This window comes from Uranotaenia lowii, chromosome 1 (genome assembly GCF_029784155.1).
Source record: "Uranotaenia lowii strain MFRU-FL chromosome 1, ASM2978415v1, whole genome shotgun sequence".
Taxonomy (NCBI): Eukaryota; Metazoa; Arthropoda; class Insecta; order Diptera; family Culicidae; genus Uranotaenia; species Uranotaenia lowii.
This window is the reverse complement of record NC_073691.1, coordinates 212,273,331-212,345,419: the sequence shown is the minus strand read 5'-3', so window position 1 is coordinate 212,345,419 and position 72,089 is coordinate 212,273,331. Positions and strand designations below refer to the sequence as shown.

Below are 72,089 nucleotides of genomic sequence, written 5' to 3'. Positions count from 1 at the left end.
TCCAAAAAAATTCTATCCAACTTGGTTGGTCTATCACGTGACGTTGGGTGAATTAAAATCACTAACAATGTCATCCTTAATTTGGATGAAGAAACCATTTCTAGAAAACACGACTGAACAAGTATTATAAAATAGTTAGATTTACATAAATAATTCAAATATTATATCAAATAAATAAGTGAATATATGACAGAAATGAAATGTTTAAGTTAGACAAAATCCATTTAACGTTGATGACCACAGAATTCTCCGAACAACCTGATTAAATCGTACAACTAGATTAGTGTGTAAAGAAAGTCGCCCAATCATTTTTTTTTTTCAAATCGTTAATCGTCACAATCGAACGCCTGAGGCCAACGCCATAAAAGTCAATTTAAATGTCGCTGCTCCGCAGCAGCTTTCCAAGGAAAAAAGCCCAACCTTTCCGAAGAAAATTTCCAGCAAACAGCCAGAATAACGAAATGGGCAGAAGAACAGAATAACACCTAATAATGGTCGATTAAAAATTATGTTTACGAACACGAGCAAGTTTCCGAAGATGGTTAGCCGGTAGCTGACTTACCTTAATCTTCCAGCAAAGTGTTTCATTCAGCGTTTGGTTTTTTGGCTTCAAACTTTCGGCAGACTCGGCTTTGGATCCTTTGGGTTGGGTGATTGAATTAAAAAAAAATCGCTCACAAATTCCTTTTAAAAGGTCTCCCAGCTAGGGTTTGGTTCACTTTTTTTTCTTGTTATTTTCCCCCGTTTTAAAAGCACTGATTTTCACTCTTTTTTTCAATTCTCTATCACTCGAGAAGGCACATGTATCGGTTTAAAACCCACTTCAACCACACAAGAAGCGAACGTATTTGAAATTCTCCAATCCAGCAAGGATGGGGGCAAGGAGTAACAATCCAGGCACTTTTATTCACCGAAATGATAGTAATTTACAATTTTACTTCGAATCCCCAACATCGATTATCGGAAACTCCTTTGCGAAAAATATTCCGTCGTTCTTCCTCAAGGAGTCTGTCTGGCCACAGAGCGATTTTTATTGGCGACTCCTTTTTCGGTTCGATATTCTTCTAACTCCTAGCTTGTTCACTTTAAATAGGGGCGATTATTTTCTTTTTCGATGGAAACACTGTTTATCAGATCAGAAAATTATTTGTTACACAAGAAAAAACTTAATCCTTCGATGAATAGAATCACTTGATTTTTGGCTAAGTGAAATCCAGAGGTAAAACCACAAATATTTCCGGCAACGCACAAAACTCCAAAGTTCAGCGAGCACTTAACGCGATCGAACTTCTTCCTCAACGGAAAAGAAAGGAGGAAGGGATCTCCGGAGTGCTATCCTTTCGGCAGACAGCGAACGACTGACTGACCATTAACTAAAAAGTCCCACTAAATAATGAATATGTGTATATTACGATATTATTACACGACACACATCTCCCAGATTGAAGTTGAGGAATACAGAAGGCAACAGAAGAAAAAAATCAGTCCCACATCAGCCGGAAAAAGTCCAACCGACCGGGTCGAAGTGAAGATGAGATTTAAGTTAGGTCTCGACCTGGTCCACGCAAAACGTTGGAAATGCTGCTCCCAAACCGAACCGAATGACTGACTGACTGACTTGGCGCAATGTCCGAGGCGCGCCTTTCTCATCCAAACGCGATAAGCTCAAACCAAATGAGCTGATGATGAAGATGTGCTGCTGCTAACATCAGTGATGAAGTCTCCTCACCAGCTCACTAACCCGAAGGAAGACGTTCCCACTTACTACAATACACACTGCCTCCGGGAGAAGTGAGAAGCGTTAGACGATCCTCCTCATTCACAAATGGATCGGGGAAAATTCCTCATTCGGTGAGTGCCGGTTGATGGTAAAGAAATGTGCGCATATGTTCCAGCGCAACAGAAAATATGCTGAAGATGGCTCACCAAAGTCGAAGAAAGAAAGCAAAAAAAAGCACCACACCGCTATCAACAGCATGTGCTCTGAGAGCAAAACAGAATCGAGAGCTGAGTTATTGGATCGGTGCAATCAGTTCACTCGAGCGGTTCTAGATCATCATTATCATCATCTAGCGAAAAGGAGGAAAATTTGAATCGATTAGTTCGGAGAAAACAAGGAAAGAAAAAACACGCTTATCGGGAACATTATCGGTCACGGTTTCTGTCGAAAAGGATTAAACTAATCTGATGAGTAAGTTATTTGAGAGAACGGTCCAGAAAGTCCAGATTAGTGTTACACATTGAAGAAAAAGGTGGGAAACATTGAATATCTCGTTATATTTGTTTGCTTAAATATTAAAAAAAATTCTATTAAAAGTGCAGGCTTTTTCTCTGTGTTACCATGCACGGATGATGAGAATGACGGGAAATCGGATTCTCGAGATATTTTGGATCTAAGATGGTTCGTATGACACTTTGAAAACCCTCAGGCTGTAAGTGAGAGAGGCTCCCATAAAGCATGGATCACTACAAATCTAGACGCACTGTTTATTATACCATAGCGCTCTCAGTTGTCGGATCTGGAATTTTTTGACAGTACTTTGTTGGGAAATGTTTCCTCTATCAGTGCTGAAAATTTCATTACGATTCGTTTTGTTCCAAAAAAGTTACACGTGATCGAAGCCGCGAGACGAAAATTAATTTTGGACACTCAAGTCAAAAACACGACGTGGTCGGGTTCAAAAATCGCGAAATCGTCAAATCAATCGCTTGTAGCGTTCTCAAACGTTTCCGTTAGATGCATACTATCGATCAGCAGGTTCATACCAAGCGTCATAGTGGAATTAAGTATCGGCAACTGCATTTGAAGGTGTTGAGAAAGATTAAGGCAAATATACAGGGTAGTCGGACTACAACATCGCCAAGAAATTCAACGCCGACCGGTGCACCGTCAGAAGGATTCGTCTGCGCGAAGGAATTCGATCCTATCGGGCCAATAAGCAACCAAACCGGATATTGCAGCAGAATTTAGTAGCCAAAGGACGTGCCCGGAAGTTATACAACAAGATTGCAACGAAGTTCAACGGATGCTTCCTCATGAATGACGAAACGTACGTAAAGATGGGTTTTGGGCAGCTTCCAGGCCAAAATTTTCATAAAGCCACTGCAGTGGTGCACTGCACTGGTCGGGGTGATGTCCCCGGCAAGTTCGAATTCGTTTTTGCCGATAAGTTTGCAAGAAAGTGTTTGATCTGGCAAGGTATTTGCAGCTGCGGATGAAAAACCCCGGGTTTTGTGAAAAACAAGACCATGGACTCCGAAATATACAAGGAGGAGTGCATGTAAAACGTTTTTTTTTTCGTACATTAGATCTCACAAAGGACCAGTAAAGTTTTCGCCAGATTTGGCAACCTGCCACTACAGCAAAGAGGTACTACAGTGGTATGGGGCCAACTGGTAGATTTTGTCATTTGTCTAAAAGGACATCAACCCGCCCAACTGCCCTCAATTTCGCCCTATCGAAAAATTTTGGGCAATTATCAAGCGAAAGATGAAGTAGAATGGTCTGACGACTCGGGATACAACAGAAATGAAGAGATTGTGGAACAAAATGGCCGCTGAGGTCAACGAATGGGGTGTTCAAATTATAATGAGTGGTACTCGACGGAAAGTTCGAAAATTCATCAAAATAACATCGGAATATTTTTTTTATTATTTTTCCTTTAAAGTGCAATAAAAACCCTACATTTTAAGTTCAAAACATTTTCATTTTGTTTACATAGCTCCGAGATAGACCCGTTTTAATGCGTCCAGATTTATAGTGATCCATGCTTTACAAAGTAAATTTAAAATATGACACATTTCGAACAAATTTCAGTTGATTTTTTTTTAAAATTATTTTACAACTATAATTTAAAACAAGAAGGTGATTTAATATGCAAAATGACCCTTTCCGCTTTTAAATTAGGGGAATCCAATACAAAATATATAAAAAAATCTTTAAAATTCATACAGTTCTTACATATTTTATAAAATAAAAAGTATGATTTGGCATTAAGCGAAGATTGATTTATCTGAATGTCTCCTCTCACTTTGGCTACGGGTAAGTTCCATACAAAATCAATGTAAAATCACAGAAATGAACAAATTGAAAGAAATTTTCATATTATTTGGAGCAAAAGCCATTTTTGACGAAACAGGGTAGGTTGGGTGACTTTATTCTTTTCTCAAACTTAAGGTTCCATACAAACCGAATATAAAATTGGTCACGAAACGACTTATTCAAAGGTTTATTGCATTGTATAATTCCTTCTACTTTCAAAGCAGTTCAAGAGTTTTGAATTAACAATTTTGAAACAAATAAATTTTTTTCAGAACCAGATGATTCTCGTTGTATTAAAACACGCAATCTTACATACAAAATCAATGAAAGTTACGACACAAATCAAATTTACTAAGTTTCGATCTAATCAATTAATTGACGAGAATTTTCTGTCTGTATTTACGTACGTTAGGGTGGCAATGGATTTAAATATGGTAAAAATGTCATCATCTTATTTTGAAAACCGGACATATCGATTTTGTAAATTGGCCCGCAAAACTGATCTATGCAAAATTTTAACTCAATCGGACGTGATTTATGGGCGCCTCTAAACTTCAGATTTCTTACCCTCGAAAGCTATCAAGAGGGTGGGCGAAAGGAAATCTGAAAAATCGAAATTTTAATGTTATACAAAATCACTTAGAAATGCATGAAACTTCGAGCTCTGATGCTATTTCGAAAAAAAAATTTGGTCAATTAATCGACTTCCTGGGACTTCGTTTTTTCGGAAAAGTGATCAGCGGTCCAAAAAAAAATCGATGCATTTTTAAGGCATATGGCATCAAAATTAAAATCAAGATTTTTTCGATTTCCTTTGAGGGTTTGATTTTATTTTTGAGGGTAAAAAATGAAACTTTGAGCGCTTTGAGGCGCCCCTAAATGAAGTCCAGTTGAGCTGAAATTTTGCACAGGACAGTTTTTGGAACAATCTACAAAATGTATATAGTCGGATCTGGAAATTCAACATGTCCCATTCGGCTACCATCCTAATGTACATGGTAGGCTCAATTTTCTTTATACTTAGAACACTGACAATTTCTCTCACTAAGAGATTATCTATTGCAGTGAAGAGCTATCTTATTTTGAAAAGGATAGGGGGAGGGAATTTTCCAATACAAAATTGATGTTAAATGTGACACAATAAAAAAATTAAATATGAAAACAGATTTTGATGCGACCAATGAGATTTCCATAAAAATATGAATACGAAACTATCATTATTGAATCCTGTCTCTCTTTTTTAAACGGAGTTGGTGTCCAAATCGATGTAACGAAACCAAATGTTCAAGTGCTTTAATCGTATTTCGTACCTACAATTTTAAACTTAATAAGTGCCCCTTCCAACACTTAATAAGTGATAATTACATTTGAATCATTGAAATGATTTTAGTTCTTCATACAAAAATCAATCAAAATATGTTTTATTGGAACTCAATTATTATACTAGTGAATTACATGAAACTCGGTACACAAGCATGTTTTGTCATTTCGACCAAATTGGCACGCAATCATGTTTTCAACGTAATGCGTTGATTCATTGTATTGGGAAGCACGACCTACTTTCGAGGGTCCCATACAAAATATAAAATATAAAGACACAATCAGAAAAATGATCAATTTATTTTTATTAAATTTGGTACATGTTTCGACACAGCGGGATGATCTTGGCCAATCTCAAAGTTGGACAAAAATTAAATTTATTTTCGGATTTTTTTTAACATCTGAAAGACAAAACTCACAAATTTTAAAAATATTTTTTACGTTACGTGTTTATGTGTCTGTGCTGTTTTGGCCGGATTTAGCATCCTGCTATTATCGAAAAAAAAGCCATGGAGTGGTATGCCGCTAACAACATTCAAGTTGTGCTCAAAAATAAAAACCCTTCTAACACACCAGAACTTGTCCATTTAAAAAATATTGAACGATAGTCAAGCTAAAGTTACCAGATTGCCCTGTTTTATCCGGGTCTGATGGCAGGCGTCGAACGAAAGGCTCCCCTATTTGCACTAGGTGGATCGGAATCCTAACTGAGTATTTTTTCCGTATTTTATACATATTGAAAGATTTTCTTTAATAAAAAAAATCGATTTACACGCAATTCTGTTTGGCCACTGTTTCATCCGAACACCCTTTAAAAAGAATAAACATTCATGAATTCGAGTCGATTTTTGAATTAATTTTTTGTATTCATCTCACTTCAATAAAAATAGAATTTTGACTTATTTGAGGCCGTTGATTACGCGATTGGTTTTTTTCTATCAGCTCTGGTTTTTGAGATAATTTTTGGCAAATAATGGTTTTAATTTAATGATGAACTTTCCCCAAGAACGCGAGGAATTTTGAATTGCAACTCAGGCACCAACAATGATGTTCTTATCCGCCGATAGTGGCCTAGAGGATAGCGTTTAAGTCTTCTAATCCAGAGGTCATGAGATCGAATTTGGGTCACGGTATATATAGTACTCTTTCTGTGACCTGGTGGTTAAAGCATTTGTAAGATGCTAGCCATCATGTATCCTTGAAAGATGTACACCTCAGAGTGAAGTAAATTAGATCTCTTGAAAGAAAAATTAAGTGTCATTGAGATCCTTTTTCGCTTGTCCTCTTAGAAGCATGAATCAAATGCTATAAATCTTATGATGAAACTTGAGCAACACAATTTCAGTGGCCTAGAAATAACTAATTCATAAATTTTGGTCCTGCGATTTTTTTAAACGAACGCGCTTGTCTATACACGCCTTGAAGATCATACGTGCGACAAACGAGAAAGATTGAAAAATCTGATAGTGGTTGAACAGCTTTTACTAGGGTTGAAAAAATTATTACTACACATGTTGAATTACCATAAAAATACAATAAAAAATGAGAAAAAATCTCAAATCATTTCAGATAATGAAAGAAAAAAAATCAACTAAATTAACCTTGCAGCTCCAGCAATTTTCACTGTTGACTCTAGCATGCACGTGAGTCGTTTATAAACCAGATCCTTAGCCAGATATGGATAAGATAATTCTATTCAAAATCAAGGTTTCAGGATAAAGATCACAACCGAGGTCTAGAATCCGGGATCAAGATCCATAATCTAGATACAGGACCTGCATAAGAATCCGGGATCAAGCACCGAGATCAGAATGTGGGAACTGGATAAAAAAATCAGGATCTGGTACCGAGATCAGAATGTGGGAACTGGATAAAAAAAATCAGGATCAGTATCAAGCTTCTAGAATCTGGACTCTGGAGTATCATGGGCAGCATTGCCACATCGAAATCCGTACTTTCGAGCAAATATATCTTATTCATCTGTATATTTTAGACAATAATCTGTACCAAGAATAATATATGAAATATTTTAACCTTTTAATGTCCCTTCAATCAATCTCTCAGGTAAATTATAAATATTTAAAGTCAGAGGCATTTACATGGTATACTCAAAGCATCAGTGCTATGAATTAAACCAAATGCCAAAAATCTGTACCAAATTAAAAAAAAAAATCTGTCATCTGTACTTACAGAATCTGTACCAAAAATGAGTCTGTAAATCAGCATTTTTCTAGATAAATCTGTTCATGTGGCAACCAAGATCATCGATCAAGATGCTGCACATAAGAATTTGGTCAAGATTAGAATCCGGAATCCGACACCGAGTTCAGAATGCTGAATCAGGATTCAAGGTCCGGGATAAAAAGTTTAGATTCACAATAAGGATCATGGAATAAAGAATCGAAATTATTCTATTAGAATTGATATCAAGATCGGGATCAGATCACCAATGTGACAATTTGTATTTTTCAACCAACCAATTTGCATTAGTTTCTTCGTTCCACATTTGAGAAGCTATTTTTTCCCTAAAATTTATGTTTTGCTATCAATATGAACAACCTTATTGGTAAGCCTTCAAAACAATTGATTACTTCATATTTGATACGGCTATGAAATGGTAGCGTGAAGAAAATTGGAAGGATGCACTTCTTTCTTTATCAACACTGCATCTTTTCTAACGCCCTTGGAGGTCACCATATCAGTCAATAACTGAGCAACTATTTCCATCAGAAGATCCACGCATTTTCATGCGTCTATTCCTGGTAGACGGCATGTGTTTTGAAGCGCACATTTCACTTCTTCCAACGTACCCCGATCGACCACATGGCCTGCCAGAGACGTTTCCACAAGGTATCGATCTTCCTCCAGATCGACAAGACGATTGGATTGGAACTCACTCTCTTCCACAGAGATGGCATGGAACGACTCAATCGCAACCCACTCTCACATCGGGAAGATTCCCTGGCAAGTTCCAAATCTGGTGAACTCTCCGATCTTCCCTACCTAATCGGAACCCGGGACGTCTTTCAGCAACAGCAGTGAGTCAGCATGTGGATATGGTTTTCTGGTCTGCGGCTGATTAGCGTTCGTTGGCTGAGTCGGTCAATGCCAGAGATCGTTCCTGTTTGTATGAAGCAGAGGGCCGCCCGCCGATGGTATCTCTAATGCCGTTTGCGCCGCCCCGTCTCTAATGCAGATTTAATGCGAAACCGGCTTTCACGGCTCGGTGTGTTCCGAAAACCGCAAAAATGTACGAAAGGTTGCAAGATGCTACACCTCCTCTCTTCGTCAACGAGCCAAATGAGCCCACTCGATGCGGCTGCGATGAGTGTTAGGTGGTAGCAAGCAGACGATAAAAAGGGATCGCTTCTTCGCTTGTTGGGTTGGCCTCAAGGTGCCTGAACCTGACCGGATCAGACGCAATGCGATTTGGCGAGAGGTATTAATTACTTTCTGTCTACAGGAAGACTGAGATGCCCCGTGACGACAAACGATCCCAATTAAATACGCGGTGCTTTGTGTGAGTTTGGATTTTGATAGGACCCAAAGTCGAAAAGTTAATTGCAGAAACCTGTAAGCTTATCGAGAAAAAAAACCTGTCGTTTTTCAGGAAGAGCAATTGTTCCGGACGAACAGATGTTAATGCTTTGATTCATACTACATCAGAGTAAAACAGGTTCAAAAGCAGAATAATATTGTCTAAACAAGCTTATACCATAAATATCCGAGTACAAAAATAGCCACCCAACGCAATCGTTATGACCGTTGCTGTTATGAGAAACGCGTCCAATTCTAAGCATGATTGTGCAAGGCATAAATTATTTTTATCGATACCGCCATATGCATGTTTATGATAAATCAAACAAACACTTTCTCATTCATGGAAAAGGTAGTCGAACTTCAGCCCGGTGTTTGATGAACTCGGTTTTTATGTCTGATTTATGGATCAGAGAAAGATCAACTAAGATTCTGCAGTCCGAATAATTAAATTTCTGTATCCTAAAGTAACTTTTTGAGGTTTCCGGTCTGCATATCTGAAAAGTGTATCAAGTTGAAACGATATAAACTGTGAACTATACCACTGTTAATCTTCATTTTTTTAAAGTAAATCTATATTATACTTCAGTGATTTCATTCTTAACACCAGTTTGCCCGTGCAGCAATTCACTCAAAACATTAAAGCTATTGGGATAAAAGGCTTTCTCACATAATGAAAAAAATAACTGCAACTCGAAAAAAGTTATGGCTGTTCAAAGATTGTATTTTTGTGGCAAATTGTCGTTTAACACACAATGAGTACATTCTACTCATTGCGTTTTACAGGACAATTTGTAACCAAAATACAATCTTTGAACAGCCATAACCTTTTTGTTTTAAGTCCAATCGAGTTGCAGTCTTCAGGTAAAATGTTAGTCTTAGTTGAAATTTTAATAAAATCTACATAATCAAGCAATCGATTGGTAAAGAAAAAAAAATGTATGATGAAAAACCAGTTTTTTATGCTTCTCTAGAACAATATGTCTCAGAATCTCATTCACACTTGAGATTCAGTGCATCCCCTTCCTGTTGTCCGATTCCGCTCAAATTTGGCACATGGCCTTCTGATGACTCCCTTAAACCATCAAAGTCTTTTTTTGCAAGTATTTTAACTTTAAAGTAGGTATTTATTAAGACAAATTTGATAAATTAATTGAAAAAATATCCTAAATAATGATTTTTATTAAGGATTAAACCGTGAATAGCTCTTCACACGATGATACAAATAACATGTTTTGTTTAGCAAAGTTTAAGTGCACAAAAATCTGCATCTTTTGATGACATTATTGGTATCAAAAATATTTTACGCTTGGCATGGTTGTCCATTCCTCCCCGAGCGGCTTGAAAAGTGCCACTCAGTGAACTTTTCGTTCTGAAACACTTACCCTGCTCTGCCAAGACGCCAGGCGCACACCCAATCTAGGAGCAGAGAAGGCTTCGCCAGGGTGAGAGCAAGAGAAAAAATCATCACATTAAGTGTAGGGGAGCAGCGCTAAAGCAACTCAGTAGGTTTGGTTCGTTCCCAACAAGAATAGGAAGAAGAAGCAATATCGTTTCGGGCTGTTTGTTTGCCTACTGTGGTAGGAAGAGAAGGAAAAAAAATGCACTTCAGTTGTGTGTTTCGGGATTTCTCCTTCACACACAGTAGCGTTGCTATTGGGGCACCGATTTTGCTCGGCACTCGGCTTCGGTTGTACTCGGAAACGAGTGTAGAGCATTTCGGAAGGAAGTGTGGTGCTCTACAAATCGTAGAAGATAACGGTGCGATTTACACAGCGCACTGTCTGATTTGAGAAGTGCGGACCAACCATGACGCTTGGTACACGTTTTGGTCAGACAATACAAAATACAAAATTTTTGGACCAAAAAAATTTTTTTTCTTGGAATTCTCTTGCTTGTTTTACATTTTGATACAAATTCGGCTCATTTTCCATTTTTACGTGTAGTATTTAACTCAAAAAAAATTAAAAAAATATAAAATATATAAATTTTATGAAAATTTTTGAACCCAGAATTTATTTAAAATCAAATTTTTTGAAAGTGGACTTTTTTCAAAAACCGCGCTTGCAGAACCTCTGAACATGATTTTTTTTAGTCGGCCCCATACAAAAGTTTGTTCTGCACATTCTAATGTATCATTTGGAGGGTGAGCCCCCAGATTCCCAGAAGTTATACAATTTTGGGACACCCTAGTGTGTATTCGAAAATAAATGCAACACTTTCATTTGTGAATAACAATTTAAATGGATCGATGATTATTGATGAATTTGATTTTCTGTTCTGTTATACTTCCTAGTAATGTAATGTTTATTTATGCAAAATTTTATGGCGATCTGCTAAATGGTTTATGAGATAGCGTTTAATGAATAAATTCATTGATCAAAATTTTTGGACAGGATCGTGAAAAGTCTAGACTCATAGAGAAATTTCAAAACAGCTGGAAATTACCTATGCGATCCAAAAATCTTGTGATAAATCGTTATAGAAGTCTTTGATGATCTAATAGTAAGCTAAAATTTAAAAAAAAAGCTAAAGCTAAGGTAGAATGATTGATTTTAGGAAGGTAAGAGAAGTGAGGGGTTTAATCAATCAAGCGAAAAAAGCAGAGAAAACAGATAAAAAAAACTCCGGTGGTTAAATCGTGCGCAAAATGGTAGAACCGTTAGTGGGGTGAAATTTAGGAAAACTCCGTAAGTAAATCGAAAAAACTTTTTTGTAGGTACCTGGCGGATCTCCTGTCAGACATTTTTCATTGACAACCTTCGCCTGAATGTCCCGGAATGGATCGTAAAAAAAAATTTAAAAATATATATATCTAGCACTTAATTAACAGACGATCTGTGGAAGATGCAAAATAGCCAAAACTACCAGCTGATGATCTATTTTAGTAATAAGTAGTTGAGAAATCCCCTACGGCCAAATTAACTTCACATAAACGCTAGCTTGTTCGTAGTAATCGATGTTGATTAAGCAAAATTATGGGTTCAACAAAAAATCTGTGACATAGAAGAGCCAATCATACGAATTTTGATAACAGCTGGTAGAGTTTTTAATCCGTGTACCGAAGGAGACGAATCCGCCAATTTGTCCTCAAGCGAGACCGATTAAAACTTCTTGAGACCATACCAAATCGTATTTGAGTAAACATGTGAAGCCTACGGATTATATCGAACACATGACAAAAGATTGCAAAAAGTGGTTAAAATCATCGCAAATTAGTCTGTGCTAAAGCGTATGCGCAATAGACTGAGTCGATTTGGGGTCATTTTTGAATTTCTTAAACCCTGGGGTTTAAAAAGCTTCGTCTTGGTCCAAAACTCATCCATGATTTTTAGCAGAATTTTTAAGTAACGTTTACATGAGTAAATTTAAACTTTTAGGTTTGTATGGGAAAATTGAATATTTTGTACTGAAAAATCAACATCATTTTCGTTTCTTCTGTGGAACCGAGCCAGCTGATGGTTTTTGTGCCAATTTATAAAATTCCCAAAGGAAATGTTCCGCTGAACAACTTTGTAGAAGACCGTAACTTCGTATCTTATTAGGCAAAAAAGCTATTAGCTGTTAAACAGAGGTATGTATACCATGAAAAGTAGCCAGGCAACACCTCGCCAGGCACCCAGCAGGGATGTCATTGGAATTTATTGTTTATCAAAGCGAAAAGACATACCTCTGCTAAACAGCTAATAACTTTTTTGCCTAATAAGATACGAAGTTACGGTCTTCTACAAAGTTATTCAGCGGAACATTTCCCTTGGGAACTTTATAAATTGACACAAAAACTGTCAGCTGGCTCGGTTCCACAGAAGAAACAAAAATGATTTGATCTTTTATTTAGGAAGCCCTAATCCTTGTATGAAAATCAAACAAAACCCCAAGATAGAATGTTAATTGACTATTTTGGTCATGTTTGTTCTCATTTCACAATTTATAGCAGACATAAGAAGAAAATTCTATAACTTTGTCTCAACGCTAATAACATTGCATACTTAAAGGCGCTATTTTTTATAATTAAGAAAAAATTAATTATTTTTGCTCTTTTCTTCAGACAATTGTTTGATAAATATTAGTTTTTGGATAAATATTAGTAATTTCGTAATCAGCAATCATAACGATCAATTCAGAAGAAGAATATGCCATTTGCAAGGAGGATCAATTGTACCCAACTCTAGGGGATCAATTGTACCCATAATCAACATTTTAGAAAACTTTTTCTGAAAAAAGTTGAGAGTTTTCCATTGCTTTGAAAATATGGCATTATGAAGTTCATTTTACGCTCGAACGATTGATACATTGGAACAAATATTTTTTTCATAATTTTCCCATGTAAGGAACATTTTAAAGTGATGAAAAAAGATCTTCAAGTTACATTTAGTGAAATTTTTCAAACAAAGTTCAATTACTTACTTACTTACTTACTTAATGATCCCGCGCCGATCCTCCGGTGCATAGGGCCGTGGTAAAAGACCTCCACTGTTGACGATCCGGAGCCAGCGTCTTCACCTGGTCCCAGTCAAAATTCTCGTCGACAGTTCGGATTTCAGCGGCTAGGCTTCGCCGCCACGAGTTTCTGGGTCTGCCTCTTCTTCGATGACCTTCTGGATTCCAATCTAGCGCCTCTCTGCAAATCTCGTTTTCATCTCTTCGCAGCGTGTGCCCAATCCATCTCCACTTACGTTCCCGAATCTCGATTTCTAGCGCCTTTTGATGACACCGGCGATGTAGTTCCTCATTCGAGATATAGTTGCCAGGCCACCAAGCGCGGATGATATTCCGCAGGCAGCGGTTTACAAATACTTGCAGTTTTCGCGTCGTTACCGCATATGTGCACCAAGTTTCGCACCCGTACAGCAATACGGATTTGACGTTTGAGTTGAAGATTCGGATTTTTGTTCGTAGAGAGATCTGGCGTGACCGCCAGATGTTTCGGAGACTCGCAAACGCAAATCGGGCCTTTCTGATCCGTGTTTCGATGTCTTTTCTGGTACCACCATCAGGCGTTATCTGGCTACCAAGATACTGGAAGCACTCCACTTTCTCAACTTGTTGCCCAGCTACCATGAAACTGGAGGGATTTCCTGTGTTGATCTCCATCGACTTGGTCTTTCCGACATTGACTTTGAGACCTGCTGCCTTGGAACTTTCGGTGAGGTCGTCGAGTTTGCTCTGCATATCTGGTTGTGTTTGGGCGAGCAAAACAATATCGTCAGCCAGGTCAAGGTCGTTCAGTTGTTCCATTGTTGAAGGATTCCACGGCAATCCTCGGTTCGGTGCACAGTCAATCGATCCAATCAGAATCTCATCCATTACGATTAGAAAAGTAGCGGTGATAGAATACATCCTTGTCTCACTCCAGCAGTTACCGGGATTGGTTCGGACAAGACACCGTCGTGCAAGACCTTGCACGAAAATGCCTCATACTGTGCTTCAATGAGATGGACTAGTTTCTCTGGGACCCCTCGTCGCCTTAGAGCCGCCCAGATGTTTTCATGGTTAAGTCGGTCGAATGCTTTTTCGAAATCAACGAACACCAGCAGAAGAGAGTCCTGGAATTCGTTGATTTGTTCCAGTATGATTCGTAGCGTTGTGATGTGGTCCACACATGATCGTCGAGATCGGAATCCAGCTTGTTGCCGTCGGAGTGTAGCGTCTATTTTCTCCTGGATCCTGTTCAGAATCACTTTGCAGAGTACTTTGAGGGTTGTACAGATCAACGTTATGCCTCGCCAGTTACCGCACTCTGTCAGGTCTCCTTTCTTCGGGACCTTTACGAGGATACCCTGCATCCAGTCGGCCGGGAATGTTGCAGTATCCCAGATGTCAGCGAAAAGACGGTGCAACATTTGTGCTGATAGGGCAGGGTCGGCTTTCAGCATTTCAGCAGGGATGCAATCGATCCCAGGTGCTTTGTTGGATTTCATCCTTTTGCTCAGGGATTTTAAACCAAGTAGGTTTATTCATCCCGATTTCATGTTTTTGATTGCTGCTTCTATTTCAGCCAGCGAAGGCGCTTCCGAGTTGACGCCATTTATGCGACTTACTGTTGGCGCTTCGAGCTGCAGATTCTGTTGGCCATCGCTATTCGTGACTCGGAAGAGTTGTTCGAAGTGCTCAGTCCATCGTTTGAGCTGATCTGTTCGATCGGTCAATAACTGACCTGCTTGGTCTTTTAGCGGCATTCTTGCATTAGTCCTTGCACCACTGAGGCGGCGAGAAATGTCATAAAGTAATCGGATATCTCCATTGGCGGCGGCTCTTTCTCCCTCTTCGGCTAGGGAGTTTGTCCAGGCTCTCTTGTCTCGTCTACAAGCTCGTTTAACTGCCTTTTCCAGCTCCGCATATCGTAAGCGGGCGGCTGCTTTGGCTGACCCGGTACATGCCTGCTCAATTCCGACTTTCTCCTTTCTCCGATCATCGACCATCCTCCAAGTTTCATCCGACATCCATTCACTCCTTCTTCCACAAACTTTACCGAGAGTACCATGGCTCGTCGTGATAAAGGCATTCTTGATTCCACACCACTGTTCTTCGACTGTTCCGTCTGTCGGCAGCTCCGAGGCTCGGGATTCTAGCTGTTCAACGTATGCCCTTTTCACCTCTGGATTCTCCAACCGGCGGACGTCGTATCGACACCCGACTTTCTCCTCGCGCCGTTGGATACGTGCAACTCTCAGTCGTATCTCGCCAAGGACGAGGTGATGGTCAGATGCAATGTCTGCGCTTCGCTTGTTGCGGACATCAAGAAGGCTCCTTCTCGATTTTCGGCTGATGCAGATGTGGTCAATTTGATTTTCTGTTCGGCCATCTCGGGATACCCAAGTGACCTTATGTGCTGGTCGATGGGGGAAGAGCGATCCACCGATCACCATGTTGTTGTTGCCACAAAATTCTACAAACAGCTCTCCGTTTTCGCTCATCTGTCCTAGGCCATGGCGCCCCATGATGCGCTCAAGGTCCTGATTGTCGGAGCCAATCTTTGCGTTGAAGTCGCCCAAATGGATTTGAATGTCACCCTTCGGAATTCTCTCAACCACGCTGTTCAGTTGACTGTAAAACTGCTCTTTCTCCTGCAAGTCGGCAACGTCAGTTGGCGCATAACACTGGACCATTGTAAGGCTTCTAACCCGTGTTCTGAATCTGGCTACGATTATTCTTTCGTTTATCGGTTCCCATCTAATGAGGGCCGCGTAGGCCTGCGGGCTTAACAGGAAACCAACTCCTCGTTCCCGAGTAGCATGTTCTCCTCGTATGCCAGAGTAAAGCAGGACTTGCCCGGATTGTGTCTTGTGTTCTCCAGTATTAGGCCAACGGACTTCGCTCAGTCCCAGAATTTCAAGCTTGAGGCGGCTAGCCTCTCTAGCAAGTTGTTCCAGTTTGCCTTGTTGGGCAAGGGTTCAATTACTTCAATTACTTAAACAATTATTTTGTTAAAATTTTTTAAACTGCAAGCATTGTTATTTTGCTCATTTTGGCACATTTTTCTAGAACATTTCTAGAGTTTGTTTTGATTACGTCGTATGAACCAATATAAACAAAACCGAGTTATCTACTGCAAACTGTCGATAAATATGAGTTCTTTGTTTTGTAAGAATTTGGTTTTATTTGATCAATAAATAACTTTACCAAATTGATTTTAATTTAGGACGTATGATGAGTTTTTTGTTTTTGAGTGCATTTTGGTTTTTGCGACGTTTTGCACTGCACGGAACTATCGTGCAAAACAAAGGTCTTAAAACAACAGTTCGGCATTTTGGTTCTTGCGACCAAATGCATTTTCTTTGTAAATACTTCAGTAGAAATGTTAAAAGGTTTAGTAGTTGAAAGAAATTGTTAGTTCTAGTGGTTTTAGAGCTATGCCAATAAAACAGATGACATCAAAACGTTTCTAGGTAAGTTTAATAAAAGGAACTTTGAATTGGGCAAAATATCATCTTCTTTTTTTCCTAACAGAAACAGCCAAATTAGCTATGATAGCATTGGAAAATGTCTGCACTCTTTGAACAGTTATCGGAGTATCACAGCAAGTAGCCAACAATGTTCCAGGCTTCTTAAACGTTCTTTATGAACTGTCCCCTACAGCACCGATTCCAGAAATCACTAAACGGACACCTCGACATACCATTACTGATTCCTCTTGTGATAAATTTCAGTACTACAAGCATTTCGAAGACAATAACGAAATTTCAGGTGAATACGATTAAGTTTTCTGATAAAATTTATGCGGTTGCAAAACGACGTTAGCGCCAAGTAGGAGATTCAAAAGGTCATAAAAACATCTTTAGTGAAAATAACTGAACCAATGGCCATGTCGAATACAGTAGCACTTCTTTATTCATTTCTGAATCGTATAGAGAAATTTCAGACCATTTTCAGTGATTTTTAAAATACTAGAATTAAAAATGTGTTTCTAAACTTCAACAGTGATTTTATCGAAACACATCAGGTGGCTCATACGACCTAATCAAAAGAAACTCTAGATTTGATCTTTGTAAGATATTCCAGTTTCGAGATATAGCTAAGGAATCAAGTATCCCCAGGGATCAAGTATCCTCATTCTCCCCTACTGTTCAGTTTATTTTTAAATAACTTATTTATAAAACGCTATCTTGAAAACCGCTTGACAGATCGCCACAAAATTTGTCACATGTAAACATTACTTCATTACTCATTCATCAATTCCATCCACGGATTCAAAAGTTATTCAAAAAAGAAAGTGTTTAATTTTTTTTCGAAAACACAGCTCACATTTTGAAAATCTTGTAAGTAGCCAAATACCTATCCTTAAAACTGGATTTAAAAAAAAATGTAAAGTGTAGAGACTTAACTACGTGAAAAACCAATACTGAATCGGTTATTGAAGTTTGTCGGGGAGCCCTAAAATTCATGGTTAGATATTGAAAAGCATTGATTTAGTAGAATATTATTTTGAGTTAAAGTTTATAACTTAAGAGTTATACTCCTGGTTTGTTTCAACCTCTGTTCGTGTTTAGTTGCACTTCTTATAAAACCCCATTCTGATGACAAGGTAGAAGTTTCGTATGCCATGTTTAGAGTTTCAATACAAAGGTAAATTGAAATGTCTTAAGCCTAGGGTAATTTAAGAGTAGATTCCACCGGAAGCGAGCCTAATTTATGACTTGCTTGTTAACACTTATTTTTAAACACTTTTTAAGGTCAAGTAGATTTTCGATACTACGGTGAAAGTTTCACCATGAGGTGGGTAAATTTCCGTTTCTTGCCCATTTTTTTAAAGAAAAATACAACATGAATGCTCATAGATTTTTCTTAAGAATTTGCACATTCATTTCATGAAGCAGAAATCGAACTTCTATAGTTCCACAAAGAATTGTGAGATTAATTTCCTCATCGACAAACTAAATATAACGATAAAACACCATGGCGCAACGATTGTATGCGGTCTTTCTCCACATTCACATCAATTAGTATTTTATGTTATCTCATAATGGACTCAATTTCATCATCCAGTAGCAGCAAACACGGAGCACTGCGCATACTGAAATCGTTCCGAAGAACTTCCAGCACAGTTTGTCCCGACACAAGTTGGTTCAAAATTTGATTAATTCGTAGTACCGCAACCATTCAACAGCCAGCGTTCCTGGTTCGTATTAGTCAATTTCATGGCATGGCAACTCTTAGCGACCGGGTAAGTCAGCGTTCCGAGTAGCTCCCCGGAATCGGTTTTCGGCGCTCATTTCTCTGACTCCGGTTCGGTCAGAAGAAAGGGAGCGAAATTAAAACTCGCCCCGGACCGGGAACAAAATTTTCACTTCCCAACAATCAGTTGCTTGCCAGCTGGAATACAAACATTCCACCAGACGGGGACTGCGACTGGTCCAGTTTTATGTTTAGATAAAAAATTGTTAAAAAAAACTTTCGCATGATGCACCGCTGAGCATCATCCTACTCGAAACTTTTCTGATGGATGCACATTTCCCATTAGTCTTTGCCGTGCGGAAATTCAGTGTGGTTCCAAAAGACCGGCTGTTTGTCGGTGGGGTGCCGATTCACGGTTTGTCACGAACCACCCTAAGGCGCTTCTTCCGGGTCAAACTATACGCGAACTCATATGCTCCAGAGAACTTGAAAACCGAGAACTGGAGCAAGCACGTGGAAGGAATTACTTTTCCGCCACTTTTTTGCCGCGCACACCGACTTACATTGAATCACTGACAATAACGCCGCCGACAAACGGGACTGTTCCGGAAAAAGCCAGCGGCCAGGCCGTTGATTATTGGCATTAGGGGTTTCCGATTTTCGAAGGACTCTCTTTCAAAAAGTTAGTTCCTCTAAACCGTGTCGATGGATGATGGTTTAGCCAAGACCGCGCTCCGACACCAACTATCTGGCTTCGAGCTGGTGGAAAAGACCTTTCGGTGCGATTTTCGCGCTTCGATGAAATCCGTGGCCTGGAAGCAGATTCAAATGTCACCGGGATGAAGTCATCATTAGCAAGCCTGTGCTTCTGTCTGTGTAAGCTGTAAATAAGTATCTCTATAGAACCACATTCATTGTGCCTACGACAACGGCGAGCAGTTTCAGACCGGAGTAGAAAGTAGCAAACCCTCTGGCCACATCGCCACATGAGGCGTCGACAATCCGCCAGCTAGCCAGCTTGCAACCGGTCCAAAACCTATAACTTTCTTCCTTTGGTTTGGCGTGGTCCGGAGGCACGTCGTCGGCCGGTGAATGTCAAATCTGGAGCAGGAGAGAACCATAACCATGCCCACACGTCCCATCCACTTTTTTCCCTAGACTAGACCGCGTCCAGCTGGATGATGCCAAACAAGCTAATTCGTCGGAAAGTCCGCCGGTCCCAAATCATATTGCAGCCATCGTCATCAGAATAACAACTACGGTCTATCGATCCGGACGACGACGACGAAGACTGCCTGATTTGCGGAACCGTTTATCGCGCCTTTCGATTCCACCAGGCCGCAGGTCGTAAAAGTAATGTGTACATTTTGTTAGGGCTAGGTCTATTTAATTTTTATTAGACTGCATTAATTGAATCTTGTATAGAAGCGGTTTCGCTCATGCCTGACCTAGTGTGAAAAAAGGGAAATCCTAATTAATTACTGTTCACCTATATATCTGTCTTACATACCAAAACTGCTTTCTAAAACGTTTTTTTAGATACTTGCTATATTTTCTTATACAGTGTGCTCAAAAAGTTCGAATACATTTTTTCTAGTACTTATCGTGGTAAAGCCGTAGCACATACATTTTTTTGCACTATCATCTGACAAACTATTCGTGGTGTGTTGCATTTTCAAGCCACTCGAGAAGAAATAGACAACCATGCTCTTGGATTAGTTCGTTATGTCATAAACGATGACTCCATATTTAATTGTTAGCATTAGTATAAGAGATGAAACCTCCAAATGAAAACTACGAATGATTAGAATTTGGAAACCTTTTGTAATTCAGTATTCTCCAAAGTATCGATCTAAAAGATGATTTTCGAATTCCTGTAATTTGGATTGTATGGAATTGTGTGTACAATTAATTCCATTTTATTAGGATTTTGAGTTATTTTCTATTTATCTCCCCTCGTGATGTTTCAACTCCGAGGGAAAAAGATTTTTTTTAATGTGTTCCGTCCTAATTGCTGTACGGGTGCGAAACTTGGTGCACATATGCGGTGACGACGCGAAAACTGCAAGTATTTGTAAACCGCTGTCTGCGGAACATCATCCGCGCTTGGTGGCCTGGCAACTGGATCTCGAATGAGGAACTACATCGCCGGTGTCATCAAAGGGCGCTAGAAATCGAGATTCGGGAACGTAAGTGGAGATGGATTGGGCACACGCTGCGAAAAGATGAAAACGAGATTTGCAGAGAGGCGCTTGACTGGAATCCAGAAGGTCATCGAAGAAGAGGCAGGCCCAGAAACTCGTGGCGGCGAAGCCTAGCCGCTGAAATCCGAACTGTCGACGAGAATCTTGACTGGGACCAGGTGAAGTCGCTGGCTCCGGATCGTCAACAGTGGAGGTCTTTTACCACGGCCCTATGCACCGGAGGATCGGCGCGGGATCATTAAGTAAGTAAAAGTGTTCCGTCCTAATAGAGGAGCGTGCACTGAACCAAATCTGGCAATAAAATTTATAGAGTCAATCTAGTAAATCTTAAAGTTCAGTGTGTAATAGTAGCTGCTGATAAATCAAATACAAAATATAGGAAAATCCAATGAATTCTAGAAGCTTGATTTAACCAACAAAAGAAACAAGTAATTCCTATAAACTCCAAATTCTTCTCCCGGTGGTTGATAATGCTTGCATCATTTATAATCGGAATATACTTTTGCTCAAATTGTGGCGCTCCTGGTGGACGGATTTGGAAGTTCTAGGCGCCAAAGTGTCGGGAATTTTGACAGCTTTACGTATGTATTTTTGACATTCCGCAAATCGACTTTACTTTTTAAACAATCAACATGGAAGCCGAAAGACGGGAAAATATTGTGCACGGTTATTAGAGAAATCCATTGTGGCCTGCATCTTGGCTAGCTAGACAGCTGAAAATGTCTAGAAATACCGTATGGTGCTTTAGCAAACGTTATAAAGAAACATTGACGACGATTCGGAAGCCTCAAGCAAATCGTCGGATAGGAACTGTCAACCGGAAACTGCGTGTTAAGATTTTGAAGAGGAATTCCAATCCGTCGGACCGTGATTTGGCCACAAAATTTGGTGCTGCCCATGGTACCGTGAGGAGAATTCGACTCCAGGAAGGATCATTTCGTATCGAGCTTCCAAACAACCAAATCGGACCATAAAACAGAATAGTGTGGCCAAAATCCGTGTTCGGAAGCTATACGACCAGATGCTTTCCAAGTACGACGGATGTCTTCTGGAGGACGATGAAACTTATGTCCAGGCTGACTTCGGGCAAATCCCAGGAAAAAAATTACTTGGCAACGGTTCAAGGGATGTTCCAGCCAAATCTTAATTTGTTTTCTTCGACAAATTTGCACAAAAATTTATGATTTGGTAGGGCATTTGCAGTTGTGTCAAAAAACGAATATTTTCGTCACCAATAAAACAATGACGTCGGGAATATACCAAAAAGAGTGTCTCCAAAAACGAATTTTGCCGTTCATTCGATCCCGCGACCATCCCGTAATGTTTTGGCCAGATTTGGCAAGCTGTCATTACAGCAAAGTCGTTCAAGAATGGTATGCAGAGCAAGGGGTCCAGTTTGTTCCAAACAAACCTTAAACTACCCAACTGCCTCCAGGTCCTCCCTATTGAGAAAAACTGGGTAAAAAAGGCCGTGCAAACCGGGAGGGGGGGGGGTGTTAGAGGCTAACACCCCCCTTCCCCTCCATTAAGATTTTTTCGAAAAAAAAATTCAGTTTAAGAAATTAGGCTACCATAATAATGGAAAATAACTGTACCCGGAAAGGTGTTAAAAAATGAGTATTAACAAACATGTGAGAAAATTGGCTCGCCTCCGGTGGAATACTTCAAATCCTTACCAAATTTTTATGATAAATTTTGAATTGCAATTACATTTAACTATAGTATTCAGACTCAAATCATAACACCTAAAACCCTACATTAACTTTCAAAGAGGTTTCTCTTAAGAAGTTAAACCAAGTTTAGAATTTGGAACCAACCATTTTAACTTCACAAATTCATTCATAAAATCTAGCCATGTGACAGATAAGTACCTACTAGGTACTTGCGACCAGATTGGATAGATAAAAGTCAAAACCCCAACACCAATCGTTTAATTAAAAATCACTCAAAGTGATAAAAAATAAATGTTTGTGCTGCTACGAAATAAATTTCAAGAAACCACTTTCAGCTTAAACTTTTGTTTGAAATTTTTCATTCTGCACAGTGCTCAATTCAACATTTTAAAGGGTTAAATTTAATTTAATGAATAAGTTTTTAAAAAAGGTTCAATGTTTTTATTTGTAATTTTTCTTCAAAAATGTCAAAGAAATATTTTTTCATTTTTCAACTAAAAATAATTTTTTTCAAATTAATTTACCAAATTTTGAAGTCCCATTATTTCATTTTTTTGGATGTATTCATTGCTCTTCAATTCAATAAAATTATGTTCTAAAAGTACAATTTTCCTTTAAATACTATAAATCTTGAAATTTGATGTATTGTATGTATCATTTGTCCTTTCCAGTACCTAATATGTCAATTGACAGTGAAAAAAAAATCAGAGTTTGGAATTTTGAACTAGAAATCTTGCGCTGTTTTTTTTTATAAAACAAAGCTATTTATTCAAAAAACATACAAATAATTTACAAAGGTTTGCATATTTTCCAAAATTTTTCTTCAATACAACCCTATGATTCCATTTGTATTCGTTCAGACGTTTTTTTATAAATGTATAAATTTCCTACTTTTCCTATATTAAAACACATTCCCCTAGCGACTAACCATAGCACAGTTTTTTGGCATTGGTTTTTTGGCTGTATTTTCCAGGAAAGAATATCTTCAAGAGATTATACAGATGTTTTAAATTTTTCTTTTAAGATATTTTTCTATCCACTTCCAGACTCAAATATAATATACGTTTCCCTTATTTCTGTGTTTTAAAATATTCTTTTTGAATCCATCAAGATTTTTTAATTCATTTTCCAAAACTGCAACAGAAGATTCGAAGTAGCATTCTTAAGCATAATTTTAAACTGTAATATTTACTAAACTGATAATTTATTCTTTCAACGTTATTATTTATAATCAATTTCCAATAGCTCATTCAAATTTTCAAACCTTTACGTTTTTAACGTAAGCCTTCAATGAAATATTTAATTAAATTAGCCGTCAATTTTTAAAACTGGAAAAATTTGAACATGAACATGAACATTAAAAAATGTTTCAATTTCTGCCTTTGATGTTATCAAAATAAAATAACCTTCATTTTTCTTCGTATCAAATTAAACTCTATTATGCAAATTAAAATTTGTTTTCTTTTAAGAAAATTCCCATTTGTTGTGGTAATTCAATGTTTTCTAAATCAAGCTTAACAGATTGCCGGTTTTTTTAGACAAAATTAACAATAAGTTCGGTACGGCCCGATTGCTCGAATTTCGCTGAAAAATGCCCGGATTTATTCACTTTATTTGCAAAATCTAACAAAAACCTTAAATTGCGTTTTTGCGTTTAAAAACAAACCTTTTTCTAGAAAGTTGTATCATAATAACTATGAACGGTTTTTTGGTACCCGAAAACACGATTTAAAATTTGCTGATGTGTTTTCATGGAAAATAAAATGTTTCAACTGTTGTATTCTTGTATTTTTTTTTTAAATAATAAGGTGGTATTTACCAAATTTTGAAGTCCTATGCCCGGATTTGGCCAACAAAATTGCCCGGATTTAGAAATAATTCAGGCTCTAAACTCTAGACAACACTTCGGGATCATAAATCAACCGTTCATTTATAAATGAGGAAAAGATACTGAAATTAAATGTTATTAACAAACAGTTTCTTAACTCTGAGCTGTAAATCTTATCATCTCACTCACTAATTATCATTTTTAACAAATTCTTAAATTAATTTTCGGATTATGATGTCAACTTACAATCTAAATGCCTTTTTCAATTTTTAATCGTGCATCTCATTTTATATTTTGATTCAAAACTATTGATTATCTGTTGTTTTTTTTTTTTAACATAAAAATTCTGATTTTATTTCTTTCAAAAGCGGATGTATTTTCAATATATATATAACTAACTTCTTGCCCTGGTGAAAAGTGACATCATCTCGAAGAGAGGTTGGTGCAATTCACATAGATGGTAGTAAATTGAAAGATGGTGCTGGTAGCCAATTTCCTATTTTTTTGTGCATTTTAGGTAGCATTGTTATTTCTCGCTGAATTTCGATTACCGCCCCATGAGCGGATCCTTCGCACGGGTCTGCTGGGCAATCATGAAGAGGAGACTCAAGGCAAAGGGAAAGGTTGTCAAAGACATCAATCAGAAAAAGACCTGGTGGAATAAGACAGCTAAAACGATGGACGAGGACGGTGTGTGCCAATTCATGGACCGTGTTACAGGAAAAAAATCGAGAATTTATTCGAAACCGTGACGAATAATTTTATCCGGATTTTGTTTAAGTATGAAGAAGCTACATTTGTATCAAAGAAGATCTTGAATTCAATAATAAATAACTGAAATATGGTTTTTCCAGTTCTATCTGAAGCTTAAAAGTCTGGAAAACCTTGATTTTTTGACTGCGAAAACCAGGGAAAACCGGGATTTCAAAATGAAAAAGCTTTGGTCACCCTGTATAATTTTCCTGTTCCCGAAAAAAAAACCAGTTGTAAGGTATACATACATAAAAAGGAGAGAGTCCACCAATTTTCGTATGTAGCCAGCTGATTCTAGGCTAGGCTTGAGGACATGTAAAAGATGTATTTTGCCTAATTAGATACGTAGTTACGGTCTCCAACAAAGTTGTTCAGCGGAGAATTCCCTTCCAAGATTTTATAAATTGGCACAAAACATTACCAGGCTTGGTTCCACAGAAGAGACAAAAACGGTGTTGATTTTTAGTACAAAATATGTTCAAATTTACTCATGCAAACGTTACTAAAAATTTCTGAAAAAAAATCATGGATGAGTTTCAAACTAAAACGAAGTTCTCATGACCAAATTGTTAAGCTTAAAAATTTGAAATCGGAAACGCAGTTATGATGACATACAAAAATCAACCAACTAAGTTACTGATTTTAAAATAAAATGTCCGAACGATTACTTCTAGTTACTCCCAGAAATCACTCCTAAACCGCTATTTTTATCTAAAACTTCCGAAATAAAACGGAAAACCACATTTCGGCACTCGAGACACAATTGGTCGTAGTTATCAGTTTTGGATTTTGTGTTTCATTTTTTTAGCACAAAATTTGAGCCATTCATAACTAGCGAACAAGGCGCGTAATTAGTTTATTTTTAGGTCACACCAAGTGTGGCCACCAAGAATTTTCATTGAATGAGAAGAGACGCCGGTTTTTTTTTCTGTAATCAGCGTTTCGCAGGAAGTCGTTTGTGATAAAATTGCTACAGCCCATCGACTAGCAACAATCTTTCTTGTATTAAAACGGCCTATGAGTTGCCTGTTCTGATAGTGGAGTGTTTCGAGATGAGATCCTGCAAGTTTGTTTCGTAATTGATAGAGAATATATACTTCCAAGAAAGTCGGAGCACTATACGAAATCAATCATTATTCTTGAATTTAAATATGAAGTAATATTATAAGAAAAAAAAGGCTCTGGCTAGGGATAGATGAACTTGAATCGATTGCCTCAAAAATTTTCATATCTTTCTGAAGCTTGAGAAAGGACATATTTCCTGACGATTGTCCAAAATTAAATACCGCTAATCGGTACCACAGTAGGAATCATAACTCGTTGTTTCCATCACTTCAACTTTCATTACATAACTCAAATTACATAACGTCGCATAGCTCTTTATCAATTCATCCCCCCATACTCGTTCCGTTTAGGGGGGCGAAACTTTTCGCATACAGTACTCCCTTTTCCTGAAAGCAACCGGTAACCGGAAGATGCAAAATGTTAACTTTTTCTGGGCGTCCGGTCCATTTAATGCTTTGTCCCCACAGAGTGGGCGCACTCACTGTGATAGTAGGAATAAAAACAGCCAAAACTAGAGCAACTTTCCTCCTGATGTTCCGTTACTAGTGCGTGGATTTGTGTAGTAGAACTTGGCACGGTTTAGAATCACACTTTTTTCACTGGTACTCGTTGTCGTCCGCTTCAAGCATCATGGAGATTTTTTTCGCCCGAATAGAAGCCGGTTTGCCGCCATCATTTCACAAGTGCAGCTTCCATCATGCTGTGCTTTCGTGCCTTTTTTTTCCTTCAATTATTTATCGCAATGAACTCAATTTCACTGTATATTACAAGGGGCGAGGCGGATCGTTCGCTTATCAAGTTCCGCTTGTGACATTTTAGACTGCGTTGGTAGTTGATTTGAAGGATTCGGGCTACGGTTTTTGGATAAGTGATGTACATACTTTGAAATGATGGATCGTTAATTCAGTTTTTTTGGGCGACTGTGATTTTTACTTCTGTTGTCAAGATTCTTGTTCCTGAAATCACTTACATATATTCTTGGAACTTTTTTTAACGGTATTCATTTGCACATTCAATACACCAGGATCGATTTGTGTTTGAATGAATATTTTTTTCGTTTCGCACCCTGGTTATCTTGTGAAAGTTTGTGCGATTTCAGTGCAGCACAAATGTGTCCGGCGATCAATCGATTCGTCAACTTCATCGTACGCCGGAGGACTCGATTGTGAAAACGCCAGACCTTTCTTTGATTCCAGGACCCCGACAAAGGTGGCATCGGCGTGACTGAAAATTTGTATAGTCCCCACAAAATAGCTGACGGCATTCCGGAGGAGACGCTTCAAAAGCATCAGCTCCACAGACCAAGGCTCAGCAGCAAATTCGAGGAAAAGTTGTCTTTCTTTTGATTTGCCATCAAAAGAAACTCCGATGATTCTCCATGACGCTAAAGTTGTGAGTCGGAACGCAGGGAGGGGATCAAGAATCGGGTTTTCAACGATGTTATTGTTTGTTGTTCCGTTCTTGGCGCGCCGCACGAGAGACGTTTTGATAGTTTTTTGCTGCTGCTGTTGTTATCTCCAGGAACTCGTGCGACTGTCATGAATTGCGAAATGCATTTTTTCCCTGTTCGTTGCTTCATCCTTCGATTGCCCCGAGGGGCCGAGCAAATTTTTGCCCTCACGTGATGCTATTCTTCGGCTTTGAATGAAATGCAGTGTTATTAGGCGGAAAATTCTGATTTCAAGCTCAAACGGCCGCAACGGAACGGCGACGTCGAACAAAATGGAATAATTTAGGGTTATTTGTGAGTCGATCAATTATTAAACAATTTTATTGGACAACGAAAATGCTGCCCAGCGTGGTTTGTCATTTTTGTCATTTTTGTCATTTTTGTCATTTTTGTCATTTTTGTCATTTTTGTCATTTTTGTCATTTTTGTCATTTTTGTCATTTTTGTCATTTTTGTCATTTTTGTCATTTTTGTCATTTTTGTCATTTTTGTCATTTTTGTCATTTTTGTCATTTTTGTCATTTTTGTCATTTTTGTCATTTTTGTCATTTTTGTCATTTTTGTCATTTTTGTCATTTTTGTCATTTTTGTCATTTTTGTCACTTTTGTCACTTTTGTCATTTTTGTCATTTTTGTCATTTTTGTCATTTTTGTCATTTTTGTCATTTTTGTCATTTTTGACATTTTTGTCATTTTTGTCATTTTTGTCATTTTTGTCATTTTTGTCATTTTTGTCATTTTTGTCATTTTTGTCATTTTTGTCATTTTTGTCATTTTTGTCATTTTTGTCATTTTTGTCATTTTTGTCATTTTTGTCATTTTTGTCATTTTTGTCATTTTTGTCATTTTTGTCATTTTTGTCATTTTTGTCATTTTTGTCATTTTTGTCATTTTTGTCATTTTTGTCATTTTTGTCATTTTTGTCATTTTTGTCATTTTTGTCATTTTTGTCATTTTTGTCATTTTTGTCATTTTTGTCATTTTTGTCATTTTTGTCATTTTTGTCATTTTTGTCATTTTTGTCATTTTTGTCATTTTTGTCATTTTTGTCATTTTTGTCATTTTTGTCATTTTTGTCATTTTTGTCATTTTTGTCATTTTTGTCATTTTTGTCATTTTTGTCATTTTTGTCATTTTTGTCATTTTTGTCATTTTTGTCATTTTTGTCATTTTTGTCATTTTTGTCATTTTTGTCATTTTTGTCATTTTTGTCATTTTTGTCATTTTTGTCATTTTTGTCATTTTTGTCATTTTTGTCATTTTTGTCATTTTTGTCATTTTTGTCATTTTTGTCATTTTTGTCATTTTTGTCATTTTTGTCATTTTTGTCATTTTTGTCATTTTTGTCATTTTTGTCATTTTTGTCATTTTTGTCATTTTTGTCATTTTTGTCATTTTTGTCATTTTTGTCATTTTTGTCATTTTTGTCATTTTTGTCATTTTTGTCATTTTTGTCATTTTTGTCATTTTTGTCATTTTTGTCATTTTTGTCATTTTTGTCACTTTTGTCATCTTTGTCATTTTTTTCTTTTTTTCGTTTTTGTCATTTTGGTCATTTAGGTCATTTTTGTCATTTTGGTCATTTTTTCGTTTTTTTTTTCATTTTTGTCATTTTGGTCATTCTGGTAGTTTTGGTAATTTTGGTAATTTTTGTCATTTTGGTAATTTTGCTAATTTTTGTAATTTTTGTAATTTTTGTGATTTTTGTAATTTTTGTAATTTTTGTCATTTTTGTAATTTTTGTATTTTTTGTAATTTTTGTAATTTTTGTAATTTTTGTCATTTTTGTCATTTTTGTCATTTTTGTCATTTTTGTCATTTTTGTCATTTTTGTCATTTTTGTCATTTTTGTCATTTTTGTCATTTTTGTCATTTTTGTCATTTTTGTCATTTTTGTCATTTTTGTCATTTTTGTCATTTTTGTCATTTTTGTCATTTTTGTCATTTTTGTCATTTTTGTCATTTTTGTCATTTTTGTCATTTTTGTCATTTTTGTCATTTTTGTCATTTTTGTCATTTTTGTCATTTTTGTCATTTTTGTCATTTTTGTCATTTTTGTCGTTTTTGTCATTTTTGTCATTTTTGTCATTTTTGTCATTTTTGTCATTTTTGTCATTTTTGTCATTTTTGTCATTTTTGTAATTTTTGTAATTTTTGTAATTTTTGTCATTTTTGTCATTTTTGTCATTTTTGTCATTTTTGTCATTTTTGTCATTTTTGTCATTTTTGTCATTTTTGTCATTTTTGTCATTTTTGTCATTTTTGTCATTTTTGTCATTTTTGTCATTTTTGTCATTTTTGTCATTTTTGTCATTTTTGTCATTTTTGTCATTTTTGTCGTTTTTGTCATTTTTGTCATTTTTGTCATTTTTGTCATTTTTGTCATTTTTGTCATTTTTGTCATTTTTGTCATTTTTGTCATTTTTGTCATTTTTGTCATTTTTGTCATTTTTGTCACTTTTGTCATCTTTGTCATTTTTTTCTTTTTTTCGTTTTTATCATTTTGGTCATTTAGGTCATTTTTGTCATTTTGGTCATTTTCTCGTTTTTTTTCTTCATTTTTGTCATTTTGGTCATTCTGGTAATTTTGGTAATTTTGGTAATTTTGGTAATTTTGGTAATTTTGGTAATTTTTGTCATTTTGGTAATTTTGGTAATTTTGGTAATTTTGGTAATCTTTGTCATTTTTGTCATTTTTGTCATTTTTGTCATTTTTGTCATTTTTGTCATTTTTGTCATTTTTGTCATTTTTGTCATTTTTGTCATTTTTGTCATTTTTGTCATTTTTGTCATTTTTGTCATTTTTGTCATTTTTGTCATTTTTGTCATTTTTGTCATTTTTGTCATTTTTGTCATTTTTGTCATTTTTGTCATTTTTGTCATTTTTGTCATTTTTGTCATTTTTGTCATTTTTGTCATTTTTGTCATTTTTGTCATTTTTGTCATTTTTGTCATTTTTGTCATTTTTGTCATTTTTGTCATTTTTGTCATTTTTGTCATTTTTGTCATTTTTGTCATTTTTGTCATTTTTGTCATTTTTGTCATTTTTGTCATTTTTGTCATTTTTGTCATTTTTGTCATTTTTGTCATTTTTGTCATTTTTGTCATTTTTGTCATTTTTGTCATTATTATCATTTTTGTCATTTTTGTCAATTTTGTCATTTTTGTCATTTTTGTCATTTTTGTCATTTTTGTCATTTTTGTCATTTTTGTCATTTTTGTCATTTTTGTCATTTTTGTCATTTTTGTCATTTTTGTCATTTTTGTCATTTTTGTCATTTTTGTCATTTTTGTCATTTTTGTCATTTTTGTCATTTTTGTCATTTTTGTCATTTTTGTCATTTTTGTCATTTTTGTCATTTTTGTCATTTTTGTCATTTTTGTCATTTTTGTCATTTTTGTCATTTTTGTCATTTTTGTCATTTTTGTCATTTTTGTCATTTTTGTCACTTTTGTCATCTTTGTCATTTTTTTCTTTTTTTCGTTTTTGTCATTTTGGTCATTTAGGTCATTTTTGTCATTTTGGTCATTTTTTCGTTTTTTTTTTCATTTTTGTCATTTTGGTCATTCTGGTAGTTTTGGTAATTTTGGTAATTTTTGTAATTTTTGTAATTTTTGTAATTTTTGTAATTTTTGTCATTTTTGTAATTTTTGTAATTTTTGTAATTTTTGTAATTTTTGTAATTTTTGTAATTTTTGTAATTTTTGTAATTTTTGTAATTTTTGTAATTTTTGTCATTTTTGTAATTTTTGTCATTTTTGTCATTTTTGTCATTTTTGTCATTTTTGTCATTTTTGTCATTTTTGTCATTTTTGTCATTTTTGTCATTTTTGTCATTTTTGTCATTTTTGTCATTTTTGTCATTTTTGTCATTTTTGTCATTTTTGTCATTTTTGTCTTTTTTGTCATTTTTGTCATTTTTGTCATTTTTGTCATTTTTGTCATTTTTGTCATTTTTGTCATTTTTGTCATTTTTGTCATTTTTGTCATTTTTGTCATTTTTGTCATTTTTGTCATTTTTGTCATTTTTGTCATTTTTGTCATTTTTGTCATTTTTGTCATTTTTGTCATTTTTGTCATTTTTGTCATTTTTGTCATTTTTGTCATTTTTGTCATTTTTGTCATTTTTGTCATTTTTGTCATTTTTGTCATTTTTGTCATTTTTGTCATTTTTGTCATTTTTGTCATTTTTGTCATTTTTGTCATTTTTGTCATTTTTGTCATTTTTGTCATTTTTGTCATTTTTGTCATTTTTGTCATTTTTGTCATTTTTGTCATTTTTGTCATTTTTGTCATTTTTGTCATTTTTGTCATTTTTGTCATTTTTGTCATTTTTGTCATTTTTGTCATTTTTGTCATTTTTGTCATTTTTGTCATTTTTGTCATTTTTGTCATTTTTGTCATTTTTGTCATTTTTGTCATTTTTGTCATTTTTGTCATTTTTGTCATTTTTGTCATTTTTGTCATTTTTGTCGTTTTTGTCATTTTTGTCATTTTGGTCGTTTTTGTCATTTTTGTCATTTTTGTCATTTTTGTCATTTTTGTCATTTTTGTCATTTTTGTCATTTTTGTCATTTTTGTCATTTTTGTCATTTTTGTCATTTTTGTCATTTTTGTCATTTTTGTCATTTTTGTCATTTTTGTCATTTTTGTCATTTTTGTCATTTTTGTCATTTTTGTCATTTTTGTCATTTTTGTCATTTTTGTCATTTTTGTCACTTTTGTCATCTTTGTCATTTTTTTTCTTTTTTTCGTTTTTGTCATTTTGGTCATTTAGGTCATTTTTGTCATTTTGGTCATTTTTTCTCTTTTTTTTCTTCATTTTTGTCATTTTGGTCATTCTGGTAATTTTGGTAATTTTGGTAATTTTGGTAATTTTGGTAATTTTTGTAATTTTTGTAATTTTTGTAATTTTTGTAATTTTTGTAATTTTTGTAATTTTTGTAATTTTTGTAATTTTTGTAATTTTTGTAATTTTTGTAATTTTTGTCATTTTTGTCATTTTTGCAATTTTTGTCATTTTTGTCATTTTTGTCATTTTTGTCATTTTTGTCATTTTTGTCATTTTTGTCATTTTTGTCATTTTTGTCATTTTTGTCATTTTTGTCTTTTTTGTCATTTTTGTCATTTTTGTCATTTTTGTCATTTTTGTCATTTTTGTCATTATTGTCATTTTTGTCATTTTTGTCATTTTTGTCATTTTTGTCATTTTTGTCATTTTTGTCATTTTTGTCATTTTTGTCATTTTTGTCATTTTTGTCATTTTTGTCATTTTTGTCATTTTTGTAATTTTTGTCATTTTTGTCATTTTAGTAATTTTTTTCATTATTGTCATTATTGTTATTTTTGTCATTTTTGTAATTTATGTCATTTTTGTCATTTTTGTCAGTTTTGTCATTTTCGTCAGTTTTGTCATTTTTGTCATTTTTGAGATCAACTGAATTGATTAATGAAGCAAAATCATGAAATTCAAGTATGAGTCGAAAATAAGTGTCACATTTTTTTTCAAGACAAAATAAGTATGATTAACATAGTTCATTCGCTTTAAAAAGGGCTTACTTCTCGAGTGTTCAAACAATATTCAAACCAAATAACCGAAGAGTCATACTTATACTCAATGGTGTCATAAAGTCTTTAGTCATTCCCAGTAGAAGAAAAAAAAACAAAAAAATATTAACATCCCAAAAGACCCTAAACTGGCGTCTCACGACTGTCTTGTCGATGACTACCGAGTAGTACCGAGAGGACTATTCCTTAATGCCCGGCTTTCGCAGAACCCTTGAGACCAGATACTTACTCCTACTGACTGGAAGAGGTGCCTATCTACACTTCGGGAAGTCAGTTGAAACAACAACAGAAAACGCCCGCCGAAAAAATAAATCTGCGTGGCAATCTGGAATATCTGGAATGGTGCGCGGGTTTGTTGCTACAGCTTTGGCCTGGATTTTATGTTTCTTCTTATGCTGACAATATGCGGAGAATAACTTCCTTCCAACAACAGTAAGCAAAACGGGCAACATAACAAACATACACACACACACACACACGCTTACACACAAATCACACCCAGAGCGTATGTAAATGATATCCCAGGGCCCGATTCCGATAGAGAAGAGGCCGCCGAAGCAGCCGAAGCAAAACAATAATAAGCATAATGAATATTTTATGCCCTTTGATGGGAATATGAGCGACAAAAAATAACAACATGCAATACACACATGTGAGGGACCTTCGCCAGGCTGGCCGCATGGTTTTCGGCGGGATCCCTCCTTAGAAAACTGAACTGAGGACTGAGCTTCTGAATGGTTATGATGGGACCGACGACACGGCACGATCTTGCCATCGAGCTTCTTCTCACAGGGGCCAGCTCAGCTCAGTCTCGCTCGGTGGGAGATGACGAGGTTATCGATTCGGAAAATAGATTTTCCACTACCTTATTATAGATTTCCATGCTTGAAGTGCGCTGATAAGGTTAGATTCAGAAGATGTGATAAATCTGGCGTAGTTTTTTTTTTATTTGGAACACTACATTTCTTGGGATTGATTTACAGGGAAATTTGACCGGAAATGAGTGAAAAAAGTAAATTAACAAAACTAAGAATAGAAATACCTAAATACATTTCAAAGTGCGAATCTGACTGAGCTTATGAGTTTTGAAATCTTAAATAAGTTAGAGCTTCACAGATCCTGTAATTCTTTTCAATTTTTCCTTCAACATATTATTCATTGCCGAATTTGAATGAAATAGATTTGAATTAAGAATCTGGTACCCAGAAAAATATTAAATTTTAAAAAGGAAATGAATAAAAGTTGTCGAGAATACTCAAATTTCATAAAGAAAAACAGGAAAGTGTTTCCAAAAATCCCTACACTTGCTATCAGTATTAGCAAGTGTAGGGATTTTTGGAAACACGGCGCCTCGAAATGAAAAAAGAGTTTATATTCAGTGTATCTTCGTCTATGGCGACCGTCAAAAATGCCTAAGCACGTTTCATCGATGTCGCAGCACAAATGCTTCGAAAAGGGATAACAAGAACACATCAATATTAGAAGGGCACATGCTGCTTGTGTTAATTCAAATTCTTTATCAAAAACATGTTATTATCGTTCACAATTAGATTTGTGCAGTAGCAAAATTTCAGAGAAACTTTCAAAGTTTCGAGAAACTATTTTGAAGAATGAAATGCTCCATCCGGGTATGAATAAGAATACTGAATGGAGTAAAGGTTATAATTTGAGGTTTCATTGGAGGAGTAAAATCGTTGATGATCTACAAAAAATAATTTAAAATAGAAATTTATGTATCGATTGCAGATATAGAACGATTTTTATAAAATTCTTTGTATGATGGTGGCAAAACATAACGAAACAGCTTTCGAAATCGAATTGGTATCACAGAAATCATCAATCATCAAACTGAATTGCGGCAGAACTTAAAGCCAAAAAAACAACTTCAATTCGGCTCTGACTTTCAAGCTAACCGCGCCACGGTCGACAATCAAAAGATGAAATATGCAACATCTCGCCACGCCCGAACAATAATAAATGCACTGGGAAAAGTTTTATTGCATCACACCTTTTCGCGGGATGGAAACCAGCGGGAGGGGGGGAAAGATTGAGAGGGACTGACTAGCCAGCCATCAGTCAGCCTACCCTGGGGCAGATCAGCGCCGAGTCAAGTAGTTGTACTGGGAAAATGTTTTTTCTTCCAAACAGAAACAGAACGAATGAGCGTTAAGCGTCGGTATAATTTACGTTCTTGCTAACATGAAACCTAATCTGGAGTTGGACTTTGGGGTTTTTGGAGTTGGAAGTATGTTTTGGTTGAACTCGATGATGCTGTTGGAAGTGCAGTAATAAAGAGACTGCTGCATCTGCCCATGAGACTCGTTGGCGAACTGAGAGCTGCAGCCAACGAAACCGAATGGCGCGGCAATCTCTGCACTTTCGGGGAGGTCGCCCAATAACTTATCTTTCGTTTTTAAAAGCTCAAGCAATCTTGCGTCTTATTATGTTTTGGTTGTGCGTTTAACCAACTGACTGAAAACCGTTCGATTGCATGGTGGGTAAAATCACATTCACACCATCATGTGGAGATACGTTTAGTATTTTCACGAACATTACACGTTTCTTCAAATTCTTAAATAGTTTTCAAACAACTGCAATGCAAAACGAAAATGTCAGAACCATTGTATCAGAACATATCTCAGTCCAATAGTAATCGATGCTTTTGAAGTTTTGTTTTGTCGCCGAGAAAACGCTGGACAGTAACAGATATGTACACTGAACACATTAACATCAGGGGTATCGATTCTACAGACTGAGAGTGCCTACAATCAAAACATCAGCTTTCGGAGCTTAAATAAACATCGAACAAAGTAGATTTCTACTTTCCGATGGAGACTGGTTCATTCGGTACTGGATTGATTTCTGTTGGTTGATGATGTTCCAGCGAACTATCGATGTTTCGACGAATATAAACTACACGATATTAAATAGGAAAATAATCATGCCAGAATGTAGGCCAACTTCATATTGCGGTTAATTTTGTATCTTAATTCTTGTGGAATATAAAGGCTATCCATCTCAAGATTTTCTACCTTTAAAGTGGAATCTTTCACTTTGTATTCATCGCTTTTAAATTTTTCAATAATTTTTTTTAGTAATTAAAAAAAGGGATTTTGTCATTTTTTATGATTTTTTTTTAAATTTTTACAATTTTTTTTTATTATTATATTTTTTTAATTTTTATCATTTTTGTTCATTTGGCATTTTTGTGAATTTTTTTCATTTGTGTCATTTTTTATTATTTTTTTCAATTTTGTCACTCTGTTATTGTAGCCATTTTTGTAACTTTTGTCATTTTTGACATTAAAGTCGTTTGGGGATTTTTTTTTATTTTCAGACATTTTGAAATTTAAGTCAATTTGGTCTTTTGGTAATTCTGGTGAAATCTTGGAATATTTAAAAAAATATTTAGATCCGAATTTTTTGTATTTTTTTGTCATTTAAGTTATTGCGATTATCTAGTTCAGTTTTTTATTCTGTAATTTTTTCGTTTTTGTTATTTTTGAGACATTTTTGTTAATAGTATCTAAAATTCTAACGCTCTTCTATCTCCGAACATGAAAAAAAAGAATTCAAAGGATTGGTCATCGAATTCGAAAAAGCTCTAAATAACTTTTCGCCCAAGAGCTTTTAATATTTGCTAGTAAATTGATAACTCACCCCTCAAACATCACCTTTAGAATCCAGGATCCCAATCCGTTTCCTGGGGTTCTTGGTTGATTTTGTAGCAAACCAATGTGTCCCCTGCTTTAACGGCAATGTCTTGATCGGCTAGCCTCAGCCCACACTCAACATCCTTCTTGATGGCATCGACTTCGTTTTTCAGGTGTCTCATCGAATCCAGTTCGATGGCTTCGGCCAGCGTTTCTCCAGCTCGAACCAACTTGAATTTGGATGCCTTTTTGAGCACTCCTTTGGTGCATCGACACCCGAGCACTGTCACCTTTTTCCTTCCTTCGTTTATGTCAAACAGCTGCAGTACGTTGGCCTCCCCTAATTGCTCTTCTACGTCTACGAGAGGCAGTTTCGTATTTATCTCTTTCTTCAAATCATCCACTAACCGATAGATTATATTAACCGGGCGAATACCAACGTCTTTCGGTGCTGGATTTGGTGTCTTTACGGAAAACGCATATATAACAGCGTTGAAGAGTCGTGCCATTTCTAGATCACTTTGTATTACATCGCCCACTCCGTAATGGACAACATTTAAACGGCAATGTGCACTGCCATCGTAGGTATCCAAAACATCGAGTATGGCTTCTACCGATCCATGAACATCACCCTTGATTATGACGTTCACCTTAGGCGTTGGATCTTCCGGTCCCGATTCCTTAGGTTTTGGACCTTTGTGGCGTCGACGATAAAATCCAGCAAGTCGCTGCTGTTCCCTTTCGGCTTTGTACTTTTCGTCGTGTTCCATTTGCTTCAAAGTGATTGCATCCTTTTCACCTTCAGCTTTTTCCAACATGGATTTCGCTTCCCTCCAACGCATCACGGAATGGGCAGTCCGTTCCGAGTCCACTTCCAGTATGATATCGCCGGCTGAAGGAAGTTCTCGCCAACCCAGAATCTCCACTGGCATACCGGGTGTAATTTCCGATACAGGGTGACCAGCATGGTCGAACAGACCCCTCACTTTGGCCCATGCCAATCCACTGACTAGCACGCTGCCTTTTTTCAGCGTTCCCCGAGTGACGATGGCCGTCGAAAGTTTCCCTCGGTGGCTGTCGACTTTGGATTCGACGACCACACCCTCCATGAGACCAACATATTCTCCCCGGAGATCCATCAAGGTGGCCTGGGTGCTAACGGCTTCCGTGAGCTCCTCTAAATGAAGACCCTACAAATTAATCAAGATTTATACGGACATTATTTTGGTAACATGAGAAATCTTAATTTACCTTTAAAGCGGACACCTCTACGGCGATTGTGTCTCCCCCGCTGCCTTCCAGGGCCAACCCATGCTGGGCCAGTTCCTTTCGTACTCGATCGGAGTTAGAGCCCGGTTTGTCAATTTTATTAATGGCCACAATTATAGGAACTTTTGCCTCCTTAGCAAGTTGCAAAACCTCTTTCGTTTGTTCCATAACTCCATCGTCGGCAGCCACCACCAGCACAATAATATCCGTCAAATTGGCTCCCCTGGCTCGCATGGCACTGAACGCAGCGTGTCCTGGAGTGTCCAAGAACGTAACCTTCTCTCCGTTATCTAACTCAACAGTGAATGCTCCGATGTGCTGAGTAATTCCTCCGGCTTCACTTGCCGCAACCGAAGCTCCTCGCAACGAATCCAGAAGAGTGGTTTTGCCATGATCGACATGACCCATGACTGTCACCACCGGAGGTCGTTGTTTTAAGTTTTCCTCCAACGGCGGAGGTCTAGGCACAACGTCTTTGTCTTTGGCTTCCTCTTCGATGACACTTCGTTCCGGCTGGGCCACGATCTTCATCCGAAGTCCGCATTTGCTTAGAATTTCTTTGACGATTTTCTGATCTTCTAACCGAGCCTTCGGTTCAATGCTTCCGGCTCCCTTGACGTAGAGCATAACCTCCTGGATGTGTTCCAAGCTTAAGGAACTTGTTTTGGCCAAATCGGCAACGGTCATGTTGCGCCATACGTCTACCACTTCGCCGTTCTGTGATGAGTTCTTTTTCTTGGGGGAAAACTCAATCACACGAGGGGCTTTCTGGAAGAAAGAATAATCAATAATGTTGTGCATAAACTTGAAATTATTAAAACTTTTTACCTTTTCCTCTGCCGTTTTTCGTCGTTTGAAATTAAGGGCGGTGGTGGTGAGATATCTTTTTGTATAGTTTTTGGATTCGAACGCAATTGCGCTGCTATCCCGTAAATGGGGCAGAAACATCCGGTGACTGGTTCCATTAGCCAAAACCCTTAGATCAAGATAGTACCAAATATTAAACATTATCGAAGATTTTTAACGACAAGTTTAAGCGGAAGATTTTGGCAGAATAGGTTAAATAATTTTCAGTGAAGGAAAATCAATGCAAAAGTCTTTTATTTTCTGTTATATTACCTACTGATAATTCTTAAATACAGCATTAAAACTGTAGACTATTTTCAATAAATACAAAAACTCAGAAATGCAGGATTGCATTAAAACTCCGAAAAACTTCGGAACTCGAGGAAACCGAAAACTGTTATGTGATACCGTTTGTCGCGAAAAAGCAAAAGTAAACAGCCGGTTTTGAAGTTTCCGAAATAAACAACCATGGTCGATGTCATCTTGAAAGAGGTGCAGCAAAAGAACACTCTTATATAAATATGTACAGGATGGAATATAATTAAACACAATTAATCATTCATCTCATCCGTTACTAATGTGTTAAATCAAGCCATTGATTGTTTTTAAATTTTATTAAACTTTCAAATTGTTGGTCAATTTTGAGAAGTTTCTTAAACTTTGTACTTTATATTTGTTATTTTTAGCTTCGTTCAATCGTAAGTAGCGATTGGTTTCGACTAGTTTCTGTCAAGTGGTCGTTGTTCAATGGGCTCATGTTTTGGTCGAAACAGGTCTGGTCGTTGTTCAACGGAGCAAGTTGAAATCGATCGAAACTAGTCGAAACCTATCCAGCTCGAAAGCAGGATTCTTTTCTACCACACTAACACACATGCAGCGTGTGTGTCAGACAGAGAGCGACGTCCGCGGAGTTTTTGTTTCGTTTTCGCCTCATCATTCATGCTCTGGATGTTTGGATTCAGTCGGCAGTCGGTTCTGTGCAACCCCCTGGCAACTTGACGTTTCCCATACAAATCGCGTGTGCCATTTTTTTCTGGTTCTCTGGTTCTGTCAAATCGAAAATCGAGCTACTTCACATGTCGGAAGGACCCATATTGAAATATGTTTTCTGTTACTCATTCAATTACTAAAAAAAAGTTTTGAATTTGGAACTTTTTGCTATATTTTATGTGAAGTGAATCTGTTTTCAAAAGTTTTGTCCAAGAAACGAGTAGAGCGTTAATTTGTGTGTCCTGCATAAGGTATAAAAGTTCGGGACTGGTTTAAATAAATTACTGATATTCGGCAGTTTTTTGGGACACGTTTACCTTCCACTGAAACTGTTGAAGACACTCAAGCACAATAAATGTAAAATACAACATTACCGCATCAATCATTAAGTGATTGCCATAAACTGCGATGCATTTGAACATTTTAAAATGAAAAAACAATCACATTATAGCAGAACTTTTGCCATTTTATAGAAAAACTGTTCCTACACAACGAATAAATCGGTAGAATATTGAATAAGATTAACCATTTCGGTTAAAACTTTGTTTTTATTGATTCGAAAGTAATGAATTTGCCTGATTCGCACCACATTTATTTGTGTGCCCTTTCCATATGCATGACTCGAAAAGTATGTAAACAAGCGGCACACATGCGACATCTGCGATTTTGAAACAGACACACGAAACTCGACCGAACTGTCAAGTTGCCAGGGGGTTGGTTCTGTGTGTTTCGAGTCGGTGCTGCAATTATTCCTGTGCTATTGATACTAAAACGTCGTCTTTGTTTTTGATTATAGTTAAAGTATAGTACAGTTAAGGAAACGGATTCACTGCTTGTTCATAAATTGCCGCCGGGAGCGCAAAGGTAAGAACCGATTTGACTATGGAAAATCCGGCTTCTAACGTTTCATTTTTTCTCACCAGGCTGCTGCTGCTGGCGGATAATCAACAGAAAGGACGCGAATTTGTTGATCGATGTTGAAAACATCTGGATTTATGCAAAAGTCCGGTGAAGAAAATGAGCTAGCAATAAAATTCAACATCCCGGCAAAAAAAAAAAAAAAAAAAATCCGGCATTCGGAACTGATAGATTCCGAGGTGGACAGGTTCGCAGCGGAATCGGCGATGGCCGTACGGAAAGTGACTTGATGGAAACTGGTTTTATCCCGGGGAAATAAAACGCACGCGACTGGTGTAAATACGTTTAATCGGAGAAAAGCTAACTTAGAACTAAACCGTCTGTTGGCGCACGACAGTGTAGCCAAACGAGACGAACACGCTAACATTATTTTAGCGACAAGGGGTACACAGTAGCACATATTCTAACAGGAACAACCCCGGAACTCAGTTTTTACGGGCTCAGTATTAAGTTACTTTAAAATGTATAAAAAAAATTCAAATAAATGAAGATAAAGAATTTGTTCGTTCTATTTTATAATCAGATGTTCCCCATTATTGTAAACAAAAAAAAAACAATGATTTTTAATACCCCCGTAATCTTTTCCACCGGTTTTTGCTAGAAAATTGAGTAAAAATTGCGGCGGCTTACTTTTTTTCTAGTTTGCTAAAATTTTAATTAATAAAAATTGCTAATTTGATTGCTAAATTTCTAGCTGGTAAAATTTGAGTAAAATTTTGCTAAATTCCGGTCTCGAAAGTTTTGTGTGTAGGAAAATAATAAAAGGTCATAATACTCTTATTGTTGACCGGAATCCATATAAGCTTGTTTTCAGCCCGTTAAGAAACGCGTCTAAATTTTCCTGTGATCTGTTTCGGTCTGTCTAGAAATTCGTGTGCAAAACGCACAAAACACGCATTAGTATTGGTGTCGTGTAAGTATGTTCAACGGACGAAATTGGTTGAACTGGTTGAAATCGATCGAAGTCAATCGGAAAGAGACAGATTACCAACTGTCAAAATCCATTCCTACTTGTTTCGACCTATTTCAACCTGTTTCGACTAACTTCCATTGAACACACATTTTGTTAAAGTGACGAATATTTAAAAATTAATGTTAGAGGAAACCGCTCAGATTAAGTAGTACTGGAAAATTTGCAAAAAGTTTTCAATTAAGAATAGTTTTTAAAGCATAATTTTGTGCCAAAAGTGCTTACGGATTTTTATTTATTTTTGTAATTTTTTTTTTGTTCTTTTCGCTAAGTTTTCACCTAGCGAACTGATTATTTCATTTTCTGCGTGAATGCGGAGTTTCGAAACCATTTCCAGATGGCAGCACATATTGCTAGCACCCAACAGGTGGCGGTAGTGAAGGATTTCTAAAGAACAGTGGCGCTGTAGTAAAGATTGTTAAATTATTGCAGCGAGGCTGATTTCTTGTAAAAATTAACAGACACAAGACTGACAAAGCAAAATTCTTCAAAAAATTATTAATTAAATTTTATATAAGAGTATTCTTAAAGAGTATTTCAAATCGTAAATGAATACGATTGATATAAAATGATGTTTAAATACATACATACATAATGCAAATTAAACAGATTATTTCAGAACTAACTCGATCTATGTATATGCTAACTTCTAACTTCAAATCGATGGTCTCATTTCACATGCATCCCAATCTTTCATTCAAAACTTTCATTCTAAAAATAGGTTTTTTTTTTATGTCTTTAAAATTCTTATGAATGATGCAAAATGTATAAACCCATTTTGTTAAGCTAATGAGGCTTGTCGGGAAGCGCCCTAAACTAGCGACCGCTTGGAGTCGCCACTCTCAGTGCACGCTCACTTCAGTATACTCAAAACGATACACGCTGACTTTTTTTTTTAATCTAAAACACACACTTAAATTTATAAAACTTTACACATTCTGCAGTTTACAAATATTTAGAATGGAATGGAAATATAAGTTTTTAATAACTGATCGTTGCAGATTAATTTTTGAATTACAAATGTAACCATTTATTAAAAGCAATGTTAATAATGAATTTGATATCTTTTTGTATTCGACATCCTCAACATTAAGTTTCAAGATCCTCGATCAGAAAAAATCAGAAAAATCAGAAAATTCAAATAATTGAGAAATTGTCCGTTGCATAGTTGAATTTTGTGCAGTTGCAGCCATTTCTCCAACTTGCCAACTTTCTTCCACTTAGTTTTTTAAGTAAAATTTTTTTTAAACAATGAAACTTGGGTAAAATATGATAGCATCTAATCAAATTCTAGTAGTGTTAGTTTGAGTCATGGTTACGTGCGCTGCATACGTATCATGATTTTCTCATGACTTGAGACGACGATGGGGATGGTTCGAACTTTGGATCGATGACTGTTGGAGACAAAACAAACACAATTATTTTGATTTCACTCACGTTTAACTTAATCCTCTAATTCTGATAATTTAGAGTTTGTATGGTTATTAAAAATCTCATTCCAGTTTGACAGCTATATATTCGCTAATTATGTGTGGAATAATCGGTGTAAAAAGTAGATAACTTTTCTCGCTAGCTATGGATTACTCAGATCTCGCCTAAAATAGCGCACTCGCCTGCGCTATCATCAGGACGATGACATAGTGAACGCGAAAATTGGCGAACGCGAAGCTGTTGAAACCTTTCCCATTTACATGCCATTGAAATCCCTCAGACTCAAATGACACACATTAAAATCGCTTTGAGGTAACATTCTAAATGCAGCGAATCAGAATATCGATGTCAATTTGTTCCTCCGCCTTAGTTTGCATTGACCGCGTTCGCCAATTTCAAATATTTCCAAATCCAGCGGTCCGAATGCATAGTTGTTTCATCACCGGAGACGGTGAAAAGACAGCCATTTCGTTTGTCCGTTATCTGTCTGGAGATTACTGAGGCCGCCGCAACCTAGGACGCAGACTTTTGATATGTTACCTTGGTTATAGATGTGCCCTTGTAAATTTTCGTGGCCCTGATGAAGAAATATAAGCAAGCGCAAATGATAAAATTTCAGGTATTTATTTTTTTTATATAATCACCATTCTTTATCTAAACTCTTCCCGGGTGAACTTTTGATGGATTTGAACACTTTTCGTTATCAATAAAAAAAACAGCACCAAATTTCCACCCGTCTTCCTACTTGATCTTCTAAACTTGACTGCTGCGATTAATTTCAAACTGTTCCAAACATTTTTGAACATGAACTTCAACTTGCACACTACACTATGTTTCAACTATGTTTACCCGAATACGAAAATATTGTAACGAAACCGTTCCTGTAGTAGTTATAAAACGATTTGAGATAGTGTAAAAAAACGTTTTGAAAATGATACCTGAAACCATAAAAAACATTGCACTTATCTTGAATTTCAAAACGACGGTCTGTTGAATATGGCGTTAAGTTATGTTACTGTTTAAAACTGTTAAAACCTTTATATGGAGACACTGTTCTAGGAACAGTTAGGGTATGGTTTATAAAACGCTTATGAATAACGTTTTCAGGGCATTGAACTGTTTCTAGAATGAACACATGTAGGCATATTTTAAACGATCTATCAAAGCGTTAATCGAACTGTTATGGAAATCGGAATTATTATTGTACGAATCGTTTGTACTTACATTACTGTTTTTTTAATGGTGTCTCATATAACGTAACCATTAAAAAAAACTATTAGATTATATCGTTGAACCGTTTAGGAACCGTAGTAATGGCGGACGCACCAAAAGCTGTGGCCAAAGAGATTTTTTTTTTGGAGTTTTCGGATTTCACATAGTTATTTGATTTCATCATATATTTTATTTTTATATTTTAACTTACGTTCAATCCATTCAGAAACCTTTTTAATTCTTTGATACGGCTTCATCAATTATTCAATGCGTGTATGAAGTGGGCTGAGACATTGGCCAATTGGTTCCGAAATCCACACTGCAGAGCCATAGTTATACAAGCGAGGTAGTCCCCACGGTCGGGGAACTCGGGCTGCACAGAAAAATGCTTCATTCGGCGACACTAAATAAAATGAAGAACGAAACAGTTAGAAACATGTTGGAAATTAGAAAACGAAAAATTGTGCTACCAAGCAACAAGTGAAACGGAAACAAAAAACTTACTCACCTGAAATATTATGCATCTCTTTGTCTAAGTTGCAGAGTCCAGCCCACGGTGCGCCGGCTTCCTGGTCCATTGCGGGAGATCAACAGAAGTTTCGCACGAATTTTTGATAACAGCATCAAAAATTCGTACGAGATTTCTGTTTATTTTATTTTTCTTTTTTTTCTTCTTCTCAGCAGTCATGACAGCAGCTACCAAAGGTGCCAGTTGTCCTGATAAATCGGGATTTGTCCTGATATTCGGAGGGGCTATGAAGAAAACAAAAATTCCCGTTTCAAGTTTTTAGTTAAGAAACCCGCAGGAAGAAGAAAAATGAAATGAGTGAAACACGTATAGAGGCAACATGGCGTCTTCATTGCAAAAATTTCAACCAGAGCCAATTTTTTGATAATCCTTAAAATCATTCTGCGGCTCGGGAATGTCAATCAAAAGAATCTTTTGTAACATTGATAAATTATAGTTTGGCACAAAATACAGAGTTTTCAGTATAATCCTTAAAATTAAAATTGATTCTGAATCTTCAGTATGACAACAACAGATGCGCTTGGTAATCAAAATATTACCCTATATTGATGCTGTTTTGGGTTGAAGTGTTTAATTCCGGGAACCACACTGAAGTTTGGTACGGTGCGTTTGTTAGTGATTTGACAGATGTTTCAGTCCTCTGTCGGAAGACCGTACTGAAAGGTGGTTTTGAAAATATACTGAATAGTCCTGATATTCAAAAAAATATCGAAATGAGTATCGAATTTATAGTAGAATTATCAGAATAACGAATAAATCTGTAATAAAATAATTTAATCGATAATAATGCTCGGTTGAAGTTATATTTAAATGGTGTTTTACACATATTAAAGTCAGCTACGATTCTACTCGCCTCAATGTATAAATAAAGGCGTCTACAGTGGTATTTTGCCTTTATTTATGTAATTCAAGCATAATTTATTGTTCCCTGAATAATTCTGATTTTTTCTTCATGCTGTTCTGATTTTAGAAAAAATCACCTGGCATCCCTTGATGTCATCCAGAAATTTGAGAAGTGTCAAAATTGTATGGACGTTAGCAGTAATCGTTCGAGATGATTTTTACGGTTAATGAAATACGTTCATATTCACATGAACGTTCATATTTCGTTCGTATCGTTTTCGAAGTAAAGTTTAAAAAAATAGCTACGTTCACCGAAACAATCACTATTTCTAGAGCCGTAGGTGTATCGTATTGATTATTTAAGATATAGTTTTTTGGTATGCGGGTACCCATAAGAAAGTTCAACACGTACTTCAATGGTACTGTACAAGTGTGTATATGAACTTCTTTACACATCGCACATGGGTTGCTCTTTGAAGACTGGTTACTTATGATTAATTGACTAGAAACTAATGCATTTAAGCATTTTCAAGCGCCAAAATATTAGAATTCAGAATTCCAGACACTTGAAAATTTGTTTTGAGTCGTAGGAAACAAAAATTATGTTTGCTGTGTAAGTTATAAACAGTATTCAAAAACAACTATTGAATGATTGATTGAATGATTGTGTTATTTGAACTGATAAAACACTCATTTGAGTTTCAGGATTCAAACCATTCAAAATCTATCCAACTATTTTTTGATTTCCTTAACCTGAACTAATAGTTAATTGTAACCGACAAACTGCGTTAATAAATTACAAATTACATGAATGATTCCTACAATAACATATTATCTGAGTAAAATGTAGAACTAGTTAATAAATCAAAATGAGTGAGAAAATTGGAGCGTGTGTTTATATGTAAACAACAATTTTCGACCACGTGGCGACGAAAATTCAAAACATTATCAGGGATGCCAATTTGATGAAAATTGCATTATTCCTTAAAAATCTTGGGCCACAGTTCGATTTACATTACTTTGGGATAATTCCTCTAAAGAAATGGTATCTAGTGTAATGATACCGGATAGGCTGGTTTTACGCGGATTTTCAAACAAAAAAAATTAAGAAAGCGAGGTTTGGGGGTGGTATGTATTTAAAGGAAAAAAGCTCGATTTTTACCCAGGATATATCCACAATTTTGGCGAGCTCCTATAAAACTAACGATATATGATTTTTACGTCAAATAACAATTTTTGCTTAATCCAATTGAACTTATAACCATTTTATAAAAATAAATAAGATCAATGCCACTCAGGTGTCTCGAGAAAATATAATTTTTCATGTTTAAATTTCGCAATTCCTGAAATTCTATAAAAATATTGGGATTTGGACTGATTAGCCCGGTTTTAATTTGAAAATTTTGAGTTCCAATGAGCGGATTTTGCAAAGATTTTTGGTCAATATGTCCAGGTTGGTGCGGCCTGGATACGTTCTGGAAAGGTTAATCATGTGACATTTTGGATTTTGTCACTGTCCTGAATATATCCAAAAACTCTATAAGATTTCACAATCATTTACCCTCAAGGTTTATCGTAGGAACAACAAAACTATACTTAACAAATAGCTACAAAAGTAGAGACAAAATTTCTATAATTTTCCAACAAAAACTAAATACACTACTATCATGTTTGCGATTGTGATCAAATAAGTCTTAAAAGTAAGTTTGGATAACCATTTCTACTACGATTTCATGTAAGCTGGGTTGAAGTGTCATTTAAAAGCCAAACAAAAACTATATTAAAAAAAATAATTTGATAAGAATAAATTTCAAATAATAAAATCTTTTCAATGATTAATCACAATTATTCCGTCTATAAGCTGAAATTTTTGGTTAATTTGAATTAATTAATATTCAATCTTTCTGAGATATTTTTGTTTATAAAATTAGAAAAACTTTGTTTTCGAAAGTATTTCTAGTAAATTAGGAATCGACGTATCTCTATATGAAAATTCAATAAGTTTAACACAGTTCGGTTGTAAAATTTTGTCATTTTTTCAATGTAGATGCTAGATATAGATAAAATTCGGTTTTCCAGCTCCCAGCGTTTGTTAGTTTCTATTCAGTTATAATAATATTTAGAATTAAAAAAATAATAGTTTAAGGAATTATTAATTGTGGCAAAAATTTTACGAAAATAAATTAAACATACTGCAACTGGCAACTTTGCCACCGCCCAAAAAGTAAACAAACCGGGAAAAATTCGAAAAGTTTTTCGCGATTTTAACCATTTTCACCACCTCATTCGGCATCAACACCGAGCGCAAATGATGCGACAGGTTAATGGAAATCTTTAGAACTCTTCAAAAAGTGTGCCACCCTCACCAAAAAAATTAAAAAAATGCAAGTAGATTTTTTTCCATACAAAGTTTTACCAAAAAGAACCAATTTGATCAGCGCTACCTGTTAGTGAATAGTGAACTAGGGTGTCAAAAATCATACGCCATTAAAAAAACATCCATAATATTTCTGCCTAATCTGAAACATAAAAAAGTTTTATGATATGCGATTAGAAAATTCGAGGACCACAGTTTAACATAACAAGAAGGTTTTTTTTCTAGCAACCAGCAGATGCCGTGATAGTCAATATCAAAAAGCCACAGTACATTATATTGAATCGCCAACAGATGGCAGTGCTTGTAGGAAGCACAAAAATAACAACAGGTGGCAGCACTACATTAAGCAGAGTCATCTCGCGATGAATTCGATCTTTGAAATACACAGCAGCTACACTTTATCTAGAACTTTATTCTCATGTTCTTACAAAAGTTTTTTTTTTTCATAATTCCATCAAATACAGAAAAATAATTTCTCAACTCCAACATCGCTCAGACGATATGTTGCAATTTAAGACTGTATTTGCACAAACTAGTCGTTCAATGATGACTTGCTCATCTCGTCAATGGTGAGAAAATTTTTGAATGTTTTAGTGATGCTCTCACATCCTTCTGTGAAAACGTCCATTGCCCGTCATATTATGGAATTCTTCAAAGACTTTTTCATCGTTGCCATTTCCGTCGATTATGTAGGTAGGGGCCAAGCCAACCATCCCAATCGAACCGAACGCTCGCTGTTTAAGTATGTTTGTAGTAAAGTAACATTTTGTCATCGTTTTTCCTTCCCTCTCCCCGCCGGCATCGAGGCATCTTTAAAATCAATAAGCAAACAACGAACGGTTTGAAGAGGCCAACCTCCGCGCTGCCGCCGCACTGCTTGGAGTGCCCTACGCGCAAAGTTCGTTTAGTTAGTTATACCTATCCTATATGCATTTATGGTGATTATGAAATATTTGCCAAATGCATTTTGCACAAATGTTGACACACTTTCGCCTCGCTCTATCTGGCCGGTCGTCTGGCTATCTCCTTTTCGAATGCCGCCGATGTTTTTGTCCTTTTTTTGCGAAGCAGAATTGAAAAATTATTTCATTACGTGTGAATGTGTACCTTGATGCGCATTATTAAAGGGGGATTGAAAAGCAAATTTGAAATCTTCTTAAATAAGCATAGTTGCGATGGTTTTTTTTTTTTTAATAATCAGTTGACTTTAGAAAACAACCGATAATCGAAGAAAAAAATCTATGTAAGAGAATCCAAGAAAGAAAATTTTAAAACGAAAGCGCATAAAAATCTTAAGTTGATCATTAGGAAACGTATTCAATAAAATATTGTTGTTTCATGAAAAAATACTCCACTCATTATCGAAAGCTCGGTTTACAATTCAGATAAGAATAGAATCCTCTCTGGTTCTAAACATTCTAGGAATTACAAAGGTCAGAGGGGACATGTTAGTAGCATTATTAGGATTTCGGAATCAAAATCGGAAATGTGGAATGAGTGAACAAAATTTAATTTTTCCTCACCAAGATCAAATTTTTTGAGTGCTACAAGAAAGCGCCTGAATCTTTACCACCGAATGGATTGAATCAGCAATGAAAACGCTCCAGCAATTTTCCCGTGTTTAAAACAGCTGGACTCCTTAATCTTTGCTTGAAACGAAAAAAATGATCTCACTAACGGATCAAGAATTGTCTGTGATCATCTGTTGTCTAGCGATTTTTTGATAACCCTCCCGATCCGCTTTCATGGATATGAATTTGAAAGTGGTGGTTAAATAATTAGGAAAAATGTAATCTGAACAAAAAACACTCCAATATAACGATTTGCCAATAAATAAGATTGCATCTATGCCTTATAATGCCTTATGCCTTATAACATATAACTTTTTTTGAATTGGTATGGACCAGTATTCAATGATGATTTACAATCTATCGTAAAAAAATAGATAGAATAAATTCAATTTGAGAAAAGCTTCGCTGGTCGCACAGACATGTCTCGAGGGCTGCTCATCCCTGCTATAATCGAAAAAGTACCTACTGAAAGTTCAGTTCTTTTGCCCCTGTAGTTATGCAATTAAAATAAATATTGTTAAAATTTGTAATCATCGATAAAGTTTTTGTAGAACAAAAGTTGTCTGTAATCTGTGTTTACACTAATGTTTTATTACACGGTATGAAATCCGCCGATAACTTATATAACCGCATAAAAAAACCTTAGTGTATTATAATACAGACATGTAGAAAACTATTGATGTGATCAATATTAAACCTGATAGAGAGAGTTCAATTTGTAAAGCTATGGAATGCGAGATCCAGTGTATTCTTGGTCAACAGCGGCGTACCACAAGGTGGTCACTTGGGACCTCTTCTTTTCGTCACTGTGATGAACTGATCTACGCAGATGATTTGAAAATGTTCCTTCCTCTTCGGTATCCCAAGGATTTATAAGATTCTACAGAATGCGCTTTTGAGTGTTGCAGCAATTTGGGTTTGAAAATCAATGCCTAAAAATGCAGCGTTTTCTAGAAAAATGAGTAGTTTAGTGCACAATTATTGTCTTGAAAACAACTTTTCAGAATACCACAAACTGTCCTGCGTTGCTGCGCGAACTGAAGTGTTTTTATTGTGGTAATAGTGAAGTGATAGGCAAAATATTCTGAAAATCAGCTTCCAGTTTAAGTTAAAACAATTAGTTTACTATAGCCTGAAAGCAAGTAGTAAATATGATAATTTAGAAATTTAAAACTTTTAAAATTATTTTTATTTTTAACTGTCAAATTAGACCTAAAAAAAAAATTTCAAATCTGTCCACGTGGACATCCGGAGAGGGGGTAGGGGTTCGCCAAATGTCCACTCTTGTGCACGGAGGGGATCAAAAATCTAATTTTTATGTTCACGTGGTATCTGAACGGCCAAATATTGCAAACTAAATGAAAGATAAAAGGCGTAAGTCTAGAATCTATCAATTAATAATATTAATCATTAAACATTAATTTTTCAGCAAACAAATTGGGTCATTTGCATTTCTTGAGGGATTACTATCATTGATTCGCGCAAAGATTTTCGACTTAAAAGTATAACTCCTAATTGGGACGATTTTAAAATGCTCACTTTCCGGCTGGGCAGTAAAATTTTCCATTTAGTGCGTAGTTTGGTTAACGATTGTGGACGATTCATATAGCGAGGTAAAGAAATGATATCCACAGCTCTACCTGTAGAGAAGAGCAGATATGGTAATAATGTAAAGTAAATATTTCGAAAGATGAAAGGAGTTAGCGCCGCTGCCTGCCGGGGCCATTAGCAGATTCAGTTTTTATAAGCAGCCCATATCTGTATATGCACCAACCAAGCTCCGGTCCGGGCTTTCGGATCTACCTTTGCTGCTTAGGGGCTGGAGGATGCAGTTTTCTCCTGCCCAAAAAAAACCCGATGACAAACCAGAATCCAACTTGCACCAGGAAAAATACCGTCCGGGCGCAACGAAGCCTCCAGGAAAATTAAGATGAAGGTGTGCTCGAGTAGACACCCTTTTAAGAAATGGATCTTTTGTCATAATCACGCAGTAATTCAATTTGGTCTGAGCAAATATTGACCCATTCGAGCTGAAGAATCCCGCCTTCCGCTTCTGCACTCAGATGCGTGTGGGTGGTCCGCCATCGGAAAGTTGTTTTTTTTTCTTGGTTTCGTCTTCTCTACGACTTGTGAAAGGAACCGACAAGACCGCGCTTGCCTCTCGAACGAAAAAGTTTGGATTCGAGTTCTTTTTCTTCGCATTTCGAGCCAATCGGGACGCACTATTCGTAGGTACCTACACATGAGGTCGCCCAGTTCGCTGGAACAAAATGTCTTGGAGGAAGGAGCAAACATCGAGTGAACGCGTCTTGTTTTAAATCGGGTGATGACAAACCAACCGAGGATACCATTTAAGAGATGTTTGGTGCCTTATTCGGAGATGACAGAGTTGAGCCGACTTTTTATTTCACTTTTGCGCGGAATGGTTGGAAAAATATTGAAATCGATACTTTGGAACAAGCAATTAATTACTTTCTTTTGTCTACATTCAGGAGTATTTAACGGCTGAATCGCTCATATAACATATCTTGCACACGAGCATAAACCTTTAGACGAAGAATACTCTTGAATGTATGTAGTTAATGATGATATTCATGAATTTTTCCAGAGCTTGTAGACAATTTAAGGTTGCCCAAAGTTCAATTTTCGAAAAATAACATTCTATAACTTATACCACAGACAAACTTAAACCATCTCAAGAAACCTTCAAATGTCTGCTAGATGGGTAGAACGGAGTTGTCCAAAGGTGGAACAACGATCCATCAAGGATTGAATGAGCCTACCTACGACGGCTCACGTTTGAGGAAAACCCGAAAAAAGGTGAAGAAATCCCAAGAAAAACAATCGAAATTTGACACCCAGTTGTCGTTTTGGGTTTGTTTTGTTTAACTTCGGTGTAGTTCTTTTATATTTTTATTTTGCTCATTGAGAAGATTTCCTTTTTCCTGAGGTCGGTACGTGGGTGTTCCTTTTTTTGGCTTTCTTCTTTATGGTAAATGTATTGGCTGTTTATTTTTCGAGATGATAAATCTATTTTACCCTAAAGTTGCTAACAAATGCACGTGCGATATCGTTGAATAAACTTGAAATGTTATCAAAACTCGTTTGAACCTCCTTGTTATTTTTTTTTTTATAATTTTTTCCGAAACTTTAAACAAATCTTGATAAGGGATGATAAAAACACGAGTTTTCAAATACAATTTCAATGTACTGAATCTTACATGTGATAAAAAAAATCATACAAAAAATTAAAAAAATAAATGAATGCTCCGAAAAATGTCATGATAAAACAAAAGAGACTTCGAAGACGCTACAGCTAGCATCATTATATACCTACCGAACAACAACTCCAACGACACACCAGCCAGAGCAATGAAAGATGAATGTACAGAAGAAATAATAAGGCGGAGCTAAACAAACAAACATGGCCGTTTTTGTATTTCTTACCGAGGCTAGCGGCAGCAGCAGAAAGAAGCAACGCTGGCAAGGAAGAAACGGCGACGAAGAAGTGGGTATTGCTGCTATTGCTGTTGCTGTTGACGATGATGACGATTTCTCAACTCACTCATCTCATCTAAAGTAGGGGAAGATTTGTTAAGGGGGAACTTTAGAACCAGCTGGGGCATTATCGTCTTTTGTGTATGCTGCAACGAAAACGACTGGTTGAGGCTAAAGAGATAAAGAGTTCAAACTTTTGGTTGAAAATTTATGAATTTCACGTTATGAAAATAAATTTTTAACCTTAACACATTCAGGATCGCAAAGAATGCAAAGCCCAGAAATACCGGAATTTGACATTATAGATATAATTCAAAAGTCACTGGATCAAATTTTTTGATTTTCATAGAAAATTTATAAAATATTATTATTTTATTTGTGCAGACCAGTCCGCAGTCAGGAACCGACACTCGGGGGCCGCTGGACCAAAAAAAAACACGGCAAACTTGCAGGGAAGATCAACCATGAACGCATCCTGGAATCATTCCAGGTTCATTCCAAGCAAGCTGTTGATAAATTCTTTCAAAAAAATGTATTCAATATCAAACTTTAATATTTATTTATTGGAATGAAGATGATCAGCACAATCAAGGCTATTTACACCTAATTATTACAATTCTTTGGTTTTATGTAAATTAGATTAAAGAATATAAATCAATAGCTTTCAAAAAATTAAATAAATTCTCATGGTTGCTTCTATCTAACAATATTGATCTATCTATACAAAATTTGTTCCTGTCTCTATCGTATTTTTTACAATCATATAAAAAATGTTCTACAGTCATCTGAGTATTACATACATCACATTGAGGCTCAGCGCTTCTTGTAAAAATATGTTTATGAGTAATCATACTATGCCCTATTCTAAGCCTACTCAAAATTACACACTCTTTTCTACTTTTTCTGAATGATGAGTTCCAGGCAGTTACTGAATCTTTAATTGTTCTCAATTTATTATTTTCAATTGCTTTCCATTCCTCTTTCCAGACCTCAAAGACTCGTTGTTTAACAGCAGAACCTAGGTCGTAATGGGTGATTTTAAGATCTGTTATTGGGTCCCGAATACTCATCTTTGCCAAGTAATCAGCCTTTTCGTTACCTTCTATCCCAATATGACTAGGAATCCATAGCAGTACTATCACCTTATTTGACGACTGGATCATGTATATTTTATTTTGAATGCTTTGAACAATTGGGTTTGTAGAAAATTTATTCGCGATACTTTGGAGAGAACTCAGTGAATCGGAACATATAATATGTTTGTAAAAGAAGTCATTAGTTGCTATATTTTCAACTGCTTTTTCTATAGCCATAAGCTCCGCGGAAAAAACCGAGGTAAAACAAGGAAGATGTATCTGAATCGTTACGTCTTTGTTAAAACAAGCTAGTCCAGTATTGGAATTTATTTTCGAACCATCAGTGAAGAAAAAATTGTATTCTTTATATGTGTCACTAAGCTCTAAGTATTTGTTTCTAAATGCTAGAGAGTGAGTATTTTTTTTGGAATTTTTATGCAAGGAGAAATCAATCGTAATATTATTTTTCGTCCAAGGTGGAAATGAGTGAAAGGTTTTAAAAGTCGATTGATTATCAGGAATTCCATACTTATTTAAAAGAGCGCTACTTCTACACTTGAACGATTTTTTTGCATTTGTTTGTAAAAGGTGTAATGGGTGGTTTTCTAATGAACAAATTTTTATTCTTAATTTCATTATATGAATATCTCTTCGTAATGATAAAGGCATTACTCCTGATTCAGCTAAAATACTCTTAGTCGGGCTTGTTCGAAATGCTCCTATTGCTAATCTTGAACCAAGATGGTTTATGGAATTTAGTTGGTTCAAAATTTGTTTCCCTCCTGTTACATATAATGCTGATCCGTAGTCTAATCTAGAAAGTACTAAAGTTTTATGCAGCGTTAAAAGCGTTTTTTCTATCCGAACCCCAACTGGAATTCGAAAGTGTTTTGATTATTTTTATTGCGTTCATTGCTTTAGCTTTAGTTATTCTGATTTGTTTAGACCAATTCAATTTACAATCAAAAGTGATTCCTAAAAATTTGTGTTCTTTTTCAAATTTTATAGTCTGTCCCAAAAAATTCAATCTTGGATCTTGATGACAATTTTTAAGTTTACAAAAATGGACTGCTTTCGTTTTAGAGTTTGAAAATTTAAAACCATTCGTATTGCACCAATACTCTAAGTTATCCAAAAACAATTGTAGTTTTGTTTTAATCCTGTCTAAGTTTCGATCTTTACAAAAAGCGGCAAAATCATCAGCAAATGATATATTTATTACATCTGGAGAAGCAATATCATGAATAGCTCTCATGGCTACCAAAAATAACGTTACGCTTAAAACCGACCCTTGAGGTACACCGTTTTCTGTTTTATAGTATGCTGAGAACGTATTTCCCACACATACTCTAAAAATTCGATTTTCCATAAAACTGTTTATGAACCACAAAATATTACCGCGAACACCTATTTTGTACAAAATTTCTACAATTCTATACCGCCATGTCAAATCGTAAGCCTTTTCAAGATCGAAAAATATTGCTACTAAATGTTCTTTTTTGCTGAATGCATCTTGAATTGCACTTTCTAGAGTTACTAAATTGTCCATCGTGTTCCTGTATTTTCTAAATCCGTTTTGATTGGGATGAAAAAAATTTATCGATTCAAGGTACCAAACTAATCTTCTATTTACCATTTTTTCCATCGTTTTACAGGTGCAGCATGTTAGTGAAATCGGTCGTTTATTTGTTGGTAACATTGGGTTTTTATTAGGCTTTTCATTCGGTAAAATAATTGACTCGTTCCAAATGGAAGGGAATGTTTGTGAGGAATAAATATCATTAAATGTGTCTAGTAAATATAGTTTTGCTTCTGGTGGTAATCTTTTGAGCATATCGTAGTTTATATCATCAGGACCGGGCGAAGATCCTTTGAAACTTGACAAAACAGATTCCAATTCGTACACCGAGAAAGGTTGATTCAGTTGAGATAGATTTGTGTCATTAAAAGAAAATATTTCATGTTCTGCATTTCTTTTAAATGTCAAGAATTCACTTGTGTAATTTTCAGAACTTGAGATGAAAGCAAAAGTTTTTCCTAATTCATCAGCAATTTCTCTTTTATCAGTTATCAAACGATCGTTAACCTTGAGACTAGTCACTGAAGAGTTTTTTATATTTCCTGAAATTTTTTGAATTAGTCGCCAAACATGTTTGGGGGATGTATTGAGATTTATATTAGACACACATTTTTCCCAAGATTCTTTTTTCGATTGTCTTATAATCCTACGAGCCCTGGCTTTGGCTTTAAGAAATGCTAGTTTGTTTTCATCGGTCATATTTGAATTAAATATTTTGAACAATTTTTTACGTTCTTTAATTGCTTTAAAAATGTCATCATTCCACCAAGGGGGCTTAGGTTTCTTAACAACGGGTGATGTTTTTCTCATTGATTCCTTTGCTGCTTGAATTATCACACCATTTAGTAATTCTAACTTTGACAACGATGTATTTTCATTAGTTACTAAGTTATATGACACAAGATCTTGAAATAAATTCCAATTTGCGGACTCTATAACCCATCGAGGTCTTCTTTCTACGGTAGATGTTCCTATAGGAGTATTAATTATAATAGGGAAGTGATCGCTCGAACATAGGTCAGAATGAACTTTCCAATTAAACAAAGGTGTGATACTCGGGCTTCCGAAGGAGAGGTCTATCGCCGAAAAACTGTTATTCGCTAGACAAAAATGTGTATAGGAACCATCATTTAATAAATTCATATTTGATGAACTTAATAAACGATCAATAGTGTTTCCTCTAGAATTCGAGGATGAGCATCCCCAAGTTAAGCTATGGGCATTTAAGTCACCGGTGACAAGGAAAGGGATTGGTAGTTGCTGAATAAGTTTTTCAAGATCAGTCTGAGTGACATTTAAACCGGGTGGCAAATATAGACTACATAGTGTGAATTCCATTGGATAATACATTCGAACAGCTACTGCCTGAAACTCCGTATCCAGATCTATTTCTATTGAGTGGTACTTATTATTAACAAATATTGCTGAACCTCCTGAGGCTCGCAAATGCACTTCGTCTATTATGTAATATATATTGTAATTTTTTAATGTTGGTGTTCTGTTATGATCAAAGTGTGTTTCTTGTACGCTAATAGCAGCTGGTGAAAAATCGTGAATCAAAATTTTAAATTCTTCAAACTTGTTGAAGAATCCATTGCAGTTCCATTGTAAGATAGTGAAGTTTGAATCCATTATCAAAAAATTAAAAAAAAAAATGATCATAAACTTTTAAACTACTATTCTTGTGATTGATTTAAAGAGATTGAATTGTTTATTGCTTGTGAGAGAGTGAGTAAATTTTCAAGTTCAGATGACTGTCCTGAGTTACTAGGTGAGTACCATGGTGTACTACTACAATTACCTGACATGTCTACTTCCTGTGAGAATGGGTGGTTATTACCTTTGTGCAGTTGGGTGAGAGATTCACTACTAGTGAACTCGGTTTTTTTCTGTAGGTGTTGTTCCGATGTTGGCTGTTCATCCATCGTCGTGTCACGGTTGAGTTTAACAGCTTCAGTTGATTCTTGTTGGAAAGAATTAGGTGGGTTTGTTTGTTGTTGGATAACCTTGGGTGTTTTTGTTGGTTGATGTGTTGTTTTTTTGGTTATGCTGGGTTGCGGGGGCGATGAGTTTTCGTTGCGCGTAGCATTTTGGGCTACTTGGGCATAACTTCGGGTAAAAATCGGCACTTCCGGAACCTGTTGTCTCCTCTTTCTTCGGGCTTCTCTAACAGATACTCGATCGGTCACTCGAATACGTTGAATTTCAAGCTCATCCACGAACTTAGCACACGTTCGGGAAATAGCTGGGTGATCTCCACCACAGTTCAGGCACTTCGATGGTTGAGTACACTTTCCGTCAAGATGGAATAGACCTCCACAATTCGCACAAATACGGTTGCCTTTACAGTGGTTCTTCGTGTGGCCAAAGCGTAAGCAATTCGCGCAACGCATTGGTGATGGCACATAGAGCTTTACTTTGCAGCTATAGAAACCAACATTGATTGAATCAGGCAGTTGGCACAAATCAAAAGTTAGCACAAATGTTCCGGTGTCGATCAATTTATCTTTCCCATCCTTGTTCTTTTTTCCTTCTTTGCGTTGCATTCTGCTAACCTTGGTAACATTCTCCTTTCGAAGCTCTTCCAAAATCTCGGCGTCAGAAAGTGAGATTAGATCAGGGCAGTAGATGGTTCCAGAAGTCAAGTTCAAGGTTTCGTGTTCCGTTATTTTGACGTTGATCCCTCCAAAAGTCGATTGTTTTACCAGTTTGGAAGCTTGCTGTCGATCCACAGTCTTCAAAAGAAGATCACCGTTTCGAGTACGTGAAATTTGTACATTTGACGTAATAGCATCCATTGCCTTCTTAATGAAGAATGGATTCTCGGTCTCCATAGTTTTCTCCTTGTCCAATCTGTGAAGCACCAAGAAACGTGGTCCATTTCTGCAATCAATTTTCATGGACTTGGTGAATTCAGTTGGGCTGCGTCGATTTCCAATCTTTCTTTTGAGATTTCCAGCATTTTCCGTTGTGTCCCCGGACAAAAGCTCGTAAAACGAGCCAAATGCCCTGGAACCCCCTCCGGGGTCGTTACTCATGGCTACTTAACCTCAAATCAGAATGTTTTTCTTTTTCACTCCACTCAAAAAAAAAGTTTTTTTTTTTCCACTCCACTAACAAAAGAACTTTAGTTTGTGGCCTTGAAATTTAAATGATACTATCAGAGCGAATAAAAGCACGTGTTGTTCTCTCAAAAGCTCAGTACGGAATGTCAAACTTTAATAGAAACAACAATTAAGATATTGCAAGAAACAAAAGGTCCCCAAGCACAAGAGATATTAGCTCGTGGATACACGGTAAACATGTTATCATTCAGTCGGTGTTAACATTTGGATCTGAGAAAATAATATATCATACGTTCCATTATTTATTCTAGTTTGAATATTGAAATCTATGCTAAAGAAACTCCGAAAGCTAATTGCACAAAACCAATAAGTTCGAAATTTCGATCGAATGTTGAAGTCTATTCGATGTTGGAGTCTAACTTCAGGATATATAATCGCAATATTCCTGCGATCAATCTTGAGAAACTCTTATACCATCTGAAAGATTTGCTCTCATTAATCTTTATGAGCGAAAATAAACAAAATATCATTATACACCTTTTTGTCATGTTGTGTTTCGCGTAATGTAACTTTAATTATATTTATAAATTGCACGACCTTAGTGCTGTCTTATTCTTAACAATTATGCAGTTGCTTTTCCAAAAAAAAAAAAAAAAAAACAAGAACAGCACTTTTATCTCTCTTCTACAAAATTACGAAGATAATCGAATAGCAGTAGTGAAAATGCCTAAATGAGCGGCTTATTAACTAATGCCGAAATAAGAATAAAAATGAAATATCAAGCGAGTCGAATGGGCAGCTTGATCATGTTCACAATTTTAAGCGAGTTGAGAGGACAGCTTGAAATTGGAAGGCAAGTCGAGAGGACAGTCTGAACGTTTTGAAAAAGTTGGGCGGACAGCATAAAATTTAAAGGTCAGTTAAGAGGACAGCCTGAGTTATTGATAAGGACTCAAGCGAGTCGCGAGGACAGCTTGAAATCGAAAGGCGAATTGAGAGGACAGTAATGGATAAAAAAAACAAGCGAGTTGAGAGGAAAGTATAAAATCGAAAGGCGATTTGAGAGGACAGCCTGCGTTAAGTTAAGTTTTCCGGGCAAAAATGATCTTTCGTACTTTTCAACATCTCTTCTATTTATCTTTTTCAGTTTTTCAATACTGATATTCTTTCTCCAAGAATATATATTTTCACCGATATGCCAAAAATACATTTACAAAAATTAATTAAAACCGTGGTTAACTTATCAATAAACAAAAGATTCTGATTTCAAAATTTGATTTTTTGAATCTGCTTCAGAATTTTATTTCGATTTCTGAATAATAGTTTCAGATCAGAATATTAAATATGACTTAAGACTAGAAATTTGTTCAGAGCCTTCCATCAAGATTTCGTTATTTCAATTTTAAAGTTTAAGCTTTCAATCAGGGTTCATTATTTCAATTGCTTATTTTTAATCCGATTCGTCAATCTGATTTCATATATAAATTTTTTATGATGAATCTGGTTCTGAATTTTTAACTTTAGATTGCCATTGCTATTAAGTTCTAGAACTTTGAATCTGAATACAAAGGAAAACTCAAGGAGGTTTCAATTTTTTTTTCATGTTCGGAAAATTATTATCATTACACATTGCGGACCAAATAAGAAACAGGTATATCGTTTGATTTGCTCGTCGAAAGTTTGCGCTAGTTAGAAGCACAACTCATAACATGTTATGAGTTTAAGAATAAAACTTTTTTGAACAAAATTGAACGCAACACTTTTGGTAAGTCAAAGATTTCTAATTTAAAGTATTTGGTCCACTGATTCCTGAAATATGTGGTGTTTCTCAACTTAGATTTCTTCGCGGTCCTAATTGTGATCTTTTAAAATGCATATTTTCGTTTGCAACATCATGAGTCAAATTGTGTATGGAATGCAAAACTAAATTAGAGCCAGGTTTTCAAAACAGCTTTGAACTTGTTATTTCTAATCATGACCCGAATTGGAAATCAAGTAGTTCAAGTAATTGAAACCTCTGAAATGAGTATTATCTAAATTCAGAATTGAAAATTGAAAAAAAAATTTGAAAAACTGTAACACAGTTCTTCACCTGGGATTTTTGTAAATTTTAATGTAATAGAAATGTATACTCTTGGAGAAAGAATATCAGAATTGAAAATTTATAACGATGGATAGAAAAGGTAAGAAAAATTTTTACAGATGTGAAAAAGAGCGAAAAAAAAATCTGTGAAATTTTCTCCTAACTTTTCTATTCATCGTTATCAATTTTCAATTCTGATAATCTTTCTCCAAGAATATACATTCTCGCCAATACATATGCCGAAAATAAAAATTTACAAAAATCAATCAAAAACGGTGGGGAACTTATCTTAAGAACCTGGGATTAGTTTTTGAAGATTTTTCATCAATTCCTCGATTATTTTTCATGGCTCCTCATGAGAGGGGGCGGGATTTTAACCCCCAAAACCTCCCCCCATTCCTACGGCCATGCTGTGTAGGGTTGCCATCCTTCCCATGAGACATTCCAACTTTTGTTCGAAACTTTCCATCGTCCCTCCAGTCTTCAAATTTCTTTGAAATTGAAAATGTAGGCGTTTGGAAGGTAGATGTAGCGTGAAAAATGCCTCACCAACTTGAGCAGCGATTTTTGACAAGGATACAAAGCAATAAATCTTTTCTTGTTTTGTTCAGAGTTAGAAGAAAACTGAGATTCTTTGTCTTGACACTCTTAAGATTTTTAACGAGTGTAAAAGTTTGTTATGAGGTTTTGTCACAAATAGATATATCTAATCTAATAATGAAAATAATAATTTTAAATTTAAAATACAGATATATCTACCTACAGCCCCTAATAACGCTCTCAGTGGTGCAAAAAAAAAAATTAAATCTTATTAAATATGATTTTTTAAGTTGATTTTCCCTAAGATTTCTCAAATATTTGGCAAAGTCGTTGAGTTTTTAAATTCTTGTTAAGTGTTAAATTTTGTATAAGTGTTGAGAATTTATTCTTAAAAATAACACAGATAGATAATTTCTAGATTAATTAAGAATGTAAAGTTTGATAACAACGTGTATATTAACCCTCTAGTGCTCAACCCCGAATTTAGGCGGGGTATACTGAAATAATCATAAGACCGCGTCAAATTGTTGGTTTCACAATTTTTTTTTACTAAATGTGTATCTATCAATGCTTGATACTGAAAACTGCTCGACAAGCAGTTGTCAAAATTTACAGCTAAGAAAAGCTTAAGAAGACGAGAAAACTGTAAATGGATCTATTTTTCGAAAAACGGCCAATTTGGTAGCCTTAGAAATCCTTGGTAAATATATTTTTTGATATAAAAAAAATGATTGGCAGTTAGGTCAGAGAGACTACACCATTCTGGATTGATTTTTTGAATAAAAAATTAAGTTGGAAAGGAGAGATGAATCATAAACCCCGCCTGAAGGCAGGATAGGGAAAGTACGACAAGAAATCGAAAAATATGTGCATATATTGACTTTTTATGAAAAGTTTGAATATCTCAGTTATTTGTTGTAAAATTTTAACAAAAGCTACACAAAAATTTAGTTATGGGTAAGTGTTAATATATTGCAAAATTTAGGAAAAATTTGATGAACTGTGTAAAAATTACAATCGATAAAGTACTGAAAGATAAGTTCCTTAGCCCCTGTAGTTATGCAATTTTTAGAAAATTTGTCAAAAATTATTTCTCATCTATACAGTTTTTCGTAGAACAAAAGTTGTTTTTAAGCCAACGCTCATGAGATCGAATCTTTGCCACGGCATACATAGTACACTTTCTGTGGGTCGGTGGTTTGAGCTAGCATTTGTAAGATGTTGGCTATCGTATCCTTCATAGCTGTACGATTAGAGTTAAGTAAAAAGGAATCTCTTCGAGGAAACATTGAGTTTCGTTGAGATCCTGTACGTGTTTTTGTTCGTTGAAAAAACTAAGCTTATGTGAATCTTTCAGCGATTGAGTATTAAAGGGGTTAACTCAAAACTAAAAAAAAGTTATCACCCCAAATGATATATGTCGTGGATAGTTCAATGAACAAAGTCTTATCTTATCTAATCTACTAAAAAAGATAGCATTTTTACGGGTAACATTTTATTCGAAGACTAATCTGAGTTTAAGAAGTAACGAGTTTTTTTTTTCAGAACTAAGCATGTTCTACCTCACTGAGCGGTTGACGTCATATTTCCTAGAATTTCGAAATCGTTATCGGAAACAGACCCACATAAATGTTGACGAATTCATTCTTATAAATAATAATAAAAAAAAAATAAACAGAAATTAATTTAAAATGAAACGAAATTTCAATCATTGTTGGGGTCCAGATTTTAAGGCTGTTGTTTGTTTATACAAAAACGAGAATTCGTTCCTGAAACTTATTTAGTAGAATTTGAATAGACAACAATCGGTCATAACAAAGCAGCGCGTTGAGTGGAGCAGCTTCGCATTTCCGATTTCAAAACTCAAGCTGTTTGTAGCTTTAGGAAACCGAGAAACTCATACACGTACGTACATAGATCGTAGATAGGTAATTTTAGAAAACGACCGCATTTTCCAACTTCTTCCAGCTCCGGGAAAGAGGAAGCTGCTGAGCTGATAATAGAAATCGAGAGCAACTGTTCAAACAAGACCAAACTTGTGCCGGGGTCTGGGCCTGGATCGAAGCCACTACTTCTGCCGGCCGCCATACAACCGATGATGATGATGAGGACGATGGATGGGACACCATCTGAAAGATGCTGCGGAAGAAGAAACCTACAAATGGGATCTCCGGGCACGGCAATGTGTCAAGAAGAAAAGAAAGATTATCAAAGCTGAGCAAATATATCGTTATTGGAAAAGATGGCTCTTTCTTGGCTCCGGGACGGCTTCTTCGGGACCAGACCAGGGACAGCGGGCTCAGAAATGTCTTGTGGCGTGACGATGCCCTTCCCTGATGAACGACCTCTAACGACGACGTTGATAGTATGGAAAAAAGGGGAAGGAAGAGTTTGTGGCGTCCGCATTTTCCTGGCAGCAGGCACTATTCCGGGGCCCCAGGAATGGGACTTTCCACTGACCGAGATATGGCACAAATTGCCAGTAAAGCCCTTTATTATAATCAATCACATATAGCCAGCAGGGGGCTGGCTCCGGGTGATAAAACAGGACTTTGTTCCGATCAGTCAAGGCATGATGGCACTGGTATTGAATGGTTTCTACAACCCAGAAGGAGCCTTGAATTTACAGCTTTTTCTGAGATACTGTGACATCTATTGAATTTTATTTAAAACAAAAGTACCCCTTCAAGAAAAACTGAAATTGATAACATGACGGCGAGTGGTGATCATTAGAAAAAAAAATAGAAAGCGAACTCACAGTATTTTTTTATTTTAGCAATATCAACAAAACTTTATTGCTGATCAACATTAAAATTAGCAAAACTTAGATTAATACTTATCACAAATTTGATTTGTTCTTATGAAACTTTAATCATTCTGGAGGCATCAAATTGAAAAAAAATCTATAGATTCTTTCTCAATAGTTGACCATTTGTTTGAATTAAGAGCTTGTTGAGAACTTTCTTATGCAGAGGATGCCGTTGAAAAACTTGAGCTCACCAAACTTCGGAAGGAGTGGAAGAAGTTTAGTTACACCATATTTTTGTTCATTTCTTCAAAAAACACTCCTAGAATTTATCAACCCGTGCATTATTTAGCAGTACGATACATACACAGAGAATTCTAAGCTTTTAGAAATTTTCTATTTCCAAAACTAATTATGAATTTAATCGATTTTACAAGTGTTCATTACTTATGTAAACTACTAATAAAAAAATATCCGTAGACTTTTTATCGGCCTCATCGGAAAGAATTTTACTGACAAGTAAGATATCTTAAGAAAAAGCAAAAGTTCGCAAGTTAGTAACTAAGAGCAATTTCCAGCATAATTTTGCTCATGTGCCTTTTAAAAGGGATGTTTTATGGCAAATAATCAAAACAAAAAAAAATTTATGTAATAAACTGTACTGACATGTGTGTAATGCAATATAAAATATCACAAAATGATACAAGATTCGTTTTGAGTAAGCTTTGATTGATAATGAGTACGCTATGTAGAGCGTGTAAATATAATTTTGGAGGGATTATCAAGAGAGAGGGAGGAAAAGAAGTTCAACGGTCAGTCTTTAAGCGAAAATGGAAGTTGTCCGGAAGTTTCTTGAGAACAATCCGACATTGGCACAGTCGTGATTCCTCGGATCAGTGAGTGCCTTCTGGACGAAAAAATGGCAAGTGTGAAAATTATAAAACAGGGAGAATTTGGGAATCTGGGAAGATTTTTCAGAAGCAGTACTTCGATGGGAAGGCGAAAATCCTGAATGATTGATTGAAAAAATATAATAATAATAATGTTTAGCTTAGAATGGGACTTCGATTAGAAGACAAAGTTCTCAAAAAAATGTTTGCTGCGTGCAGTGAGATGTTATTTTTAAAAGGACTTTTTTGTCTCAATCAGTAAAGTTTTTTAAACTTTCAATTAGTGTATTTCAACAAATTAAGTCTTGTTTAGTCAAGCTTATGAATAACCAACTTTTTTGGTTGATTTGTTCTCCGTACATTTTTGAAATCAATATGAGGCAAAGAGTTGAACTGCACAGATGGGTTTCCAAAACGATTTTATTCGGTTATCACAACCTAAATAACAAGTTGAAAATTATAAAAAAAGGAGGAGACTCTCTTCATTAAAAAAAATTTAATATTTTAAGGAGATATTCCTTGAACATATTCTTCAAAATATGATTTAAATGACAAATATCTTTACTCTAAAGGGTCACTTTTTGAAAACACATTAAGGGTATCAGAAACAAGAATTAGGAAAACAAGTTATGTAGTTTAAAGAAAATTTAAACACATTTTTTACTTAACTATTAAACTTCTTATCACTGTCTCTAAGATAGAAATTAGGAGTTTCCTTAACCCTCAAAAGCCGTTCGGGGCAATATGACCCGAAGCGCAGATTCAAAGTATCTTAATCATCATTTGAATATAATAAGGAACTAAGATTTTTAGAGACCAAATATGTTCTATGAAAATGATAATCAAATTAACGAGAAAAAAATTAAAATGTTAGTTTCGTTTAATTTTAATTTTCGGTTTATTGAGAAATGAGATACAGCGAAGCAAAGACAAAATTGGATGTCTTTGTTTTGAGTTAGATTTTTTTCTACCGGAAAATCCTGAATTGCGGTGAAAATGTTCATTGGACCACCACATATTTATACATCGTCGAATAGATAGATTCTTGACAATTTCAGAAATCGAAGAAACACTCAAATACGGCCAAATTACCTACACAATTAGTCCAATATCGTAAAAATCGGTCAACATTTGCGGCCACGGGAATAACAACAAATTACAAGTCAAATTTCCCCGAAACGGATATTTTGTGAACAGGTCTGGAAGGTTAAGAAAAATCTAGGAGCATAGGAAGTGTAGGAAAACTCGATCGCACCATTCACCAAAATGGATCCTGTTCTATAACCTTTCCTCTACTATCACAACCCTTTCCTTGGATATTTAAATATAGATTAGCAGACGAATAGGCGGTTTCAATAGTTGGAGATATTGACTTATCTTTGTTTCTGAATTTTTCAAATTTGATCTTTGGAGTATATAGGGACAAAAATTATTAATTAATCCTATGAAGTATGCTACTAACAATCCTTCCTTCATTCCTAATTGACTTATAGGACGTGGCCGGCGCCGTTATTGCTCATTTTCAAAGAGAGAGCATGAGTTTTGTGCATTGTGAATGAACTGCTAGTCCCAAGCACCATTCTTGTTCTACTTAGCCAGGCCAGCGATAATGGAATTTGAAGTGCATAAGATGAGCAAAGTCTAATCAAATATGTTATGTGAATTTTTTAAGAATGATCATACCTAGACACTTCAAGTTCAATGATTTAAGGTGGATATGAGTAATCACCTAAGCCGAGCTAAGCTAAGCTTAGATAGTATTGAAAATTATGTTGTTTTTTTTTTGAGAATATCTCAATGATGGGACCGCTATTTGGCCAGTGATAATTTTAAACAACAGTTGATGAAAAAAAAAACCTATGGTTGAAAGCCGCCTTGTTTGTTTTCCTGATTCACCACGCTCTGCAGCGATTTTCATTTAAATGTATAGGAAATGCACCAACATCTGATCTATAATTACTTCGAATAAAATTTTGAATTTATTTCACAAAGATCAGCTTATCTAAAAGTGATGCTTCAAAAATCATTTAACTCGAAGTTTAAGTTTTTAAAAGTAAACATTCTCATTGATAGCCTCGAGCAATAAATTTCAAGCGCGGCCTAAAATAGAACCACTAATCATCGGATGCTGCAATTCGGCTGGTTTTTCGCAACCTCACATCTGTGGCCCTCAGCCAGCTCCGGGGCAGTTGATGGTCCTTCATCTGTCTGTCTGTCTAATAAATACATAGGATGTACAGAGGGCTGTTTGTTTATGTTTTCTCTCGGCCCGTATTTTGATAAGCCAAAGGTTGGTCATTGAATTCTCGAGCCCAGCATCACAGCGAGCTTTTTCAGGTACCTAGACCTGAGTTTTGATGTGTGATGTCTTTCCTACTATATTTATAATAGCTGATGAATGCGCTTTGTTGGCCGAAGGTAAACGGTCAGCTTCCGGTTTGTTCCGATTGTCATTTGATCATGAGCGTTTGCCGAAAACATCAGAACATGACACAGCTTTCTCTCGGAAGATGCCACATCATCTGCTTGTTTGGATAGCTGCAGGTATTTATTGTTAAAATTTTCGCTGTTTATTTTGTTTCTTTCAAAGTTAAAAAGAATATGATTTTGGTTGTTATTAGAAGGTTGAGTTAGGTAATATTTTAAATACAATAAATTTTAATCATATTCAGTTCGGATGATGACGCATAAAGAAGATTGACAACAAATGAAAGAAACATCCATATATTGTTCATTGCGTGCAACAGTGACAAATTGCCGTGTACATTTTTCCAGTCATTACTTCAACAAACAAACTTTCGTTCTCAAATTATTGTCGATAGCATCCAACCAGGTGAGTTGAACCAATTCGTTGCGCCACTCTGCCGGACAAACGATTCCTTTGTATCTACTACTGAGATAGTCTCAACATTCAGCTGACTGCTATTAAAGGTACTGCCACATTTTGGAGAATGCATTTTACTAACTGAAGAGCGTTGAGGCGTTTTTCAAGGTTTGTTATTGTGTGATTTTTTTCTCGTTTGTTCGCTATCAAACCGGACATGTTTGCTGTCATTATTGCAAGACGGAGGTCGTAAATTATGCATGTGGACTTTTGCTTTCGTTTGAGTTGAGAATCATATTTTCAAACATCGTTGAAGTTAATAAAATGAGTGTTTGTATTTGAGCAAATATTAGAGAGCAGAAGGTGAAAAGAGAGCATAGGGCAAAGAAAAGAGAGCAGAGAACAGAAAATAGTAAGCAGAGAGCAGAGAGCAGAAGCAGAGAAGTGAGAAGCAGAGAAGCAGAGAAGAGAGAAGCAGAGAAGAGAGAAGCAGAGAAGCGAGAAGCAGTGAAGAGAGAAACGGAGAAGAGAGAAGCAGAGAAGAGAGAAGCAGAGAAGAGAGAAGCAGAGAAGAGAGCAGCAAAGAAGAGACAAGCAGAGAAGCGAGAAGCAGTGAAGAGAGAAACAGAGAAGAGAGAAGCAGAGAAGAGAGAAGCAGAGAAGAGAGCAGCAGAGAAGAGACAAGCAGAGAAGCAGAGAACAGAGAAGCAGAGAAGAGAGAAGCAGATAAGAGAGAAGCAGATAAGAGAGAAGCAGATAAGAGAGAAGCAGATAAGAGAGAAGCAGATAAGAGAGAAGCAGATAAGAGAAAAGCAGATAAGAGAGAAGCAGATAATAGAGAAGCAGATAAGAGAGAAGCAGATAAGAGAGAAGCAGATAAGAGAGAAGCAGATAAGAGAGAAGCAGATAAGAGAGAAGCAGATAAGAGAGAAGCAGATAAGAGAAGAGAGAAGAGAGAAGAGAGAAAAGAGAAGAGAGAAGCGAGAAGAGAGAAGAGAGAAAAGAGAAGAGAGAAGAGAGAAGAGAGAAGAGAGAAGAGAGAAGAGAGAAGAGAGAAGAGAGAAGAGAGAAGAGAGAAGAGAGAAGAGAGAAGAGAGAAGAGAGAAGAGACAAGAGACAAGAGAGAAGAGAGAAGAGAGAAGAGAGAAGAGAGAAGAGAGAAGAGAGAAGAGAGAAGAGAGAAGAGAGAAGAGAGAAGAGAGAAGAGAGAAGAGAGAAGAGAGAAGAGAGAAGAGAGAAGAGAGAAGAGAGAAGAGAGAAGAGAGAACAATTATAGGGCTTCTGTGGAAAAACGATATTTCTACCTGACGACCAAAAAAAAGGTCATAAAGTTCGTTTTTCGTCAAACCTACGGATTTCAGCAGTTTGCAATCTGGCAACGCTGGAGGGAAGAGCGAATAGAGAAGAGAGAAGAGAGAACAAAGGTCGATTCTGAAAAATGAAAGACAAATTGTTTCCATTTTAAAACAAAACGAATGCTACTCCCGAAACTCGACCGTTGGTTTTCAACCTGTATTTTCGAAATGAAATTTAACCATTGCAGAATAAAAAGCACTTTGGTGCTCTTGTGATGTCATACTGCTTATTATTGGGAAATAAACATCGGAAGCAAACCTCCACTGAATGAGGTACCACTTTCGAGAGCACATTCCTCCCCTCCTATCGAGTTCAATTGAGACGATTGTTCCAAAACTCCGACATCTGGTCGAGTGAACAGTTTTTTTTGTTGCTTCATGCATTCTCCTACATCTCGAGACCGATCCGGTGCCACTCGGATGTCCCCCGGAACAACATAAATAATGGCAAGTGTTGTTCTTGATAAATGCATAAACAATAATAAATGTCACGCCAAGAGTTGCGAGGGTGGATTTTTGCTGAAAATATGCGCCACTTCATAAAACGTTTCTCGTTTTGAGGTAAAAACTCTCGACATCTTTCTCGGTATTTCGGGAGGGTAGGAAACCAAGAGTTAATCGTAAACTTCCCCGTTGATGCTGCGGGACCGGAAAAGACTCGGCGCTTCGAGTTTACAAACGAGTGCAATGAAATAGGCATTTGGAATATTCAAACCACTTAACACCCCACAGGAATGCTAAATAATACCCCGTGGCTGTGGGCACAATGGCAAAAATGGGAAAAAGATCGTGTAATAAAAAGGTTCCGAAAAAAGGAACATGTTCTAATCCTTTGTAATAAAACTTTTATCCGACCTCTTACTCCTACGCCGCTGCATGTCGGTTAAAATAAGAAGCAAAGGGGGCTGAAATAGTAGGCTTTGCCGAGATTTTTTCCAGCTCGAGATAGAAGCTGCGGGAATTCTCGGTTTGGCAAAGGATCAACACAGTAGGCTGGCTGTGGTCGACTCGATTCGTTAGACCTGGCCTGCTACTCCTGGGGCAATAATCTGCAAAAACAGGTTGTTTGTTGGTAAGAATTTATTTCCGTACAATTTACCCCATGAGAAATTTCTCTTTTTCTACAGTTTACCGCTGGCTGCCAGAATTGTTATTTGCATGCAAACTTTTTCCTGCACAACGCCTCCGGGGGGAAATTCTTTTCTTTTCGAGACGTTCTGGAAAAATTGCACAGTTCGAGTTGGGTAAACGTGTGTTTTCTCATTCAAACCGCAAATAAAGCCGAGTTTGATTTAGTTATGTGTGAGTTGGAGAGCCGAGTTTTTTTCGGTTTCAGTTGCCGGACATGGCCGTTGTTGGTCCGAGCAGATTTACAGGAATAAAATAGGAAAAAGGAATGCTACAGTTTTATATTAGATTCACTACTGCGGCTGACATCTAGAGGCTACTCGAAAAAGGACATCGTTCGTCGACACTTCTCAAGTGTTGTATTATTTTATTTCCATCGCCATACAACTAAAACTTGTGGTTTTTGTACTGGGATAGAAACTGTCAACTCACACAAAAGGTCCAACGGGTGTGTGTCACTGCTGCAGAAAAGAGATCTCGAGTGGCAAACCAAGATAATAATAATACGTAGGGCAGCCTTTCGACGATTGTAGGGCATTTTTGAAAGGACACTCGGAACTGACAGGACGAAATACATTTTTCGATTGATGAAAAATGTTCAACAAACTCTTGAATATTTGTCTTAGAAATTCGGAACTGTTATATCGATGCAGATGACACACTTAATCGAGAACATTTCTGTCACAGTTGTTCAAACATGGCCTCACATCTCCTTGTGAGAAGAAAGACAGGAAACGGTACTGTGGGTCCTATAATTTAATGTTAAAATAAACATACATATTACCGTTGCATGAATGTCGTCACTTATGGTATGGTATAGCAATCAAGTTTCCTCGCTTTCCCCATGCCGTCGAAAAGAATGGTGGAGACAGTTTCTTGTCGTTCAATTTGGTCATTGACATCATCGACAATGGCAAACGACAACGACGACTCACATTGAAATTTTACGATGGATTATGGTGACATGACGATGGGGTGTGGCGATATGTGAGGCCATTAGCATACCGATATCGTTCGTCAATTTCGTGCTCACATGTTCATATCTCCAACCGCCCTTCCACTCAGTTTGGCCAGGGACTCCGCTCATCATCAATTCTAGTTCAGTCGGTTAGTTCCGATTGGAGTTGGTTGAATGGAAGGTCCGTTAGTGCATGTAGAATTTAACAGGAGGTGCATAAATGTTCGTTAAAGTTTGGAATACTTAAGTTTGAAATTTTTGCAACGTTCTTAACTTTTAAATTTTGAATTAATTTTTGAGAAAATACACAGAAAATACACAATTAGAAACACCACAAAATTAAGATATTTTCCTATTAAAGCTTCCAAAATTTCAAAAGATCGGCAAATTTTATCGAAAAACTGGTAATATTTACAGAGGTTAATTTTTCGAACTTTATTAATCTGTTTATCAGTTTTTTACTAAAAAAAAACCTATTATAGTAAGTCAGTGACATGAAAATTAGATTAGGCACAAACAACAACACTAGTATTAGCGTGACGTTGAAATACTTATATTGATTATAACAAGTGTTTCCAAAATCTAAATGACGATTTTCAACACCATACAGATAAAATAAGCAGTTCAATGGCATTCTCATATTATTGAATACCTACCCAGCATACATTTAAGAGGGTATATC

The 72,089-nt window shown here is 36.1% G+C and overlaps 1 protein-coding gene across 1 annotated transcript; it reads right to left on the bottom strand.

Annotated features, from left to right (window-relative positions):
* Nucleotides 1-36,665: 36,665 nt before the first annotated feature.
* Nucleotides 36,666-39,247, bottom strand: LOC129739861 (translation initiation factor IF-2, mitochondrial). The gene is made up of 4 exons (XM_055731403.1): nt 39,098-39,247; nt 38,807-38,954; nt 37,961-38,746; nt 36,666-37,899 (listed from the first exon to the last, which is right to left on the bottom strand). The coding sequence occupies exons 1-4, from the start codon at nt 39,121-39,123 to the stop codon at nt 36,733-36,735; spliced, it is 2,127 nt and encodes a 708-aa protein (XP_055587378.1). The 5' UTR covers nt 39,124-39,247; the 3' UTR covers nt 36,666-36,732.
* Nucleotides 39,248-72,089: the final 32,842 nt, after the last annotated feature.

Bases quoted from the DNA above. Each gene is read 5' to 3' on its own strand.
- LOC129739861 (XM_055731403.1), bottom strand. From the start codon at position 39,123: ATGCTGTATTTAAGAATTATCAGTAG. The intron at 38,955-39,097 runs GTAATATAACAG...TCTTGATCTAAG, and splicing joins TATTTAAGAATTATCAGTAG to GGTTTTGGCTAATGGAACCA. The intron at 38,747-38,806 runs GTAAAAAGTTTT...TCTTTCTTCCAG, and splicing joins GAAAAACGGCAGAGGAAAAG to AAAGCCCCTCGTGTGATTGA.